Source organism: Amblyraja radiata, chromosome 24 (genome assembly GCF_010909765.2).
Source record: "Amblyraja radiata isolate CabotCenter1 chromosome 24, sAmbRad1.1.pri, whole genome shotgun sequence".
Taxonomy (NCBI): Eukaryota; Metazoa; Chordata; class Chondrichthyes; order Rajiformes; family Rajidae; genus Amblyraja; species Amblyraja radiata.
The window spans coordinates 8,448,516-8,520,604 of NC_045979.1; the positions used below are offsets into that span (position 1 = coordinate 8,448,516).

At 43.6% G+C, this 72,089-nt stretch overlaps 1 protein-coding gene and 2 long non-coding RNA genes across 5 annotated transcripts; 1 reads left to right on the top strand and 2 right to left on the bottom strand.

Annotated features, from left to right (window-relative positions):
• Nucleotides 1-9,608: 9,608 nt before the first annotated feature.
• On the bottom strand, nt 9,609-15,109 carry LOC116986738. Its single transcript, XR_004415562.1, has 3 exons — nt 15,028-15,109; nt 10,851-10,852; nt 9,609-9,639 (listed from the first exon to the last, which is right to left on the bottom strand). It is a non-coding gene; the product is annotated as an uncharacterized LOC116986738 (long non-coding RNA).
• Nucleotides 13,387-30,680, top strand: LOC116986737. The gene is made up of 3 exons (XR_004415561.1): nt 13,387-13,397; nt 29,541-29,544; nt 30,644-30,680. It is a non-coding gene; the product is annotated as an uncharacterized LOC116986737 (long non-coding RNA).
• elf3 (E74 like ETS transcription factor 3) lies at nt 25,521-33,150 on the bottom strand. Of its 3 annotated transcripts, none has more exons than XM_033042356.1 (9): nt 33,015-33,150; nt 32,690-32,833; nt 31,635-31,856; nt 31,054-31,149; nt 29,900-30,025; nt 29,060-29,149; nt 28,153-28,269; nt 27,298-27,493; nt 25,521-26,449 (listed from the first exon to the last, which is right to left on the bottom strand). In XM_033042356.1, exons 2-9 carry the CDS (start codon nt 32,826-32,828, stop codon nt 26,350-26,352), a joined length of 1,086 nt encoding a protein of 361 aa, XP_032898247.1. In that variant the 5' UTR covers nt 32,829-32,833; nt 33,015-33,150; the 3' UTR covers nt 25,521-26,349. The 3 variants fall into 3 exon arrangements, with proteins under 3 accessions (XP_032898247.1, XP_032898246.1, XP_032898245.1); XM_033042355.1 differs by having other exon boundaries at nt 28,153-28,273; nt 29,064-29,149; nt 31,626-31,856; XM_033042354.1 differs by having other exon boundaries at nt 31,626-31,856.
• Nucleotides 33,151-72,089: the final 38,939 nt, after the last annotated feature.

Consider the following 72,089-nt stretch of genomic DNA (forward strand, 5'->3'; position numbering starts at 1 on the left):
CTACAAATGCATACCTTAGATGATTGCAAGAGTGTGGTGCATGAAACGTTACCTTACTGACAGTCCTGTGGTCTATTTTGTAAAAAGTGCCCCAAGGTAGATTAATGTTAATACATCAAAAAGCTGGAATTCTATCTAGTATCCATGAAGCTTATTAAAAAATCATCATCATCATCTCTCTGAAGATAATTTGACTAACGCTGATTTGGTATAACTGAGGTCAACCCATGTAGACAAATATATAGCTTTCAATGTCTGTCATTTCTTTGGACTTAGATAAAGGATAGGCTTAAATAAAGGGTAGATTAATATCCGCCCTGTCTATGAAATCATAATTATCAAGAGCAGGCTTAATCTTTTCTTATGAGTTAACAATTAAATGTTATTAGGGTGTGTAGTGATAGAAACCTGGAGTATTTTATTAACCTTCAGCAGCAGTCTACAGTATTTAACTGTGATGCTGCAGGCAACTGCTTTACAATGGAATATAGAACTTTATGTCAACACAATGTTTGGTGATTCTGTGTTCAGTATTCTCACCAATACAGAGAATGATCAAAGGATGAATTTTGAATAGTGTACGGGAAGAAGTTTGGGATGTTCTCCGTAAAGTGGATAGTGTTCCAGGGAGTAAAACCAACAAGTGCAGTAACATCCCAAAACATTGTCTGTCCATTGCTTCCATCAACGCTACCTGACCTGCTGAGTTATTCCAACACTTTGTATTTTGCTCAAGTACTCAGCCAGTCAGGCAGCACCTGCGGCGAAGAAAATAAATCATCAATATTTCAGGTTGATGACCTTGCATCAGAATTAATCATTGACCTGGAAGGTGAACTGTTTCCCTCTCCACAGCAGGTACCTAATCAGCCGAGTATTGTCAGCAATGTCTGCTTTTGTGTTAGATAGCCAGCGTTTATAGTGTTTTGATTTTAAAATTATATTTTTTCTTAAGACTATCCAATGGAGAGTTTTAATATGAAGTGTATCTCCAGTGGCTGAAGGATCAGAAGGATTGAAGTAATCATCAGAAGAAGCAGAAATGAGAGAAAAGCAGAAGAGAAAGAACCAAGATGAGGATTTAGGATTAGGTAGGACAATGGTCTATGTATTTTGTTTATAAAAGAGTAATTAATGCTTCATGGCTGTAACCTCTTTAAAAATAATTAAGCTGGTTGCCTACATGTGGTTGCAAGATTGTTCCAGAGTTAGTTTGTCGGAACCTCTGCAATGAAGTTATTGTAGCTGCATTGAGGACCAATTTGTCTCTGGGCAATGTGCAATGATCATATCCAAACTATGCTATTTAATACGCAGGGTCTCAACTTTGATAAAGAGTGCATGGTTTTGCTTTTGATATGAATATACTGAAGACGTGCAAGCATGACTGGTCAAGGATATGTGGTCTCAGTAGAACATGGGAGATGCAATACTCCAGGTGCAATCTTCAGATGCACAGTGGTTCAAGCGTTCCTGCATTGTTCTTCACCCAGACCAGGAGATCAAACCATCATTGATTCTAGCACACTGCACCATAGACCAATGTCACTGCAGAGAGATGGGTAGAAGACATTCATGCTCGACTGGGTATGGATCTGTGTTCCTAGTGGATCCCTTCTTAATCTGGACAAGATTCTGATTCAATAGTAACCACTGATTCAGGGATTCGTAGAACACAATCATGTGGCTTAAGGCAAGCATTTACGTCCAGCATGACATGAACGCGATACATTGTTGACCTATTTCAGAGGTCCTCACTCTTCATACCCAATCGGAGTTACAACTGAGGGAACTGGAACAGCATGGAGTGCCGGGAAGGTGCAGCAGAGTGATTAGCAACTCTGCTGCACCAGTTGCTTTAATCCCAATGTCTGACAAGATTGCCTGACTCTGTGTGATAAAGTCATTCTGAGCAGGGCACTGAGCAAAGACCACTACACTACCTGCATCTCATAATTTGGACACAGGCCTACAGGAGCAGATTTTAAGCAAATTCAAATGGTCCCGGTTCAGTGCAGGCCAAACCAGCCAATATTACTTATGATAGACACAAAATGCTGGAGTAACTCAGCAGGACAGGAAGCATCTCTGGAGGCAAGGAATGAGTGACATTTCAGCCCGAAACATCACCCATCCCTTCTATCCAGAGATGCTGAGTTACTCCAGCATTTTGTGTCTATCTTCAGTGTAAACCAGCATCTGCAATGCCTTCCGACACAATATTACTTATGACATATTTAGAAAGGATGACAAAAATAGAAAATCACCCCATGGGCCTTGGACTTTCCAGGCTGTCAAGAACAGGGCCAGAGAGCATCCCTATTTGTCTCTGTGACCGAGACTATATATCGCCACAGCAACTAAGGTAGAAGACTGCAACTGGACAAACTGAAGCAGAGCAAGTCTGTTTTCATGAAAAAGGTGTCTTAATGTGGATGAAAATAAATTGCATCTTGTCAGACACCAGTGATACTGCAGCAGAGGACATCACTGAATGCAGCTTCATGCTTGACGTGCTACAATCTCATGTCAGGTTCCAAACAGGCCTTGCACAATCTCAACATGTCTCCACCAGATACTGAAGAAGGATGTGTACGCCGGCATTGAGGCAAAGAGCAACAGAAAGTGTGTGGTAATTGTAAGCCAATCTTTAGCAGTGAGTCAATCCTGGTTCACTGTGACATGCAAAGAGCACAGAGGTTTGTGATGTGTCTGTCCACTTAGTGTCTGAGCTGTCATCCTACAATGAGTGTTTAAGAAGGAACTGCAGATGCTGGAAAATCGAAGGTACACAAAAGAAGAAGGAGGGCCTGAGGAAGGGTTTCGGCCCGAAACGTTGCCTATTTCCTTCGCTCCATAGATGCTGCTGCACCCGCTGAGTTTCTCCAGCATTTTTGTGTACATCCTACAATGAGTGTTTCTTCTACGTTAGAACAAAAAGTAACAAGATTCGCACACAGATTGCAAGGTGGCATTAACTATTGCCTGTTGGATTGTTTGTTTTTACAATTTTTTTAAATGTTTTATTTGTTAGAAGCAAGTGTACAAAAATAGAACCAGCGGCATATACAATTATACAGTTATTGTACAGCTTCATTTTTAACTTTTTAGCTATAGTTGGGAGAAAAGAAAGGAGAAAAAGCAAGAAAGAGAAAAAGTGAAAAATAGAACCCCTAGACTACCAAAGTGGTGTAGCCAAAGAGTGAATAATTGAAAGAAAGAAAAGAGGAATAGAAAATAAAAAAAATAAAAGGACAAAAAGAGAAAGAAAGGAAAAAGTGGTGATATACCTGCCTCACATCCCTCCCCACCCACCTCACCCAACCCGTAATTTACAAATTGTGGAACGGCGGTACAGTTGCTGCCTTGTGGTGGGTTCGATCCTGTCTACGGGTGCTGTCTCTACATGTTCTCTTAGGGAGATTTCTCCAGGAGCTGCGGCTTCCTCCCACACTCCAAAGACGTACAGGTTTGTACGCTAATTGGCTTGGTAAAAGCGTAAATTGTCCCGAGTGTGCGTAGGATAGTGTTAGGGTGCGGGATCACTGGTCGGCGCAAACTCGGTGGGCTGAAGGGTTGTTTTCCGCACTGTAACTGTAAACCAAACTAAACTAAACTCAAGTAAACAGGGCACAAGCCTTTGTTGGACATTTTCTGGGTGACATCAGCCACTCGCCAAGATGACAAAAAAAATTACAAAGTGTCTCAACCCGAAACGTCACCCATTCCTTCTCTCCAAAGATGCTGTCTGTCCCGCTGGGTTACTCCAGCTTTTTATGCCTATTTACAAAAAATGGACGGTGTTACTCTTCGTGTCTGACTGAGCTATGAATCTGGGAGTTGTGAATCTGTAGAATTATCCGCCACAGAAGGCAGCGGAGGCCAATTCACTGGATGTTTTCAAGAGTTAGATTTAACTCTTAGGGCTAAAGGAATCAAGGGATTTTGGGAAAAAGCCGGAATGGGGTACTGATTTTAGACGATCAGCCATGATCATATTGACTGGCAGTGCTGCTTCGAAGGGCCGAATGGCCTACCCCTGCACCTATGTTTCCATGTTTCCATGTTTCTATTGAGGATGCACTTCAAAACAGAACTCCAGCACAACTGTCTTCCCACAAATCCCATAGGGAGAAGCTTCTGTAGGTCTGAAAATAAAAATCTTACCCTACAATTCATTGATGACTTTTTTTCCCAGTCACATCTGAAGAAGTTACAAACTTCACTCACAAATTTGTAACATAAACACAGCAATGTTCGAAAAACAACAGGACCAGGAAATACTGGAAACATTCGGCAGGTCAGGGTGCATCTATGGGAAAGAAACAGAATTAATGTTTCAGGTTGAAGAGCATTCATCAGAACTAGGACGTAGAGAAAAGAAGCTTGTTTAGCTGTAGGGAGGGTGTGGGTGGGGGGTGTCTCTGACAGGGAAAAACTTGGATGACCATGAGGAGACCCAGTCTACAAAAAGCAGGAAACAGAGGGGAAACAGTGAGAGAGGGTTTCACTGTTGGGATAGGAGAACTTCGTCAAAGCAGGCGTCCGTTGAGGAGATTTTGCATTGGAGCAGTAAAATGCAGGCACAACAAACTGTAGATGCTGCTTTACAGAAAATCCAAAGTAGTCATATGTTGAGCAGATATCGCAGTGAAGCAGTTCAAGGTAGGCCTGCCTTGTAATCCAGGTTTTGTAAACCAGCATCTGCAGTTCTTGTGTCTCAGGTTACCTGGTCACTGAGTGAATGGGAGCAGTTCGAGAGTGAGAACATGGACAAAACAATGTATAGCAGGAAGAGGAAGTGAGCAAGCTCCCAGAGAGAAAAACATGAAAAATAGAGAAACATAAGTAAAAATAAAAGCAAACAACCTGAACTAATGTCAGTGATTAACAACCGAGAAAGCAAGTTACCTGATGTTGTAGCATTCAATAGAGTCTGGAGGGCTGCAATGTGCTCAGAAGAAAGATGAGGTGCTGTTCTTTAAGACTGTGTTGGGCCTCATTGTAACAGTGCAGGAAGCTAGGTGTGGAAAATTTAATCATAGCATTTTTTTGTAAGTATACTTACTGCAACTACTGCACTCTACTGCATCTGGTGTTCCTGATGTGGCCTCCTGTACATCGGCGAGACCAAGAGTGGACTGGGTGACCGTTTTGCCGAACACCTACACTTGGTCTGCCAAGGTCTGCAGGATCTCCCAGTTGCTGTCCATTTTAAATCCCCTTCCCATGCCCACACTGTCCTTTCTGTCCTGGGTCTCTTCCATTGCAAGAGTGAGGCCACATGCAAACTGGAGGAACAATATCCCATCGCCCCCGTTACTATCCACCTGAAGAACGGTCTCGACCAGCAGAAACATCACCCATCCATATTCTCATGAGATGCTGCCTGACCCGCTGAGCTACTACAGCACATGGTGCCTTCTTTTGTAAACCAGCATCTGCAGTTATAGAGTCATAGTCAGAGAGGGATACTGTGTGGAAACAGGCCCTTTGGCCCAACTAGCCCATACCGGCCAACATGTCCCAGCTACACTAGTCCCACTTGCCCGCATTTGGTCCATATCTCTCCAAACCTGTATTATCCATGCTCCTTGTTTCTACTTAATGTAACCACTTGACTGACTGAAGAACCCCTCTGGTTATTTTGAGAAGGTCTCATGACCGGACGTACTGATGATCAGACTGTTCCTGCGGTGCTTTTAATTTACAACAAACTATCTGAAGAAGGGTTTTGGCCCGAAACGTCGCCTATTTCCTTCGCTCCATAGATGCTGCTGCACCCGCTGAGTTTCTCCAGCAATTTTGTGTACCCCTTCCAGCATCTGCAGTTCCTTCTTGATATCTTAACTGGCTGGCTGCTTCAAGGAGAGCATTGTTATCAAGGTTATAATGAGCATCCAGTTTATTCACCACAGTTTTATCACAGCTGCTTGTTGCCGGAGTGGCTCCGTGCTTCAGAGGAAGCTGGTCAGCAGTCCGTGAAGTGTGTTCAGCTCTGGCTGAACAACTTCTAATCTTGTGTGTGGACTCGATAAGAAGAAGAGGGGGATTTATTCTGCTCGTCCTGTGTCACGCTGCAATCTTGCCATCACTGCACCGCTGTTGCAGCAAGACCTCCCTTCTCTTATATCCCTGAGAAGGGTTTGGAGAAGCGTCTCGACCCAAAATGTAATCTATCCCTTTTCCCCAGATATGTTGTCTCACCCATTGAGTTACTCTGGCTTTCTGTGTCTATCTTCGGTGTAAACCAGCATCTGCAGTTCCTTCCTACACCAAGCCTCCTGATTATTTTATGCATCTTCTAATCTGTGGTTCATGAACAAGTTCAGGCAAAGGTGAGAAAGGAAGGAATGATGGGGTAATCTTGCACTCTATTTTTAAATGCAACATTAGTGAATAAAATGATTTTGGTAAGTAAAACAAAACTTTTAAGAATCCTCCTCTGGCGTGCTGCAGCGTTCTGTAGTCAATCTCTACTTAACAACATTCTCCTTTTGTGTTCTTTCTACCAAAATGATTTCCCCACTTTATTCTCCATCCACCATTTTGTTTTACACTCTCGTATCCAATTATGATCCCGTGCACACTCTGTGTCCTCCTCACAATTTCCCTTTCCCATCTTTATTCAGCAAGTTTGCCTCCGATGCCCTTTGTTTTGTCATTCACCATCCCAGGACACGAGCTCATCCATCAGCTCCTCCTCAAACAGCGCACCCAACCCAACCAACGCAGAGGGATCTGTAGCAAAGAGGTACAAGCAAAGATACTAGAGGATCATAATGGTCTATCATAGAAGGCTAAGATAGACCAAGATAAATTGCAAAATTCAATGGACTGACGTGGATTAAACTGCGAGAGGGATTACGGAGGTCGGGGTCTTATTCCTAAAATGGCGGAAGTGACGTTCCGTTGCGTACTACACATCAATCCATTGGATTTCGTAGGAGTGGTCCATCTTGCTCCTCTGGTGTCTTTGGGTATGAGGCAGAGCTTACCCACAGTCGCCGGTTAGTCTGAGGCATGGAGCAACTCTGAGGCAGATGACCAGCTCTGGCAACGCTGTTATGAATAAATTGAATGCCGTTCTTACCTTGAAGCAGTGAGTCAGGCCAGATAATTTGAGAAGGAATGTAGGTGGAGGGGGAGGGGGAGGGAAGAAACAGGTGCATGTCCAGGTGGGGCACAGGGGAGTGGGGGTGAGAAGAAAGGGGAGAGGTAATAGTGTGGGGAAGAAAGGGGGGAGGGGTCGTTAGAGGTTACCTAAAATGGGAGAATTCAGCGCTCATGCCTTTGGGTTCGAAGCTACCCAAGCAGAATATGTGGTTCTGAGGTTTCACAAAAGACATCACTGAATTTGCAAAAACACCTCCGCACTTTTTTTAAAGATAGTTCTGCCTTTTCAATTGCACCTGGTAACATTGAATGTTCACCTAATGTTAGTTCATCCATCAGAATCGAATGGCAGTGATGGAGAATGGGATATACAATGCCAGCTTTAGTTAAACATGCCCGCATATATTTCAGTGGCATCCTGTTTTATTTCTCCACCTTATAAAATAGCCAAACAGATGAGTGAAACCTGGCGTCACAGATCCTCAGTGTATTTCTTTGCGCCAGCATTATGTAAAATCGGAGTAGTGAAATGAATATGCTGTCTCTTTATTTCTCTTAGTTACAGTAAACTATAGCTTTTCGAAGATATCGCCACACTGCCAAACCACAACATTTTTGTTCCCTTACCTGCTCTTCATTTTCAGAATGGCATTAGCCCTTGGCATGGCTTTCTCAATAGTCAAACAAAGGAAAATTTAAACTGAGGGATGCAATGGAACTCTGTAATTTCAAACGGAAACAGACCCCATCACATTGGGTTCTGAGTGGTTGCATACAGTAAGTCTTTGCATTAGGAATAGAAAACAAGATATAGATGCACTGAGGCCCCTCTTTTTAATGTTCTAAGGCATTAACAGGCATTAAAACGGGGGTCCATTAAAATGTTTAAATACCTCAAAAGAAATGATATTAACAGTCAAACTGCATCTCCCAGTGAAAGGTGTAAACACTGATCAGCTTTGGTCAAAGGGTACAGTTGTGAAAAGTGAAGCTGCTCATTATTTGAACAGTGTATGCAGCCGGGAGTCTCTAGTCGTGTGTGTGTGTGTGTCGTATGTGTGTGTGTGTGTGTGTCGTGTGTATGTATATGTGTGCGTGTGTGTGTGTGCGCGCGTGTTTGCCCGTGTGTTTACATGTGTGTGTGTCGTGTATTTGTGTGTGTGTGTTTGTGTGCATGTATATGCGTGTTTGTGTGTGCATGTGTGTGCGTTTGTGTGCGTATGTGTATGCGTGTGTGTATGCATGTGTGTGTTGCGTGCATTCGTGTGTGCATGTGTGTGTGCATGTGTGTGTGCATGTGTTTGTGTGAGTGTGTATGTGTGTGCGTGTGTGTGCATGCGTGTGCGTGAGTGTGTTTGCGTGAGTGTGTTTGTGTGTGTGTGTGTGTGTGTGCGTGAGTGTGTGCGTGCGTGCGTGTGCGTGAGTGTGTTTGTGTTTGCGTGTGTGTGTGCGTGTGTGTTTGTGTGTGCGGGTGCGCGTGTACAGAGATATATAACTTTGAGGAGGTATGTTTAGTTTCTGGGCCCACTTCACGGTTTCACGAGGCGCCAACCACTGGGTAGCGAATATGGAGTGGGCATGTGGAATGTGCTGCCAGAGCAGGTAGTTGAGGCGGGTATATGACAACATTCAAAGGACAATTGGGTGTGCCCATGGATATGAAAGGTTCAGAGATTATATGAGCCAAACGTAGGCAAATGTGACTAGTTTAAAAGTGGCTCAAGGTCAGCATGGGGGAGTTGGGCCGAAGGGCTTCTACCCGTGCTATATGACTCTATGGCACTGCGACTCTGAGAGGCAATGGCAGTGACTTGGACACAGAACCTACAGCCCAATAGCATGAACATAACATGAATACCAAGGTGTGAATACCAAATTTCCCAGTTTCAGTAAACCCCCACCCCACTCCTTCTCATCTACCTGGCTCCACACACCTCACATACACCCATCTTTCCACCACCCCCAATCCCGTCAAGTTCCTTTCCCTCATCTGCCTCCTCCATTGACTTATCTCACACGTCTCCCTACTCTGTGTCACCCATTATTCTCCCCCCCCCCCTCCATTCCCTTCCACCTCCCACTTCACCCTCTGATTCTTTACTGCACTGTACAACATTCTTTCTTATCAGATTCCGCCATTTGTACCCTTCACCCTTTTGTCCTTATGACATAGAAACATAGAAACATAGAAATTAGGTGCAGGAGTAGGCCATTCGGCCCTTCGAGCCTGCACCGCCATTCAATATGATCATGGCTGATCATCCAACTCAGTATCCCGTACCTGCCTTCTCTCCATACCCTCTGATCCCCTTAGCCACAAGGGCCACATCTAACTCCCTCTTAAATATAGCCAATGAACTGGCCTCGACTACCCTCTGTGGCAGGGAGTTCCAGAGATTCACCACTCTCTGTGTGAAAAAGGTTCTTCTCATCTCGGTTTTAAAGGATTTCCCCCTTATCCTTAAGCTGTGACCCCTTGTCCTGGACTTCCCCAACATCGGGAGCAATCTTCCTGCATCTAGCCTGTCCAACCCCTTAAGAATTTTGTAAGTTTCTATAAGATCCCCTCTCAATCTCCTAAATTCTAGAGAGTATAAACCAAGTCTATCCAGTCTTTCTTCATAAGACAGTCCTGACATCCCAGGAGTCAGTCTGGTGAACCTTCTCTGCACTCCCTCTATGGCAATAATGTCCTTCCTCAGATTTGGAGACCAAAACTGTACGCAATACTCCAGGTGTGGTCTCACCAAGACCCTGTACAACTGCAGTAGAACCTCCCTGCTCCTATACTCAAATCCTTTTGCTATGAAAGCTAACATACCATTCGCTTTCTTCACTGCCTGCTGCACCTGCATGCCCAATATAGTAACCAGAGTTACTATATCTCCATCCGTCTCTTCCCCACATGACTATCTGTGTCTGAAGAAGGGCCTCAACCCGAAACGTCACCTATTCCTTCTCTCCAGAGACGCTGAGTTCATCCAGCTTTTCGTGTCTATCTTCTACCTTCCAACCAACCTCTCCTTACTCGGTTCTCCCAATAACTTGTCAGCTTCTGCCCCAATCCTTCTCTTCACGGTGGCGCAGCGATAGAGTTGCTGCCTTACAGCGCCGGAGACCCGGGTTCGAATCCAACTACGGGTGTTGTCCATACGGAGTTTGTAAGTTCTCCCCGTGACCTGTGTGGGTTTTCTCCAAGATCATCCGTTTCCTCCCACACTCCAAAGACATATAGGTATGTGGGTAAATTGGCTTGGTAAATGTTAAAAAAAATGTCCCAAATGCATGTTGGATAGCTCTAGGGGCTAGTAGAATCAAGGGATATGGGGAGAAGGCAGGCACGGGTTATTGATTAGGGACGATCAGCCATGATCACAATGAATGGCGGTGCTGGTTCAAAGGGCCAAATGGCCTCCTCCTGCACCTACTTTCTATGTTTCTATGTTAATATGCAGGGATCGCTGGTCGGCGTGGACTCGGTGGGCCGAAGGGCCTGTTTCCGCACTGTATCTCTAAACTAAGCTAAACTTCACTTTCACTATGTCCTTTCTACTCCGAGTCAGAAGAAGGGTCCTGGCCCAAAACATTGTCTGTACATTTCCTTCACATATACCCATTGAGTTCCTCCATCAGTTTGTTTCTTGTAATAGCATTGAGGTTCACCTTGTGAATCTGTGCTAGAAGCCAACCCAGACTGGATGAATCTGTAAAAACAACTTCAATCTCAATGCCACTCCTTCTTCCAGCTTGGGCCCAACATTCAGCCCAGTCTACTTGAACAGCTTCGAATTGACAGCTTGAGTTTCAGGTAGGAGAGAAACGGAAAAGGTCACATTAGTACAATAAGGGATAGTTTTCTGAGGGAAAGCATTTAACAAAGGTATAGTTGGCTGGAAATTGTTTATTTCTGTAGGGGGCACTGCTCTGGCAGCAGCCATGTCATGCAGCTCGTCAGTTTTTCAACTTTTTTAATTTTTTTAGTATGTTTTAAAGTCTGTGTTTAATGTTTCTTTGTGTGTTTTATGTGGGGGGTGGTGTGGGGGGGTAAGGGGGAAACCGCTTCGGTCGCCTCCTCCACGGAGAGGCGAGTTTTTCCAGGTCGCCTCCCCCGTGGCCTAACATCAAGGATCGACGCGGCCTTGCCCGGAGACGCGCCCGGGGCTTCAGCGGCGGGCGCAGCGTGGACTCTCGGCGTGGAGCGGGTGAGCCCTCGCTGGGGCTCGCTGGAGGGGAGCGCTCCGTTTCGCTGACCCGGGGCAGCCGGCAGCCTGAAGTCGCAGCCTGAAGCCGCGGTCTGCAGAGCTCCAGCTGGTGCGGCGTCTACAGCCCGGGATCCCTCGTGGGGGACCCGGGGGAAGAAGAAGCCATCACTGCCGGCCCGCGGCCGACTTCTACCGCGGGTCCGGCATGGACTTACCATCACCCCTGGAGGGGAGCTTCGACCGCCGGCCCTGCAGTCTACGGTGCTTCTGGCTGCGGCGGGGACTTTAAATCTCGACCGCCGGCCTGCGGCCTACAACAATCTAAAGCCGCGGTCTCCGGTGAGGAAGAGCCGATCCTGGACTGACTCTGGACTCTGGTCCTGACCACGGGGGGGAAATGGAGGAGGTCTGGCCAAATTTTGTGCCTTCAACCACAGTGATGAATGCTGTGGTGGATGTTTGTGTTACAGTTTTATTGTGGTTGTGTGTTCTTTATTATTGTATCGCTGCAGACAACCCAAATTTCCACCAGCCTGGCTGTGTGGCAATAAATTATATCTAATCTCTAATCTAATAGGTAAAATAGAGTGGCCCCTCTTCATTCCCAAGTATGAAGTCATCTCTTACAGACAAAGTTTCTCACATAAAGAGAAAAGAGAAAATGCTTTCATCTCAATGTCATTGTGTACGTGCAAAGTAAGTAATATTTTAATTAGCCCGGCCGTGACAATGAGGTTCATATCATTTGAATACTTATTGCTGCCTCATTGATCAAACATCAGTTTCAAAGAAGCAACGGCTTTAAATAAATTGCCTATGAAATGAGCAAATATATTTTATATTGTTGCTGAACTCATGTGAAGCGATGCTAGAAATGAACTCTCCAGCTATTTACCAATGAGCTCATTCTATTCGCATGTCTCCACCCCTGTATTTACTGTTAAGAGCAGGTCCAGTTACAGTAAGTTGCGTGAGTGAATTGACCTCTGGCTTTGGCCCAGAAGTATCTGCCTGCCAAGCAATTAAACACTGGTATACTCAGGTGGCTTTTACAGATGTGAGTCTAGGTGTCCTTGGGGTTCGCTGAGGCTGACTTATTAACTGAAAGAATGCTGCACAACATCTTCCGGCGAAGGAAAATGAAAAGATAAAGTATTGTCTGCAATCATTTCAGTAACCTAATCCCTTCAGTAACCTCCTTCTACCACTCACCCAGTTAAACACACAAAATGTAATCTAACGCTGCCAACAATCAGGGGAATGCCAGTCTCACGCAGACTAGAGTCAAGAGTCGAGAGTTGACTATGTTTCACTGTCATATATACGGAGCTGGAACAGCAAATTTCTTACCCGCTGCGGCTCTACAAGTACATTGAAAGAAAGGCCACAATAAATAAATACACAATAATTTAACTGTGATTCGAGGGAAAATAGACCACAATAGTGCAAACCAAAGTGTGTTGTGCAAGATTAGTAGTGCAAAATCCATAGTTCATTGCTGAGTTAAGGGCCTGTCCCCCTGCACGAGCTAATTCAAGAGTTCTCCCGAGTTTCCCCTGATTCGAACTCGGAGATTTATGGTAATAGCCGCTCGTCGGTACTCGGGGCTCTCGTGGACATTTTTCAACATGTTGAAAAATCTTCACGAGCTTACGGCAATTCCCGAGTACCTGTCGTTAGCATTACGAGCCGCTAAGAGACGCCCCAAGCTCCGACGTACCCGCTACGTACATTCTACATACTTACCACGAGTTTGATTTTTTTTTAAACTCGGGAGAGCTCTTGAATTAGCTCGTACAGTGGGACAGCCTCTTTACTGTTGTGGTTAGGGTTGTGCAGAGATTTGCTTAAGAGCTCAAGGGTTGATAGGAAGGTGTTGTTCATGAACCTGGAGGTTGTCAGGCACTTGTACCTCCCTTCCAATGTTAACAGTGAGATGTGAGTGTGGTTAGGGCGGTGTGAGAGTTTGATGATATTAGCTGCCTTCTTAATGCAGCACTTCCAGCAGATCCTTTTGATAGTGGAGAGGTCAATACCGCGATGGACCAGGCAGCACCACTCTCCACAACCTCATTCGTAGTTGAGCTTCCGAGTTACTGAACCAGGCCGTGATGCAACCAGTCAGTATGATCTCCACTGCAACCCTGTAGCGGTTCAACAGAGTAATCAGATCAGTTCAGTTTAGTTTATTGTCACGTGTACCGAGGTACAGTGAAAAGCTTTTGTTGCATGCTATCCAGTCAGCAGAAAGACAATACATGATTACAATCAATCTATTTACAGTGTATAAGATGCATGATAAGGGAATAATGTTTAGTGCAAGGTAAATCCAGCAAAGTCTGATCAAGGAGAGTCTGAGGGTCATCAAAGAGGTAGATAGTAGTTCAGCACTGCTCTCTGGTTGAAGTAGAGAGCAATACTGAACTACTATCTACCTCCTTGAGGTATTCAGCAACATGTCAAATCTCCTCTGAGAAAGTAGATGCGTTGGTGAGATTTTTTTGGTGATTGTATCAATATGTTAGGCCCAGGACATATCATCAATGATGTACTTGCCCAGGAACTTGAAGTTGTTGACTCTCTCCATCACCATCCTGCCAATGAAGGCAGGGGCATAGACCCTCGGCTTTGCCTTCCTGAAGTCAACAACCAGCTCCTTGGTCTTTATGATGTTGAGAGCAAGATTGTTGATCTGGCACCACATAGGGAACTAAGCACAAGAAGCACAAGACCCATACACCATTGTATGCAGATGCTGAGAAGTGTGTTCAGCTCTGCTGAACAACTTCTAATCTTGTGTGTGGACTCGATAGGAAGAAGAACCACTCAACAATAATATCAATCTCCCTCCGGTACTCTGACTCGTCATTACATGTAGTTTGACCACTGATGGTGATATTGGAGATGAAATTAAAGATGGTGTGGACCAATGTCTGGCTACACATTTGTGGGTAGAGTGAGAATAGAGCAGATGCCACAGCCTACAGTCTGAAGAAGGGTCTCAACCCAAAACATCACCTATTCCTTCTCCCCAGAGATGCTGCATGCCCCGCAGAGTTACTCCAGCATTTTGTGTCGTTCTTCAGGTACCCCTATACTGATGGTCAGCAAAGGGGAGGCGTGCTTACGAATTCGTACTGATTGAGATCTGCTAATGAGGAATTTGTGGATCCATTTTCATAGAGTAGCGACTCAGATCCCTGAGGTAGACGATGAGTTTCGATGAGTTTCGAAGGGATGATGACGATGAGTTTCGAAGGGATGATGACGTTGAACGGCAAGCTGTAGTCGGTGAACAATTGCCTGATGTAAGTGTTCCTGTTGTCCAGCACTGAGTGGAGGGCCGATGAGATCTCATCCAATGTCAATCTGTGGAGACGTTAGGCGGATTGAAGTGGGTCCAAATTATTACTGAGGCAGGAGATGGTCTGTCATAACCAACCTCTGTAGGGATGTCATGGACTCTAAAGGGATCCAAAATAAGTACTGCACTTTACATCCACACAAAGGGGTGGAAGATTGCAACCTTCACGTGGTTGCAACCCTGTTTCAACTAATGCAATCAACTCGACGTGCACAAACAGAAGATCTAATAGAACAAGTTGTCCTACAACTTTAGGCTGTGCACGCCACACGAAACAAGATCCACATAAAGACAGTTAACCAGTTCAACATTTCACAATGATGTATCACAATGTCTTGGAATCACACTGTCCTTAGCCAACAATCAGCCGATCAGGGAACCTCCCTGCCTCAGGTCATCTGTTGCTGGCCCTGATTTGTCTTTTATTGCTTCCAATCCCCCGCCCACCCACCACCTCAATCAGTCTGAAGAAGGGTCCCAACCTGAAATGTCACCTATCCATTTTCTCCAGAGATGCTGCCCCACCCGCTGAATTATTCCAGCAGTTTGTGTCTGTCTTTGGTATAAACCAGCATCTGCAGTTCCCAATTATTACATTTCAACTGCACCTGACCTGTCAGTTTCCCCAAATTGAATGGGTTGTTAAAAGCCCTTCAGATGTAATAACTATGCCAAACAAAAAGCATATCAGTGGTATGAGGAAGTATTCACTGGCAAAGCAAGATGTGCTAAAAAAATCAAATGCTGTTGCTGTGAATTAACCAGGGCAGTGGTAGAATGACGGGTGAATTAGAGCGTTCACCGCCACTGAGTGTTGAAGTGCAAGAAGGTTTTGCAGAAGAAACGGAGATGAGGAAGTGGTTTGCAAGAGCAGAGGGCATTTTCCATTTGCGGAGGGTTACAAATGGAAGTTTGCAGAGGAAAGATCCAGTGCCTGAGGACATCGGCATCGACATCGAACGTTCTATACAGGAGGGAGGGGGGCAGAAAATCAACCACATGGGTGGAATAGATGGTGAAAATGAATTCAGTGCAACTTAAGTTTTGAAGATCCTACCTCCTAAGCAGTAAGATTAATATTAATAATAAAGACGTCAGATCAGGTAGGTGTTAAGTGATAGATTATTATCTTTTAGTTGTGGAGGAAAACAATGGTCCCAGTTCCACCATCTTACATATAAATAGTGCAGGATATTCATGGCTTCATGGGAATGTATACATTCAAACAGTGAAATGTCTAAAATCCACATTATTTGCAAACTTACCATTACCCAGTCGAGCTCACCACTACTGAGAGGAAGGAGTAAAAGGTTTATAAATTGTCTTCAGCGCCCAATAGATGCGACCACAGCAGATCACTCTACCACAGATGACCCAGTTAAATCAATAAAACAAAATCAACTCAGATTGACCTTGAGGATAACCTTCAAACAGTTTGTCGCTGCCAACCGAAAAATGTTTAATACCCACAGGAAGGAACTTATCATAAGTTATTCTAAGTGCTGTAGTAATCAGCAGGTCAGGCAGCATCTGTGAAAGAAACTGACAAATTATGTTTCAGGTCAGGAACCTTCTTCAGTCTGAGCTCTTTGAAGAAGTTCTCCTTCTCTCAACCAGTCTGACGAAGGGTCCCAACCCAAAATGTTGTCTTTTTCATTCTCTCCACGGATGCTGACTGACCCACTGGGTTATTCCAGTATCTGCGGTTCCTTGTATCTCCAGGAAATGTATCAGCTTAGTAAGATGCCTGTAAATCTACAGTGAAGCTGGAAGCATTAACTTTAAAAGAAATGAAACCAGCAGAAGCAGAGAAGGAGAGAAGCAGAGCCCAGGTTTGAAGTGAGGACCCTTCAACAGAGCTGGAGGAGGTGAGAGGAGAAGCATGTTGTAGGTTGCTGAGAGTGGAAGTTGGAGGGAACAGAGAGAATGTCTGTGATAGAGCCCAAGGCAACAATTTTAAAAACTTCTCACGGTAACAGTGACTGAAAATAAACAGCAGTTAGAGACAGAAGGGAAATTAAGAAATAATGTGACAAAGAAAAATGTTTGTGCAGTAAATAAAATAAAAAAATTGTACTTCTTAAATTAAATGTTAAATCAGAGGACTACCATATACACAAATGAGAGGTGAGGTTGGACACAACATGGTGGAGTAAACTCAGCGGGTCAGGCAGCATCTGTGGAGAAAAAGGATGAGTGACGTTTCAGGTCGGGACCCTTCTTCAGACTGAGGTGAGGTGTTGAATACCTGAGTTGATGTTGAGTGTAATGTAATGAAGGAGGCCAAAGATAGGGAGTGGGGTTGTGACGGAGAATTACAGAGACACACAACTAGAAGATCAGGATCTCCCTCATAACCTGAACAGAGATGTATGACAAAGAGGTCACCCAATCTGCATTTAGTTTGCTCAGTATAGTGGAGATCAGATCATGAATGCAGGCCACCAAAATGCAAGTATATGTGAATTGCTGTTCCACCCTAATGGATGTTTAGGTCCCACGGTGATGGGAAGGGAACCTTCCTCCCATCTCCAGAATTCCCTATCCAACTAAACCCTATTTCTGGTCTCCCTGTGTTTCCACTGCCTTTCTTTAGTCTGGCCTACACCCTCCTCTCCTCCCCCTGCTCACTAAGCTGTTTCCACAACATTGATAGAGGTACTGAGTGAGTATTTGTTCCCTGAGTGAACTTGATGGACACAAAGCATTTCAGGCAAACATTCCTGGGACCCTGACGTTTGGCGGGAAATGAAGGATCATGCCCGCACTTCATGAATATACAGGGAACCATACTCCGAGCCCTAGCACTCCAATTATAATGTATCTGGAGGTCACCAGCGCTCTTTGCTCAAGGTGGAGGGATTTCATCCCTTTCTTGAGCAGTGAGCATCAAGCAGAGTGGTGAGGATTGTAAGCTTCTTAAAGGGTTACGGTTTGATTGCTTGCACTTACATGGAAATTCATGCTCCTGATGTGAAACAAAATCTCAACATTATACAATGCTACCATTCCCTAAATGTTAAAAAGATTTTCATGTCCAAGTTGTAGTGTGATGCTGAAAACAGCAAAAACGTTGTAATCAGTTCAGAATCTCCTGGTCAGATCAGATATATCCGGGGATACTGTGGGAAGCTAGAGAGGAAATCGCAGGTGCCCTATATGAGATTGATGTCATCGTTAAATACATGTGAAGTGCCGGAAGACTGGTTGATGGCAAATGTTGTGTCTCTATTCAAGAAGGGCTGTAGTGAAAATATTGGGAACTACAGGCCAGTGAGTCTAAGATATGTGGTTGTAGTGAAAAGCCTACAGAATATTCTGAGGGATAAGATATACATGCATTTTGATGGACAAGGGCTGATTAGGGATAGTCAGCATGGTTATGTATGTGGGAGGTTGTGGCTCACGAATCTGATTGGGTTTTTTGATGATGTAACCATAAAGGTTGATGAAGGCTGAGTTGTAGATGTGGTACATGGATTTCAGCAAGGCATTCACAAGGTTAGATCGCATGGGATTGCAAAGGAGAGATAGCTGAATGGATAGAAAAGTGGTTTCATGGAAGGAAGCAGAGGACAATAATGGAAAGTTGCTTTTTGGAATGGAAGCCTGAGACTAGTGGTGTGCCTCAGGAATCCTTTGCTGCTTGTCATCAACGTCAATGATATGGATGAGAATGTACATGGCAAGATTAGAAAGTTGACACAAAAGTGGGTGGCACTGTAGATAATGAAGATGGCTGTCAGGAGGATCTTGATCAGTTGGACGGGAGGGCTGAGGAATGGTTGATGGAATTTAGTACAGAGAAATGTGAGATGTTGCATTTTGCGAAGTCTAACATGGGTAGGACCTACACAGTGAATGGGTAGGTTTCTGAGGAGTGTTGTAGAGCAGAGAGATCTAGGAGTGCAGGTACATAGTTCCTAGAAAGTAGCGTCACAGGTGGATAGGGTGGTCAAAAAGGTTTTTGGCACATTGCCCTTCATCAGTCAGAGTATTGAGTATAGAAGTTTGTCTGCTGGTTATGTTCAGTCTTTAGTCTTTAAGTCTGGTCGTCTGGTTAGCCAGCCGTTGTCTGTTGTCTGTTGTCTGTTGTCTAGATGTCTGGTGAACCAGCTCTTTTTAGCTGTCATGGTGCTTGGAATGGATCTTACTATTAATCATACATTTTTACAGCATGAAATAAAACGATAGACGAAAATTAATTAAAAAAATTAATTAAAACATTTAAATGAAATAACTTTTAAAGAGCAACTATAAACAGAATATATGTCATTAGAATTTAATAAGCAATTAAATATTAGCCAGTTCACCAGTTAGATAGAGCTCTAGGGGCTAGTGGAATCAAGGGATATGGGGAGAAGGCAGGCACGGGTTATAGATTGGGGACAATCAGCCATGATTGCAATGAATGGCGGTGCTGGCTCGAAGGGCCAAATGGCCTCCTCCTGCACCTATTTTCTATGTTTCTATGCTTCAAGAAATGAAGCTTTCTGCAAATATTTTTCTGCAAAAAATAACCACAGTAATTATATGTGATACTCCTTCAGTCTCTCTATGAAGCCGAGGCCAACTTGTAGTCTGTCATTGACATCACAGCACAGATCGAAAACTGAAGAAATACGCACCTTAACTTATTAAATGAAACTAGTGAGTTAATTTGCCCACGCAAATGGTGCTGGTCCAATTAGTCCTGCATCCAATCTTTTTTGCAGAGGTCCTGAAATTCTTTCTTCCTTCAAATTGTTAACGCCCCGTTTTAAAAGTTACCTCCATTACCTTTCAGACAACATGTTCTACATCATCACTGTGTAGGCATCTGACTCCTTCTCTCAGCTGATTCATTTGTCAAATATTTTAAGTTGATGTTTTGGTTTCCATCACTCCTGTGCTGCAATCAGATTACTCATTGTTAAATCTCTATAATGTTCTCTTTTCAAGGCGGAATAATCCCATCTTCTCTAATTACTCCAAATACACTAATTCTCTTAACCACTGTACCATTCTAGTAAAAATAAATGTGGGTGGTGGAGAATATTAAATGCCTAGAAATTGAAATCCACCCATTTCTGTTGTGATAAATGGATATCATATTTATCCCCAATGCCCAAATTGGTGCCCACAAAAAAAAGACTAAGTTGGTGAAGTATTCCTCTCAGGAAAATCGCTCTTTTCCAGACCTTCAGCATTCCCCGTGGATTACCTGATACCAGCTGTGTTTGTTGTTCATTTGCCATTATTGAATTCTCCTATGCAGTTGCATTTGATAATTCTGGCTACTGGAAAGCAAGTCAAAGCCTAAAGTATACTTTCTATTGTCGGTCCGTGCAGCACCATAACACTGCTGTGGAGATGAGGGGGAAGCGGAGCGAATAGGTGAGATGGTGCACAGAGGGATATTCAATGTTTTTAGTATATGTGGGTATATGCACCCGGGTCCCCCCATAATATTTCCCAGGGATAGATTCCATTCTTGAGCGAGAAACATTGAATATAAGCTGTAAGCTCATAATTGAGGCAGACAGTTTTGCGTTGATTTGTGTAGTGAAAACCCCTGACATGCAGAAACAATTCCAGGTACAAACAGTGCAGTGAACAGCAAGGCCAATACACTCGAAGCAAAACATCAGTGTCCCAACAGGACAGATTAATTCACACATGGTTGGCTCAGTGCTCTGTGGTAAGTGACAAATGCAGGTTACACATAATTAGAACAGGGCAGAAGCTAGCTTGCGTTGATGATCTTGTAATGGGCACAAATGACACCGGGACAATAACGCCTGCACTCCGGTGAATTGCACAGAGGAGATGCCCGGTGCAGCTTCCAGGTGGGCAGAACTTACACTGCAAATGGGCATGGTCATAAACTGTGGATAGGCCGGTTATTCTGCGCATTTAGTTTCATTTTGTTTAGTGATACAGTGCGGAAACAGGCCCTTCGGCCCACCAAGTCCGCACCGAACAGCGATCCCTGCCCATTAACACTATCCTACACACACTAGGGACAATTTTACATTTATACCACGCCAATTAACCTACAAAGCCGAGCGTCTTTGGAGTGTGGGTGGAAACCGAAGATCTTGGAGAAAACCCACACAAATCACGGGGAGAACATACAAACTCCGTACAGACAGCACCTATGGTCAGGATCGAACCTGGGTCTCTGGCGCTGTCAAACAGTAACTCTACCGCTGCACCACCGTGCCGCCCCATTTACACAAGGCTCAAATGCCTAGGCAATGGATTCTTTAAAATGTAGATGCAGCTTTAACTCAAATTCAGATTGAATCCAGTCTTTGGGGCCCAAGTTATCTGTACAACCACATGATATGGTTTAGACGCAAGGAACTGCAGATGCTGGTTTATAAAAAAAGACACAGTGCTGGAGTAACTCAGCAGGTCAGGCAGCATCTCTGAAGATGGGTAGGTGGTGTTTCGGATCGGGAACCTCTTCAGACCGATTGAAGTGACCAGTTTTCTCCCCTTTACTACAATCAGTCTGAAAACGTATCACAACCCAAAACATCACCAATCATTGGTTTCCAAAGATGCTGCCTGACCAGCTGTGCAACTCCAGCACATTTTGTCTTTTTTTATAGGAGATGGTATACTTGCTGAAAACAAGGATGGATCCGCCCATGTCTGTAATCAAAATGGAGGCCACCTACAGTGGAGAAACTGTGGACCCCACAGTGAAAATTAAAACCATGTTTTACTGTTATGCTCCTGACTCCACAATGTGCAAAGCTCCCAAGAGAGAAACTGCATAGATGCACAAATAAAGCTGAATGAATGAATGAATGAATGAATACGTTTATTGGCCAAGTATTCACATACAAGGAATTTGCCTTGGTGCTCCGCCCACAAGTGACAATGACATACAGTGACAGTTAGGAATGACATATAAAACATTAAACATTAATAATAATATATTATTGATTAAACAAGTGAATTAAATAAAATACCAGAGCAAAAGGAGGCTACAGATTTTTGGTAATTGAGTAGAGCTACTACTCGTGGAAAAAAAGCTGTTTTTATTTCTGGCTGTGGCAGCTTTGACAGTCCGGAGTCGCCTTCCAGAGGGAAGTGATTCAAAGAGTTTGAGGCCAGGGTGAGAGTGGTCAGAGATGATCTTGCAGTGTACAGTTCGTCAATGGAGGGAAGATTGCAGCCAATAACCTTCACAATTCACTGCAGCCTCCAGGTGTCGTGCTTGGTGGTTGAGCCAAACCAGACCATGATGGAGAAGGTGAGGACAGACTCTACGATGGCCATATGGAATTGGACCATCATTGCCCGTGGTAGATTGTGCTTCCTCAGCTGCCATAGGAAGTACATCCTCTGTTGTGCCTTTTTGACTGTGGAGTCGATGGTAGCCCCCCATTTAAGGTCCTTGGAGATTAAGGTTCCCAGGAACTTAAAAGACTCCACAGATGTGACTGTGGTGTTGTTGATGGTGAGTGGGGTAAGGGGAGGGGGAGCTCTCCTAAAGTCTACTATCGATTCCACTGTCTTAAGAGCATTGAGCTCCAGGTTGTTGCGATGGCAGCAGGACGCCAGCTGTGTCACTTCCTGTCTGTAGGCAGATTCTTCCCCATCCTGGATCAGTCCAATCAGGGTCGTGTCGTCCGCAAACTTGAGAAGCTTGACAGAGGGGTCAGTGGAGGTGCAGTCGTTGGTGTAGAGAGAGTAGAGGAGAGGAGAGCGTACACAGCCTTGCGGTGCTCCTATGCTGAGGGTTTTTGGGTCCGAGGTGAGCTTTCCCAGCCTCACCTGCTGCTTCCTGTCTGTCAGGAAGCTGGTGATCCACTGACAGAGGAATTCAGGCACAGTCAACTCGGAATGTTTGGAGTGTAGTAGCTCTGGCACAATGGTGTTGAATGCAGAGCTAAAATCAACAAACAAAATCCTTGCATAGGTCCCCTGGCTGTCTAGGTGCTGTAGGATGACTGCAGTGCAGGCCAAGGTTGACTGCGTCATCCACAGATCTATTGGCCCGATATCAAACTGCAGAGGGTCCAGATCGTGATATTTTTCAGCTAGGCCAGCACAAGTCTTTCAAGGGTCTTCCTGACTACAGAGGTCAGTGCGACAGGCCTGTAGACATTAAGACCAGTAATCCTTGCCTTTTTGGGTACAGGGACAATAGTGGAGACTTTGAAGCAGGCAGGAACAGTACAGGTTTGCAGGGACTAGTTGAAAATGTCTGTGTAGACCGGTGCCAGTAGTTCAGCACAGAGCTTGAGGGTAGAAGGGGAAACATTGTCCGGTCCTGGAGATTCCCGGATCTTCTGTCTTCCGAAAAGCCTCTCCACCTCCTCTATTATTATTGGTGATGATGGAGAAGTGATGCTGTGCAGCACGGAGGGTATGGGTAATTGTGTGTGAAGTGGTGATTGGAGGGGGGTGGTTGGGAAAGGGTCCAGTCTTTTCAGACTGGAGTCTTGCTTTAAGTAGGTGTGAAGTGGTGGTAATTGGGGAGGAGTTTTAGTAGAAGGTCTTAGGAGACTGGGGTCTGGCTGTGTTTGTTGGGAAAGGGAGGGGATACCAGGGTTACGTTTCTGCTTGTCAAACCTGCAGTAGAACTCATTCAGGTCGTTGGTCAGATGACGATTGTCCAAAGAGCGGGGGGCTTTCCTCTTGTAGCTGGTGATTTCTTGCAAGCCCTTTCAAACTGAAGAAGAGTCACTAGCTGAGAACTTGCTCCTCAACTTCTCAGAGTACCTTTCCTTGGCAGCTCTGATTCCTCTTCTCAGCTTGTACTTGGCCTGCCTGTAGAGGTCTGCATCCCCGCTCCTGTAGGCTTCCTCTTTAGACTATCGGTACTGTCTGAGTTCTGCAGTAAACCAGGGCTTGTTGTTGTTGAACCAGGTCCGGGTCCTAGTTGGAATGCAACTGTCCTCACAAAAGCTGACATATGATGATACAGTGTCTGTATGCTCATCAAGGCTTGTGGTTGCTTCCCTGAACACATTCCAACCCGTGCAGTCAAAGCAGGATTGTAGGATCTCAATGCCCTCGCTTGTCCACCTTTATGTTGTTCTGACCACAGGCTTAGCAGATTATAGTTTCTGCCTGTAGGTCGGAATAAGGTGAACTAGACAATGATACAAGAGACCCAGACCCGCCCGGGGAACAGAGCGATATGCGTTCTTGATTGACGTGTAACAATGGTCAAGTGTTCTCTCCCCTCTGGTGGGGCAGGTAACATGAAGTCTGTACTTTGGAAGGTCACGGCTTTGTTAAAGTCCCCTATAAAGCTGTTTGCATTAAATGTAAAAATTATCTAATCAAACTTAACATAAATAAACAAAGTGGTCTGGAATAAGGATGACAGATGAAGCCAGCATAAAATCTCTCACTTTTTGTGTGTAAAATGGTATGAATATCTCAGTAATAAAGCTACTGCTGAAAACTTAGTGGATTTATTACACTGTAATTTTTTTACTTGTTTCACCAAAGACCAGGGAGGTTGGAATTTGCCCGGATTTTGTGACAGTCTATTGACTAATCTCATTGTCAAGCTTATTTGACAATTAGAAAGCATTTAGCCTTCATTCTTAGTTTCTATTTTTCTGACGTTCTGGAGGAGAATTTTGCCAAGCAATGTTACAAGTAGTTATTAGTCTCTATGGCAATCTTTATGTGAACCATTACCAAACAAACCTATTGTACTCAGGTGGCATCGGGTATTTATCGTCCTAATGTATTTTTACTGCGATTAGATTCCTATTATGTAAGGTCAATATTAAAATGAAAATTGATATTGAATTGAAATTGATGAGGTTGGACATTTTGGGCAGTTTAAACTGTCAAATCTCTGCTGATATGCATAACACTCCACTTTATCACCTTTTTCCACAGTATGTCACCTTAACCAAATCATCTCAATAAGTTCCCTTTAATTCACTGCCAGCCTTTTGTTACCCGAGGTTTGCTTCATTGCATTATTGTTTTATCAATATTCCCTTAAATAATTGCTTCATCGTCACATGTAGATTAATTTTTGGAGCAGATTTTAGAGCTATCTTTATCCATAGGTTTTCGAACATGAAGCCACCCAAATTTTAAAATTACCTAGGTTAGTCTTATTTACAAATAGACTGAAGGGGTGGGTGAGAAGGAACTGCAGATGATGGTTTAGACCGAAGATGGGCACAAAAAGCTGGAGTAACTCAGCGAGACAGGCAGCACCTCTGGAGAGTAGGAATAGGGGACGTTTCAGGTCGAGACCCTTCTTCAGACTGAAAGTCATGGGAAAGGGAACCGCGATATCGATGATGATATGAACAATGAATGAAAGATATGCAAAAAAGTAACGATGATTAAGGAAACAGGCCATTGTTAGCTGTTGGTTGGGTGAAAACGAGAAGCTAGTATGACCTGGGTGGGGGAGGGATGGGGATAGAGAGAATGCCGGGGCTACCTGAAATGAAAGAAATCAATATTCATACCACTGGGCTGTAAGCTGCCCAAGCAAAATATGAGATGCTGTTCCTCCAATTTGTGTTTGCGTGACTGAAGAGATGGGTCAGGTCTTGAGGCAGAGATCAAAGAGTAGGCAATAAATCAGCAATCAGCAACTTAGAGAATGCTCTGCAGTCACAATAGATCACATTGGTACAATGGGACTCTGTACCTCAAATCAACGAGACACTGGAACAAATTAAAGAGAGACACTTCTGCTGGATATTATTCAAGAGCACGGATTACAAGGAAAATGTTCTGCTGGTGACAAGAACAGTAAAATCCCACATTCTAATAGGAAAAACTAGGATCGGGGACACCATGAAAATACTATCACAGTCGCCTCTGGTGATTCAGACTCACGAAACAGATGGGTTTTCATTTTAAAATTTGTTTTTATTTGCAAAATATTAATGTATTCATAGGAAAATAAACAAAGGGCATACAGATCCAAAATTTTATATTCAGGGACTTTAAACTTCTTACAAAATCTAGTCAATGTATTAAAGAATATTTACCCCAGATTTTTCATTTAAATCATATGTACAGTCAGGTTCCAGTGGAAGTTGTACAGTCCAGCTGAATAACTTCCAATTGTTTCATAATATATTTATACATATAAAACATACATAGATTAGCGATCTCTGTAACACAAACTATATACAAAATGCACTTCTATGCATAAGCAAAGAAAGAAGTCCTGCTGTACATTATCTGTATGTGTGGACACCACAAGGCATATTGCAAGTTACTGAGCAATATTAACATGCCAGAGTAGAATAAAGAGATTGATTCTTGTGACTGGCTATTCACACTTGCCCGATACGCTTGAAATACGTGTTGCACATTCAGTGGGATTCGGGTCCACAACATCTTTCTAAATATATCAAATTGGTTCAATAACCTACTTTGGCCCAAATATAGGCTTACTATTTCCAGTGCCACCTCTGTGGCACATACATTTGGCCCAAGAAAGGCTGGAGTCTGGTAATGTAGAGAATTTTTAAAAAGACAAACACAAACACACCCATCTTCTCAAGAAACAAAAATTCACCACTTAATGTCCATGGAGCACATCCCTCAGAGGGGCAGTTCATTAGTCCAGTGCACACCATGACCTCTTTGTAGGGATTTGTTTGCCAGCAAACATATATTTGTAGAGTAGGTGAATTTTTACTGGAGTGAAAATGTTTCTTCGTCTTATACGTCTCCAATTCTCCAACCACTGGAGTTCTTTCCAAACTTGTAGACCAGTCTCCTTCCATCCACACGTTCCAGAATCTCACGTTTATAATAATATCTACAAGAAAGTAGGAATAGTTATAGTGGGTCACACCCCAGCATTTCAATTGATTCAGTTCTCCCACCAACAAGGTTTCACAAGTTCACAAGTTATACGGGTAGAATTAGGCCATTCTGCCCATCGATTCTACTCTGCCATTTAATCATGGCTGAACTCTGCCTCCTGATCCTTTTTCCTGCCTTCTCCCCATAATCCTTGACACCTATTCTAATCAAGAATTGGTCTATCTCTGCCTTAAAAATATTCACTGACTTAGCCCCCACAGCCCTCTGTGGCAATGAGTTCCACACAGTAACTACCCTCTGACTCTAGTTTAGGATGCCCCATATTTCATTTATTTTAAGGAAAAAAAAAAAAAAAAAAATCTTTACAATTTTTTTTATTGATAATCAACAATCTCTCAACACGGATCCAAAGTGATGGAACCACCTTGAAATTCTCCTCCCCCAACCTCTATCAGAAAGGCATACAAGGGCTTTACTACTGAACCTCCATTAACATATGCAGTAGAAAGGGTCCTCATTGTCACACCATCCTGAAAATATCCACAGTGCGTTGTTTTAGTTCATCCCCATCCTGGTTTGGATGTAGCAATACTCCCTGATGGACCTCCTTGCTTAAAATAAATGCCAAGTTTTCAACACCACGCGTGCAAGAAGCTGGTTGGCCACCATCTTCAGGGGGCACCAGGAATTGCTAATAAGTGTCAGGCTTGCTTGTGATGCCCACAACCCCATGAACAAAAATGGAACACGTTTGGCATGGACATTGTGGGCCAAAGGGCCTGCTCCTGCACTGTACTGTTCTACCTTCTAATGCTAGAACCTCCTGCAAGATATGCTCACCTCATGGCTCTGCTGAGCTTCTCGTAGGTCATGCTGCTGTTCTTCTTCTTATCTCCCCACAGCTGTGCCACTGCCTCTGATTTTAGAAACTTAAAGATCCCTTCAGACCGGTCCTCCCACTTCAGAAGGCCACTGTTAGCCTCTGGATGGAGGAGGATATCCCTAATAAACTCCCAGAGGTGTGTGCCTCGTGGGGCTATGGAACAAAACAAGAAATTAGTCATCAAAGTTAAACAAATGAATGAGTTACATTAAAATAAAACAGTAAGCAAATACAATAAGAGTCAGATGACAGCGGGGATATAATGGGAGCTAGCTATCCAAAGTTTGTGTAATTGCCTTAAATGGACAAAAGGTTGTTGCTATCAAATGGCATCAACAAATCCTCCAAGGTGAATTTAAGCGTTTTTTGGAGTTATTTTGAAAACTACCAACCAGTAGGATTCAGATCGTCACACCATAGCTAAAAATATTTCACAGGACTTCATGCAGCAAATTACTTTTGAAGGGCATTGACTAGTTGCATGGGTAGACAAGAACTGTTCTGCACTGAAAGGCTCAGCTTGTGTAACTAGTTGAACCTGTTTTTGGTGATTTAAGGGAGTGAGGACAATAATGCAAAACAAAAACACAGTGGGGGTGAAATCAAATATTTGGTGCAAGCAGATTACTGTTTGGATTAAAACAAAACAGACCGGGTTGTACCTGTGAAAGAGCCAAGAAAATATGTTTCTCTCATTAAAGAAATACTTCAATGATAACTCATCCAGAATTGAATGCCTGTTATCAGAGGAGTTACATTTAGATGCTTTTATCGGATGAGAGAGCCTGTTGCATTGGTGTGAATTCACTTACAATGTTTGCTTCTCTTCATTTCTGTACAGTTCTTTGCCTCTTTTCCAAATTTCCTTGGCCTTCCCCTTCCGCGTTTGGCAGGCTTGGAATCATTGCTTGACATTTTAGCAGATCCTATATTAAAGAGGACAGCAGAAATAATAATCTCTTAAAGTTGGATTTACTCTTGGTCAAAATGAAATATAAGTTGGAACTTAAAAGGCTCTTGTACAACAATAAAAGTGTCTATTACAATTTAACTACCTCTAAAAAATACACCTATCAAACAAGAACTATACATAATGTTACTAAAAAGTTTTTTTTTTCTATTGAAAGCCTTTGGGAAAAGACAATACAATGAGCAGCAAAAGGGATTTTATGTGAAATGAATTTCAATCATAAAATATTAATATATTTTAAAACATTGATTGAAGCAACAGGCAAGCACAAAGTCATTTCACCTTTAAGCTCAAGGCCAGTAATGGTAAATGTCTCATCTTAATATTTTAAGGACTGTCAATTCTGCTTGGACAACTCATTGTGTCTTCATTGCCATTAAAAACTCCCAGTAAGTTAGTGTCTGCCTAGCATCGCTTATAATATTAGCATAAATGGAGAGATGCCCATGCAAGGCTAATGGTGATGTTAGCCAATGTAGATGTGCCCTCATATGTGGCGAGGGCAGCGTCACCCATTCCTTCTCTCCAGAAATGCTGCCTGTCCCGCTGAGAGCATTTTGTGCCTATCTTCAGTGTAAACCAGCATCTGCAGTTCCTTCCTACACATTTTTACGATTAGCTTAGGAGTGCATGAGACACTGGAAAAATAACAGCCCCAGAGAGAACAATTACACACAAAAAAATGAGAATAAATCAAACATAAAATGGGAATATTGGCGCATCCCTTGAAAGCAAATCAAAATCCTTACCAGTTTGAATTCCATACTGTCCATTCATTATTGAGTGATCAAAGTCAGATTCACTTCCACCGGAGTCTGGGGAGTTGGGAGTTTGGGAACCTGTAAAACAGGCAGAATGTGAAATGTTATATATTAATTGCATCACTCAAATTCATTCAACTGATTTTGATAGTCAATTTCACTTCATTTTGCACTATTTACTGCAGTATCAAGTGAAATAAACTATGAAATTAGCTTTTGATTAATCGTTTGGAATGTCCTAGAAGTATTTTTTAACCACAATGCAAACACAAATGGCTCCAGAAAGAAAGGAGCAACGGAACTGAATAAGCATTTGACTATTCATTCCCATTTTTCACAACTGACTCAGTCTCGTAGAACTGTCTTTTCTCCTGCCTACTCGACAAAATAGAATTCTTTGTTTTTTTTATTCTCTTTGGCCAAGGAACTTTTCCAATTCAACAGAGGGGAAGTAAATGGCAATGTGTAGATTGGTTTACTGAAGATGCCATGTACACGACCAACCCTGAGCTAATATTTGAATGACGATGACAAATGCACAGTTCAAAACGCCCTATGTCACATTGCCAAATTGCCTGCTAACTTCCAAGTTCAATAAATAAAAATCTAACAGAATCTATTACTTTTTTACATGGATTGTCAATGTAATTTGTTGGATATTCTCACCGATTGCTCATTTGGTAGTGCTAATCTTTTTATTAATTAGTCTTGATCATTTTTTAAAATAATTTTTAAGAACTTTCCCTATCTCAATTAATTCTTCAAGTGCAGGTATCAGCTAAGCGTTCTCTGTGTCGGCAGTTAGTCCTATGTACCGTGGCCAATTACCTGGATTGGAGTCGTCGACACTATATGGAGATGTGGGGGCAGATTCATATCCAGGATCACTGGGCTGGAAATCAGGCAAGGTTTTCCAGTGATCGGGTGACTCTTCATTTTCCAATTCATTCCAAGCTAGGAGCAAAATTATAAAAATTGAAAACAATGGTCTATTCATTATCTCAAGATAAAAACTACAGGAAAATTGCTCTGTTTTTATATGATCAAAGGTCAAAGAATAAGGCGACTGGCACAGAAGTGATCAAACTGCAACTATCATAAAGTAGTTGGCACTAGCCCCATTGGCAAAGGCAGTGACCATTTGTGACCCCCGTGTTTCAAGAAACTCAATTTCATCAACAAGTTCATTTTTTCCCTTTTCTTTCCAGTCCTGAATTTGATTTAAACCCACAAATATTGTGCCAACAAAAAACAAATGGGAGTTCAGAAGTTAAAAGTTCAAGTTAAAATCTAGCTCCAAAATTCCTGGAGATTCTTCTCAACTCGCAATTGGCTTTTAAATTTCAACCTGAGCGCTTAACCATGAAGAGTATCCTCCCATTCCCTTTTTTCACAACTAATACAGTTCCTTCCTACACATTTTTACATTTAGCTTGGGTGCATGATACATTGGAAAAATAACAGCCCCAGAGCGAAAAATAAATACACCCCAGAAATGAGAATAAATCAAACATAAAATGCGAATATTGGCGCATCCCATTCAAACAAATCAAAATCTTTACCATTTTAGAGAGTGATCAAAATCAGATTCACTTCCACCAGAGTCTGGAGAGTTGGGAGCCTGGGAATCACTAATTCCACCACTAATACAGTACCAGCAAGAGGAGTCAACAGATCAAGTGAGCTTCCAGACTAATAATCAATTTTATTAAATAATAAAGAGGTCGATTTCTGAGCCTCTCAGTCTGCCAACAGTTCCATGTTATGAACATTAGTTCCTCGAGAACAGTACATTACACACCCTGCTCCAAAACCTTTCAAAGGGCTTGGCATCTGGTATCACTTTTATAAAGACAGCAGACACTCGAGTATCAAGTATCGAGACATAATCTGCCAGTCAGATTAAAAGGTTCACTGCCATTCTTAATGCATGTGAAATGCTATCGACTTGGTCTTCATTTGAAAGCGTTAAAAACACTTACTGATTACAGTGTCTAGAAACTTGTACTCGCTGCAATCTACTGGGAGGATGCTTTGCAAGAAGAGGTCACTGAAGTCATCTGGTATTAAATCAAAACCTGGTGACAAAAGAAAGCAATATTAAAGTGTGTCTCTTGCATAATGCCTGACATTACAAGAAACTATTATTTACAGTTCGCTGGAACATGTTCTTGCAGAGCACTTATTTTTTTAAACAGCCACCGAATTCAAGGGCAAGGGGCGATATTTCTATGTAACTGCAACTCCATGAAGAAAACTGTTTCCTTTTCGGGTTAGGAGTTTTCGTCAGAGGTTATTATTGATCTAAATGTTAAACTGTGGGTTCCCCATTTACCTCAAGGAAACATTATCTAACACCAGGGCAAGCCTCTGCACATGAGTTTTTACATTAGCAGCAACTTTACTTAATTCTCAATCTTTCCTTCCAATTTATTTTTATTTATATAATCATAAATGGAAAGATAAAACTGTTGACCGCATACCCAGCATTTCAGAGAGTCTATGCATTGAATAAATAAGCAGATGATTGGCATGTAACTACTGATTTACTTACTGTTCTTACTTAAATCCTGATGACTTTTGTACAGTTCTTCCCCCAATGGACCGAAGATAGACACAAGTTGGTTGTTTGTGAGTCCATGCAGTGTGGTTCCGTCCATGTCACAGAAGGACAGGTCAATATTGTTGGCATCGTACTTGTGTTTCTCCACATGGTAGCTGATCCATTCCAAGACATGCTGCTTGCTCCATAACTGAGGGTCAGTTTGAAACCAAGAGGTGCAATCTAGTCAAAGTAAAGCAATCCATTAAAGGAAGTGAAGTGCCTCACAAAAGGACATCAAGTGCCGAGTAACTCAGCAGGTCAGGCAGCATTTCTTGAGAACATGGATGGGTGACTTTGCAGGTCGAGACTCTTCTTCAGACTGAAGTGGCTCAACTCATTAATAGGTGCACCCCATGTAAAACTACCCAACACTATCCTAGTGCCAAGGTGTAACCACATTAATGGACAATCCACATTTCCATTCACATCAACTGCAACGTCTAAACAAATAGGGACACATAATACTTTATTTACTGGGTGTCAACAAACAACAGCTGGTCAACCATAACTTTAGATGAAGTCATTGCATTTGCCTGATGTTTGTTTGCGTTTGGGCATTCGGTCGCGAACATGAATAGCAGTGGAAAAACGCGAACTGATCCCACGAAGCCATTTGCCTATTTCTTCAATAAAGTCGTGCTTTTTTTTAGCCTTGGTCACTGAGCAGTTGTTTTCGCCTTTGCAACAGGCAAGCATAAAGGCGAAGGTCGACAGGTGACCCGATCAGACGGCGTAAATACCACTCCTCATGACACAAAGTGCTGGAGTAACTCAGCAGGTGAAGCGGCATCTCTGGATAGGTGACGCTTGGTGTCACCCAGCCGTCCGCTGGGTTACTCCAGCACTTTTTGTGTCTTGTTGTGTAAGCCGGCAGCTGCAGTTCCTTGCATCGACAATCTCATTGTCAGGCTCAGCCCGATGTACTGCCCAATACCACTACATACAATTTCTAGCAGAATTCACCTGCCACCCCGTCTACCTATACCGCCACACTCTCGCCCACCTTGGCTTACCGGGGATGTCGGCGGGGAGCATGGGGCCAAGCTGCAGCTCTCTGCTGCCGATGGACAAGCTCGGGCTGTCTTCTGTCTGATACACGGAGCGCATCACATCAGTCAGGATACTGCCGAGGCCAGAGGTTGAAGACATCATAACTCCTGCGGGAAGGAAGCAACGAGTTTCGGTACAAAAAACCAACACATGTCTCCACAACACTGGAGCAACCAAACTCTTTCCATAAAACTCTTCTCATTAAAAAAAAAGAGAGATGCCAAATCAATAAACAAAGACTCGTAGAAAACTGCAATCACTGCAAGTGGCAGCGTCTGAAGAATCTACCTGCAGATGTGGTGTTCTTTAGCAAAACACGGTCCGTAATCCGTATTCAAGGTTGTCTCCCACACTAGATAAAGTTTCCAGTGATCTTCCACGGGTGCAACACATATATGTGCTAGTTTCAAACCCCCTGTCCCTTTATATAGCGTGTCTGGATCACATGATGGTTTCTTGGCCACAGACTCCACCTTTAGGGGAATTCCTACCTGATCCCGGGCCATGGTCACCTGGCGAGGATTTGCATAAAGAGGCGAGGAGGGAGAGAAGAGAGAGCAGATCACGCCCTGGAAAGTGGCCAAACCCAGTGCCGGGAAACCAGATCACTCCCATTAATCATTGCCAGAAGCCTCATGTCAACAGGTTGTGTAACGTTGGAGAAAAACATAAAGGGTGCAATAGGCTGGCTTCATTCACAGGGAGTTGGTGTTGTGATCAAACTCCAGCCGGGAGGGGAGGGAGGTGGTCTTTTCCCATCACGTTTCCAACTCAAAAGTGATGAGATCAGGTCTCTTTGCATTTGTTCTGCGCCATGGCGTGGGTTTAGCACCCGGCGGCAGACCTTTGGGTGCCGCCCGTCTTCCCACTCACGCCGTTCCTCGGATGACTGCGTGCGTAAGAGAGGGAGAGACTGACTCATCAGAGGACGCTTCACCTTGACATCCAGCGGACCCGCTACACCTGCCCCCGACCGACCGGGACAACAGGTGCATGCAGCTCCGCCGCTGCTCTCTGCTGCCCCCGCACGGCCCGGCCCGCTCATTACCCTCTTGTGTAGGAATGCATGTGCTGCTTTAAACCGAAGATAGACACAGCAATGCTGGAGTAGCTCGGCGGGACAGGCAGCATCCCTGGGGAGAAGGAATGGCCCGTCCCTTCTCTCCAGAGATACCGCCCGTCCCGCTGAGTTACTCCAGCATTTTGTCTCTATCTTCGGTGCAAACCAAGTGATTCAAGAGAGTTTATTGTCATGTGTCCCTGATAGGACAATGAAATTCTTGCTTTGCTTCAGCACAACAGAACATAGTAGGCATTGACTACAAAACAGATCAGTGTGTCCATATACCATTATATAAATATATACACACATGAATAAATAAACTGATAAAGTGCAAACAGCAGATAATGGGCTATTAATGTTCAGAGTTTTATCCGAGCCAAGTTTAATAGCCTGATGGCTGTGGGGAAGTAGCTATTCCTGAACCTGGTCGTTGCAGTCTTCAGGCTCCTGTACCTTCTACCTGAAGGTAGCAGGGAGATAAGTGTGTGGCCAGGATGGTGTGGGTCCTTGATTGATGATACTACCAGCCTTTTTGAGGCAGCGACTGCGTTCCAGCATCTGCAGTTCCCTCCTACACGTTTCTCTGTTCAGTTAACTGGTCTACTATTAATCTATCGCAACCTTGAAACTTGCAGTTACCTCAAATGACACCAGTTGTCATGGGAGAGGATTTCAGATTTCTATTGGACAACTTTATTCCCCATTTCCTCCCACCATATCCATTGCTCTAAGTGTTCTTAACTTCATAGAACATAGAAAGTACGTTTTATGCACCTTGTCTGTGTCGAACATGATGCCAAGCTGAAGTAATCTATGCCTGTATGCAATCCATACCACTCCATTCCCTGCACATCCATGTGCCCATATAAAGGCCTCTTAAATGCCACCATCCATCAGAGGAATGAATAACAACAGAAAATGCTGGAAATACTGAACAGTTCAGAACATGTCTGTGGAGAGTGAAAACAGAATTAGCTTTAAGGTTGGTGTTGGTGATGATCCCTACACTCGTACAGGAGGCAAAATTACCCCACCCTGTTCTCGCCTTGACTTGGTCAATCTCTAACTCTACCCCTTGTTTTTTCTGGATCTCCCTGTTTGTGTCTCTGGGGAAAGTTGGAGGCAGTCACCTATCACAAGCCACAGACTGCCACAGCCATCTTGACTATAATTCTTCCCACCCTAGCTGCTGAAGGCATTCCACTCTTCTTGTTTCTCCATCTGGACTCCAGTGTCAGGACTTTCCAGGGAGAAGCTCTTTAGATGTTTTTCTATCTGCTGAACCATGACTTCCCCTTTATCATAGGTGACACAGTCTTTAACGGTGTCTTATCTAATTACGTTTAGTTTAGTTGAGAGATACAGCATGGAAACAGTTGCTTCAGACCACAGAGTCCAGTCATTGATCACCCATTCACACTTGTTCTATATTATCCCACATTCGCATCCACTCCCTACGTATTAGGGGCAATTTTTACAGAGGCTCGCAGTCGTGGGTAGAGACTGATGTCGGGAAGCTCCTAGCCGCAGGAGGTTCGAGCAGCCCTGACTCGAGAGTCCGATCTCCTGGTGCGGGGAGCTGAGATCCCCCTCGATGCGGGAGCTTGATCGCCCCGATGCGGAGGGCTCGACCGCCGGTTGTGGGAGCCAAGATCACCCCAACAACGAAAGGTTCGAGTGCCCCGACCGTGGGAGAACAAAGAAGGGAAGAAGATTTAATTTTCTTTTGCCTTCCATCACAGTGAGGAATGTGGAGGAGTCGCTGTGGTGGATGTTCATGTTAAAAAAATATTTGGGTGTCTTGTTGCTCTTTATTGGTACGACTGTAATCTGAATTTCACTGCACCTTAATTTGTACAGGTGACAATAAACAAACCTTAAACTTTGAACCTTGAATATACACACACTGAACTTCTTTCTCATTTATTATATTGTTTACAGTGTCATTTCATTGTTCTATCAGGGACATATGACAATAAAACACTTGCATCTTCATCAATTGATCATTAAATGTGGGTGAGAAGCGAGGCTTTCATGTCTGATGATCTCTCCAAGTTTAGAGTCAGTGCAAAGTGTCCTCTGCCTGGGTATAGCACAGGTTAACCTTGTTGACTTTGAAAGCACAATTAGTTCATTCATGGTTCATTGTCCAATCTTTCCCGTTCCTTTAAGTGTTGTGTGTAATTCCCTTCGCCACATTATTGGAAGAATGTGGTTAAGTACAAGGGATGCTGCAAAGATTCACGAGAAATCTGAACTGGATCGGAATGCTCGAGTTATCAGGAGATTTTGGATAGGCTGGGTCTGTTTTCCCTGGAGAGAAGGGGGTTGTGAGGTGCATGATAAAGGTATGTAAATTTGAGAGGCATAGATAAGGTAGATAGCTGGAACCTGAATCTCGTGGCAGGGGTGTCTGAAAATGGCAGGCATGGTTTCAAAGTGAGATGTTCACGGTTGAAATGATATCTGATTGGTACATTCTTCACAAATAAAGTAACTGGCATCTGGAATGTGCTGCCAGAGTAATTGGTAGAGGCAAGTGTGACATTTAAGAAGCATCTTGACAGGCACTTGGACGTTCAGGGCTTAGAGAAATATGGAATTAATGCAAGCAAGTGGGATTAGTCTAGATAGGTACAGTGGCATAGGTGAGGTGGGCCAAATGGCCTGTTTCAATGCTGTACAGATCTATGACTATTGACACCATTTTAGTCAATAATTTGACATTTTTTTGGATAACTTTCAACCTCTATTGCAGTGACTGGCCATCTGCATTCTTGGTGCCCTGGCAACTTATAAGAACTTATAAGTTATTGGGCATCGCAATATCAGTTATAACCAATGAAGTATTTTTAATCTGAAGAAGAGTCCTGACCCAAAACATAATTTGTCAATTTCCCCCACTGATGTTGCCTGGCTTGCTGAGTTCCTCCACCACTTGATGATTTGTTCAAGCATTTTCCAAATGTAGGAAAGGCTTCAGTTAACTTATAGACAAATAAATCCCCCAAACAGATTAGGTAATCACCTAAAAATCCATCTTCAGGTATTAGTATTAAATGCACTGTGTAGCAGTTGAATAGTACTCCATAGAACAAAAGGAGGCAGAGTACACCAACTACTCTAAAGTGTGTTTCCATGGGTGAATCTCTCAGTAAATCCCTATAGTGCTAGGAAGGAACTGCAGATTTCCTTCTGAAGATAGACACAAAATGCTGGAGTAACTCATCGGCTGTTGGCTGAAGGATAAAGAGTGTACGGGTGTCCAAGGTTATGGGGAGAAGGCAGGAGAATGGGGTTAGGAGGGACAGATAGATCAGCCATGATTGAATGGCAGAGTAGACTTGATGGACTGAATGGCCTAATTCTGCACCTATCAGCTTATGACCACTTGGATATTGGCCAGGACTGTAGGACAACTCCAACGCTTGCCTCGTTATCTTTCACAACCATCTGAAATAATCTTATATTAACATTTCATCTGAAAGATGCACCACATTCCACCAAGAAACAAATACTGTCTCAATACAGCATTAATATTAGCCATGTGCTCAGATATCTGGAGTTGGCCATAGAATCCACAACGTTCTGAATTACCATTACCAATGTGTTACATTTGACCATAGCTGACCTCCGTTAATCTACCAGTCTTATCAGACAACGTAATCGATTATGTTTAGTCATTTATAAATGAAAAACTGTGCAGTGGGGAAATTCACAAACCTTTGGAATGTGTGTTCAATAATTGACAGGTGTTCACACTTCAGGAGCTAAAACAAACACTCAGTCTATCTCCACTGACATCATGTTGCCATAAAATCAGAGAAAATATCTCACCTGCTTTCTTCTAAAATGTGTGTGGAGTTGGTTCACAATCCGACATTAGAGTAAATATTTTAAAGAACCAAACTGAATGATTACACTACTGTACACAGCAGCTTTTGGAGCCCTTCCACATAGACCGTATCTACTCTGTAAACTAACAGCCACCTATGGCGCCAGCACTTGTGTGGTTAAGTGCAAGAATAGGAACTTGCTGCCTGACACACCCTGGTGTTGAATGAATCTGCAAAGACTGAAACCGTGTACACAGAAGATAGATATAAAATGCTGGAGTAACTCAGCGGGCCAAGCAGCATCTCTGGAGAGATGGAATGCGTGACGTTTCGCGTCGAAACCCTTCTTCAGACTGAGAGTCAGTGGAGATGGAGTCCAGATATATGGAAGGGTAAGGTGTGAAAACAATAGATCAAAGCAGCCGAAAAGGAAATGTAGAATGGTTCATTGTTAACTGAGGGGAAGGTGACAAGGAGACATACAATCAGTAAAATTAATCAGATGGACAGTGAAACTAGTCGGAAAACTAGAGTGGGTTAGGGACGGAGAGAGAGAGAAAGTAAGGGTGACTTAAAGTTAGAGACATCGCTATTCATACCGCTGGGTTGTAAGAAGCCCAAGCGAAATATGAGGCGCTGCACATGTCCAGCATGACTGGTTGCAGTCTCTGTAGATTCATTCAACACCAAATCAGTGAATTATGAAACCTTTTGCTGTAATTGTCTCAGTAAAATGAATGCTGTTGAATGAAATTGAGTGACAATGTTGCATTGACTTCACAAGCTCACGTTAGAATTAGGCCATTCGGCCCATTGAGTCTACAATCACGGCTCATCTCTGCCTCCTAATCCCATTTTCCTGCCTTCTCCCCATAACCCTTGACACCCGTTCTAATCAAGAATCTGCCTTAAAAATATCCACTGACGTCCTCCACAGCCCTATGTGGCAATGAGTTTCACAGATTAAATACCCTCTGACTAAAGAAGTTCCTCCTCACCTTCTTTCCAAAAGAGTGCCCTTTAGGGCTCTTTCTAAAAGAGCGACTTCTGAACAATTACTACTGAACAATCTACTTAATTAAAAAATAATATTACACACTCAGATGTTATATATGCTCAGAAAAACATTATAAATATTGTGATGTATAAAATAATAAATATTATATTTAAATATATGATATTTCAGCTTCTTCTTAAATCATGTATATGTCCCAATCTTTATATCCCCAGTAAATGATATAATGCGCATTGTATAATTGTGATATTCATCTCCTGATTCGTTGTCTGTGAGAATTTTTAATCTAGTTAGTGATTAGGTCAATGCTAAATTCTTGTGTTACTGCACATATCTCCCGAAGAAGGTGGAAGGAAGGTTTGAAACCTTCAGAATAGAGGTAATTGGATAAGGGTGGAGAGCCTGATGAATCTGTGAGCATGCTATTTCTCAATGGCAGTAGCAAGCACCGATACATTTTGTTCTGAACATGCAATCCAGATAATTAAAATCATAAAAGATAGACAAGAAATGCTAGAGTAAGTCAACGGGACAGGCAGCATCTCAGGAGAGAAGGAATGGGTGATGTTTCGGGTCTCAACTCGAAGCATCACCCGTTCGTACTCTCTAGCGATGCTGTCACTCCCGCTGAGTTACTCCAGCATTTTGTGTCTATCTTCGGTGTAAACCAGCATCTGCAGTTCCTTCACACACAATTAAAATAATAAAACAGGCTGCTCATCACACCAAAGAGAATTTAAAAAAGCATAAAATTCCAGAAATACCCTGCAGGTCGGGCAACATCAATGTAGAGAGAATAAAAGAGTTACTCTTTCAGACAATAATCTTTCATCATAAAATTCAAATGCAAGTTTTAGTCTTCAATAAAGGGAGTGGAATGGGAGGAGAGAACAACAGAAGGGCTGTGATATGAGAGAGCAGCTGATGAGGGTTAGATGGTTCACGCATGTTCCTCTTTTGTACAATGAGGAAGAAGAAAGAAGAGAGTACATGTAAAAGGGACTATTGGGTCAAGTGAAAGAATGTAGTAAAGCTATTGGTGGGTGACATAAAGTAGGTCAGGAATTTGTATAAATTAGCAGGGATGATAAAATGTGTGAAATAATTAGTGAAATTGAAAAGAGAAAATTGACCACTGCATCCACCTCTCCTTTCTACTTCCCATCCCGTAGTTGAGCGGCTTTGTAGGTTAATTGGCCTCTGTACGTTTCACCTGGTGTTTAGTGAGTGGATGCGAAAGTGGAATAACAGACAATTAGTTGGAATGGGAGATCAATGGTCGGCATGGACTCAGTGGGCCGAAGAGTCGTGTTCCCACGCTGTATCTAAAAATAATTATCGAAAAAATCAAAATAATTAGTTGACTCTTGACTCTTCCTTCTGATGTCGAAGATTCAAGGGTTTATTCTTCGACCCCCCCCCCCCACCCGCCATCAGTCTGAAGAAGTGTTTCGACCCTAAAAACATTGCCTAATTCCTTCGCTTCATAGATGCTGCCTCACCTGCTGAGTTTCTCCAGCATTTTTGTGTACCTTCGAAGATTCAAGTCCCCTTTAAAAAGCTGTGGGCAAATGATTTGTCCTGAAATTCCAACGCTGCACCCAGCCAGGGATGCATCTCACGGGGAATAATAGAATGGAGATCACATCTAAACTCCCAAATGGGTATGAAGAGTCCATAAATGTTTATTCAAAAATAAGAAGGGTTATTCCTCCAGTGTCATGGGCAAGCCTTGCCTATCAAGCCACCACAGTAGAAAATATTTATTACCTGGTTATTATCTCATTTACATGGAACCTAGTTGTGCTTCAAATAACTGTTGCATGATGGCACAATGGGCTAAGTGTTCGGCTGGCGGCCGGAAGGTGGCCGGTTCGAATCCCGCTTGGAGTGCATACTGTCGTTGTGTCCTTGGGCAAGACACTTCACCCACCTTTGCCTGTGTGTGAATGTGTGTGAATGTGTGTGAGTGATTGGTGGTGGTCGGAGGGGCCGTAGGCGCAGAATGGCAGCCACGCTTCCGTCAGTCTGCCCCAGGGCAGCTGTGGCTACAGAAGTAGCTTACCACCACCGAGTGTGACTGAGGAGTGAATTAATAATGCGATGTAAAGCGCCTTGAGTATTAGAAAGGCGCTATATAAATCCCATCCATTATTATTATTATTATTACATTGCTAGAGTGAATGCAATTAAAAAAATACTTAATTGTCTGGAAAGTACTTTAGGATGTTTTAAGTTTGTAAAAGCCTAAGTCAGGTTTGTTAGATATCCCCTGCCCTACTCTTGGTGGCAGGCTTTACACAAAATTCTGGAATTCCCTTCCCAAACCTCTCCCTTACTCCATGTCCCTCTCCTTTCACAAATCTCATTGTAATCTAACTCTTTAACCAAGCTTTTACCCACCTGTTGTAATGTATTTTCCTTTGGTTCCGTTAACTATCAATGTATTAAACTTCTTCAAAGTGTTTCAGCACAGATTAAAGCTGCCAAATCTGAATAAGTACATGTTAAGTACATAGCAGAAGAGTCCATGTCACGGGGCTGGAAACTGGAAGTATACTGAGCTAATTCTGCTACCACCATCATCTACTGCGACAAGTAATGGCTTCCACTGATTGTCGCTGGAAGCCTGCGTCCTTTTCAGGATGGACGATGACAGCAAGGCCAACAAGATGGACATGAAAAGAAGAAGATTGCTCTAACATTAGCTTTTGAGTAAAATATCTTCCATCAATGGTGATATATGGAAGCTAATTGCCATGCAAGTCCAAATGGTTGGAATTGGCAGTTAGAAATACTATGAGTAATCTCTGATGCCTATTCTAAATTTCATAATGTCTCTTTGCTTGTGTTTATTCATTTGTTGTTTCATTAGCTTGTTTGGCAGTTAACATTGAAGCAACAGTCTGGTATACTTTTCATGTATTTCAATGCCACACCAGATCACATGACAGCCTTTAAATGAGGAAGTTTCTTATGGGACAGAATATTGATTCACCTCAATGAAAGAACAAACTGTCACTAGCGCAAGGGAAGTGCAGAACAATTAAATGGGCGTTCAGATATGCTAAACCCAAGAAAAGTATGAACAAAAATCACGAGTCAAAGTGAATAACCAAAGCGTAATAATACTAAGCTTTGTAGATGATGCATTGCGGGAGCTCACATTTGCTGCATTGATGGCCAATTTCCATCACTCATGCTTATTTCTATTGTAAAATGGGTCATTGTGTTCCACTACAACAAAGGAGATTACAACTGAGAGCAGAACATGCTGTTCTGAAAATCCAAGGACCGCTACTGGTGTAGCAGGAGTATTAGTTGTGCCTTTCTGCATGATTTCAGACTGTACAGTAGCATGGTTACGTAAAATATAATGTGTCGGTAGAATTGTCTGGAAACGATTTCTTGGATGCCTGATAGTGCATAACACAACGCAAATCATTACTGTTCCTTAGAGTTATGAGTCGGAGCATCAACTGTTTAAGTTAAAGTGATGGTGAAAATCATATTAACTCCTATAATTATTGTACCAATTTGTTTTTGTATAGACAGGGAGCTAATGTGCGATCACAAGATAAATGGATAGTAGATAGTCCTGAACTACTATCTACCTCATTGGTGACCTTCGGACTATCTTTACTGGCTTTACCTTGCACTAAACGTAATTCACTTATCATGTATCTATACACTGTAAATGGCTCGATTGTAAACATGCATTGTCTTTCCGCTGACAGATTAGCATGCAACAAAAGCATTTCACTGTACCTCGGTACACGTGACAATAAACTGAACTGAACTGAGCAAGGTGCGTCCAGGACATAGGCAGACAAGGTTTGGAAGAGATGATGTTTAAGGAGCAGGGAACGTGGCTTCAGAAAGGTGGAGTTCTTAGTTAACAAAAAGAGGGTTGCAGCCTCAGATAGATCCAACAAAAACAAGCTCTGTTACGGAGGCGAATGTACGTGGTCATTCTGCCACTTAAATATGTGTCATTAAATCCTGTTTCTTTAAAAAAAATGTTGCTGCACAAATTTAATGTGGTGTGACTTCCTGTAAAATGTGTTTCAGATCCATTCTCATCCAATATCTCTAAAGTAAAGCAAAGCCTCCATCCAACCTGATCCATTGATGTGCCTTCATTTCACACTGCCCCTCACTAATGAATATCAGGGCTTGGACATCTATTTGCTGCACTTTTTGCCCAGCCCTAACTGCCCGAGAGAAGTTGATGGTGAGCCATCTACATGAACTGCTAGTCCTTCAGTTAAGGGAAGAGTTCCAAGAGTTAGACCCTGCGGCAATGAAGGACCAGCCGGAAGTAGGATTATGGATGCTCCTGTGTATCTCACGCCCTTCACCTTCTTGGTGGTTGAGGGCAGGGGTTAGGATATGGGTAGCCAAGGTAAATAACTCCAGTGCAGGCTGTAGAAGGTACTCACAGAGGCCCCTCAATTGATGACATTCTCACCTGCTCTACAAACCCCTCCCCTCCATTTCCCCTTTCCTAAAAGTACCCCGATAAAACATGAATACTTCACCCCCCCTCTACAGATGCTCTCATGCATGATGAGTAATTTCACCATTTCTCATAGTGAGAGGAGAGAGACAAACAGACAGAGACAGAATGCAACAATGACAGAGCGAGGCAGACAGAAAGACTGGGAGAGGGAGAAACTGAGAGAGAAAGAGCATGGAATCAGGCTCTTTGGTCCCATGCCAGCCAACATGTATCTATTTCTACACCACCACGACATGACCCATTTTATTTTCCATACAATTCCACCAACTCCCCCTTCCCCTATGATTCCAGCACTCTCCTATTCATTAGTGGCAATTTAAATGGCCTATTAGATTAGATTAGATTAGATTATTTAATGACCACACAGTCAAGCTGGTGGAATTCAGGTTCAGTACAGGATGTTACAAGGTAGGCTGATTCCCGTCAAACATAACATAAAACACAACATCATACAATATACAGTACATGCATGGGGAGGATATGTGCTGTTATCATAGTGTGTTCAGAATTCGGATTGCGTGTGGGTAAAAACTGTTTTTAAATCGAGATGTCTTGGCGGACAGTGAGCTGTAGCGCCTTCCTGATGGCAGCAGGTGGAAGATGTGGTGAGCTGGGTGGGAGGTTATGGGGAGAAGGCAGGAGAATAGGGTTAGGAGGGAGAGATAGAGCAGCCATGATTGAATGACGGAGTAGACTTGATGGGCCGAATGGCTGAATTCTACTCCTATTCCTTATGACTTATGACCTTATTAGCCTCCCTGTGCTGCACATTTGGTTTGTTGGACACCCGGAGGATGCCCCTGCAAACAGAGCAAGCACCTGCAAACTCCACAAAGACAGCACTGAAACATTTCTATCAATCACAAGTTATAACTGTTCCTTTGAAAACAGGCCATTGCAGAGTTTCACCATTAAGCTATTACCTCAACGTGATCACATCACCCTCTGTTTAAAATAGCAACAAAAAAAAAAAGAAAAAAAATCAAACAAATGCTTTGACCTAAACATAACTCTCTTCGATCACATGAGTCATAATCCCAGTGACTGCCTCCCATCCCACTTTATACAAATAGTTGTTTGTACAACCATTAACTACACTGTGGTGAATTCTAATGGGCAGACAGTCATGATAAACAATGACATGGATTTTTTTTACAACAACAGAAGCCATTTAGAATTGCAAATCCTAACCTTGGAAGATGTGTACCATTAATGTCAGGGTGTGGATGCAGGTACAGATAGTGTGTTCTACCGACTGCATGGAACTGACAACTGGATAGAATGTACCATCAGCTATTAGCTCTTTGCTAAGATTTGAGGGCTTGAGTTATTAGGATAGACTGGATAGAACTGTTAATCCTGGAGAAAAGAAGGCCGAGGGTTTATGAAATTATGAAGCCCATCTTCTTCTTTTCGTGTCCATCTTGTTACTAATGTTGACCTCGCTGTCATCAGCCGTCCTGAAAAGGACGCGAACTTCCGGCGACAATCAGTGGGAGCCATCTCTTGTCGCAATAAGTGATGGTGGTAGCAGAATTAGCTCAGGATGCTTCCAGTTACCAGCCCCGCGACGTGGACGCTTCTGCTATGGGGCCTGAAGCCCATATACAAGGTGATTAACCACAGACTTTTCCCCAGGCTAAGGAAGACCAAATAGAAGAAATAGATTAAAGGTGAGAAGGAAAGGTTTAAAAGATACCTGAGGGACAGGTTTTACACAAGAGGAAGGTGGGTATATGAAACAAGATGCAAGGGGAAGTAGAGTAGGGTAGAGGCGAGTACAAATACAACATTTAAAAGGGTCCTGGACAGGTACATGGATAGGAAAGGTTTAGAGGGATAAGGGCCAAACTCAGACAAATGGCATTAGTTCAGGAAGACAAATTGGTCGGCATGGGTAAATTGGGTTAAATGGCTTGTTCTATGACTATAACATCCCCATTAAAATGTGTTTGATTAAATGTGAGGTGACTTATTGCTGAACAATGAAGCAACATGATGACGATAACAGGTAAATGTGATAATAGACCGGTAGGTATACAGAAGCTGCTCACAGGCTGCCCTGAGATTAACAAGCATAAATGATTAACTAGCACCAGTCAAGTCCAGCATGCATTGGATTGTTGAACTTTTACAGTAGAATATAGAAGCAATATAGAAGCAATAATACAAGAAGCTTCTGCAAAGAACAAAGCGATATTGACCTGATCATGAAAGAAGAAAAGAAACCTGCCCATTATGAGGTTGCAGCTATACATTCAAGTTACATTATTTGTTGATATAAATGTAACAGTCAACAGAAAGTGGGTTGTCCAACTGCTTTTCATTGATGAAGAAGAGTCCCGACCCGAAAGGTCACCCGTTCCTTCTATCCAGAGATGCTGCCTAACCCGCTGAGTTACTCCAGCATTTTGTGTCTATCTTCAGTGTAAACCAGCATCTGCAGTTCCTTCCTACACAGCTTTTCATTAATGTAGACCTTGGAAGGCTCTGATCCTTCGGTAAGATCATCCAGAAACTGAGGATGGCCTGTGTCTGATATGTAATTTTGCCTACTACTGAGATACCATTGTGCGCGCAAATGTGAAAATCAAAGAATTGCAGGAGCTGGAAGTCTGAAATGAAAACAGAAAATAGTCTGGACACTCAGAAGGTCAGGCACCATCAATGGAAGGAAAAATGCATTGGATGTTTCAGATCAACAACCCTTGTCAGAATTGGGAAAGAGCAAAAACAAATTGGTTTTCAATAGCAGACGGGGTGTGGGGGGTGTGGGGGAGGGCGAAACACATATGACAAGTGGAACATCTCTGACAATGAGCTCAGACGTGTTGTGAAGATAGTTCAAAGCATACAATATAAAACAGTGCAGCGCAAGAACAGGCCCTTCAGCCCATCATGTCTGTACTGACCATGAAGCCAGTCTAACCAATCCCATTTGCCTGCAAGAGGTCTGTTGCCCTCTATTGATTGCCTGTTAATATAATCATCTAAAAGTCTCTTTATTGTATCTGCTTCTATCACATTCTAAGAAACTTATTGTACACTAGTCCTTTATGCATTTCCATTCTCACCTTAAACCTATGTCCTCTAGTATTCAACATTTTCATGCTGAGAGAAAGATTATTTCTACCTGATCTTAAATCGTTCTATCAGTTCACCCCCACCCAACATTCCAGAGGAAACAATGCAAGTTTGTCCAACCTCTCCTTCTAGTTAATGTACTCGAGCACCATCTTGGTGAAACTCTTCTGCAACCTCATCTCAGCCTTCAGTCTTTGCTATGGTGTGGCAACTGGAACTGCATACAATACATCAAATGCGGCTCAACCAAAGTTTTATGGCCTTTATCCACCAAGGGAAGCATGCCGTACACATTCTACACCAGCCCATCCACTTGTGTTGGAAGGAACTGCAGATGCGGATACAGCAGATAAGGTTGGAGGAGGTGCAAGTGAACCTCTGCTTTGCTCCTCCTCCAACCTCATCTACTGCATCCATTGTTCAAGATGTGGACTCTGATACATCAACGAGACCAAACATAGACTGGGCGATCGTTTCGCTGAACACCTTCACTCAGTCCGCCTGGACCTGCCTGATCTACCGGTTGCTCCTTCCCATTCCCACACTGACCTTTCTGCCCTGGGTCTCCTCCATTGTCAGAGTGAGGCTAAACGTAAATTGGATGAACAGCATCTCATATTTTGTTTGGGAAGCTTACAGCCCAGTAGTGTGAATATTGATTTCTCTAACTCCAAGTAACCCCGCCATTTCCTCTCTCACCATTCTTCCCCCACCCAAGTCGCACCAGCTTCTCGTTTTCACCCACAAACAGCTAACAATGGCCTGTTTCCTTTATCATTGTTACTCTTTTGGATATGTTTCATTCATTGTTCTATATCTCTCTATATCATTCCCTTTCCCGTGACTCTCCTTCTGAAGAAGGGTCTCGACCTGAAATGTCACCCATTCTTCTCTCCAGAGATGCTGCCTGTCCCACTGAGTTACTCCAGCTTTTTGTGTCTATCTTTGGTTTAAACCAGCATCAGCAATTCCTTCCTAGATATAGATCTTTGTTAGTTGGAAGAAGCTAACAACCAAGCAAACAGACATAAAATGTAGTCGCTGACAGTAACTGGTCAGGGAACTGGGAAGGGGAAGGGATGGAGAGAGAGGGGAAGCAAGGGTTACTTGAAGTTTGAGAAGTCAATGTTCATACTGCTGGGGTGTAAGCTGCCCAAGCGAAATATGAGGTGCTGTTCCTCCAATTTGCACTGGGCCTCACTCTGACAATGGAGGAGGCCCTGAACAGAAATGTCTGTGTGGGAATGGGAGGGGGAGTTAAAGTGTTTAGCAACTGGGAGATCTGGTAGGTTTAAGTGGACTGAGTGGAGGGGTTCAGCGAAACTATCGCTGAGCCTGCGCTTAGTCTCGCGGATATATAGGAGTCCACACCTGGAACAGTGGATACAGTAGATGATGTTGGAGGAGATGCAAGTGAACCTCTGCCTCACTAGAAAAGACTGTTGGGGTCCTTGGACGGAGTCGAGGGGGAGGTATAGGGGCAGGTGTTGCAGGGGAAATTACCTGGGGAGGGGGTGGTTTGGGTGGGAAGGGACGGGTTGACCAGGAAGTTGCGGAGGGACCGGTCTCTGTGGAAAGCAGAAAGGGGTGGAGATGGGAAGATGTGGCCAGTGGTTGGATCCCCTTGGAGGTGGTGAACATGTTGGAGGATTATATACTGTATGCGACGGCTGATCGGGTAGAAGGTGAGTGCAAGGGGGACTCTGTCCCAATTACGACTGGGGGGAGGGGGAACAAGAGCAGAACTGCGGGATATCTAGGTGACCCTAGCGAGGGCCTCATCTCTGATGGAAGAGGGGAATCCCCATTCCCTAAAGCTGAGGACATCTCTGATTTCCTGGTATGGAACACCTCATCCACTTATGTGGCCACTTCCAAGGAACTATGGACTTGCTCCCAAAGATTCCTCTAAAAATCAATCCTCCTAATAGTTCTGTGATTTATTGTATACACTCCACTTGCCTTTGACCTCTCAAAATGCATCAACTCACACTTGTCTGCCATTCTTCACAACACTATCTCTGGCTGACTTATATCCTCCTGTATCCTTAGACAACCTTCCTTGCCATTGACACCTTCACCACTTCCATGTTGTTTGCTGTTATTGAAGTAGTCTAGAGGGTGGGTTAATGAAGGATAGGTGGAAGGAAATAACATCAATAAACAAGGCTGGAACGTGAGGACAATTTGCAGATGGATGACCTAAGGCAATAATATGAGCTTCGTTTTTCACTCACATTGTCATTGCCTGAGCGACTTATCATCCCCTACAGCTCTGCATTCTGCAGCTTTAACATTTCCTTGTTTGTGTTTTCTCTCTCTGGACACCATCATTTCACTGCAATACTGCTTATCACAACGGAAACCCTGACCTCACCCAATCAAAGGCACTTTCCATGTCTTATCCAGCTCACTCTCAGAGCCTCTGCAACTGAACACTAACTTATTTACTCTCCATTGCAATTCTGATGGCGAATCTTTGACCTTAGACATTAGTTGTTACTTTTTCCACCGACCTCTTTCTCTGCCGAACATTATGAGTGTTTCCAACATTTTCTATTCAGTGCCTGAAGAAGAGTCTCAAACCAAAATGTCACCAATTCCTTCTCTCCAGAGATGCTACCTGTCCCGCTGAGTTACTCCAGCATATCGTGTCTATCTGCAGTGTAAACCAGCATCTGCAGTTCCTTCCTACACATTTTCTATTTATATTTGCATGCAAACGTGAATTGCTATATGCAAAACAACTAGCCTATGAAATAACACCGAAGAACAGGTCTCAGAAATAATAGAGTTATATAAAATAATACAACATGAAATAGTTAATAAGACAAAGGAGTGAGACAGCATGTTGAATAATCAAGGCGTCGACACACCCACTGTAGAGAAAATGTCTAACCTGATTATTTCAGTAATTTAGAGGGATTAGGAGAACCTTGAAATAGAGGCAATTTGAAAATTAGATGGACATCTAAGAGTCAAAAATAATTAATATGTAGAATGAACTATGCTGGAGCAGATACAACTAAGAAGGAGCATTGGAGAAATGTATCTCCTCCATACGTCAAACTAAGCTGTCTGTACATTGCAGTTTCTGAATCCTTATCATTAAGGTCATTATAACCTTTTGAACAAGCATCCCTGAAATAACTTCTGAAAATAGATTTGTGTTTGCCGCACTAGGGAGGCAACTGACTTGTGTGATAAGTTTTATAGCATCAAGCTCTTGCCCAAATAAAAGGAATCAGGGTTGCTTTGCTGCAACAGGCTTGTCTCCAGAATGACACAAGTGGGAGTTGTATTGCAGACTGGGTGGATAATTCGCAGATATATTAACATCGAAACTTTAAGTTGAACAATTCCCTCTTCATCCATTCTTTGGGGGGTCAATAAATCAATAATTATCAATCCTACCCACCTATCTTTTACATGACAGAAACTAAGAGCACTTTACACCATGAAGCCACTTTTTCTTAAGATATTCAATGAGCCTTGCAGCATGGGGAGAGAAATCAAAGTGTCACAACTCCTCTGTTTCATCCTCGTTACGTCAGATGTTGCAGTTAAAATACCCTATAGAACATAGAACATAGCACAGGAGAGCAGAGTACAGCATAGGAACAGGCCCCTTCAGCCCAACCTGCCCTTGCTAACCATGGTGCACCATCTACACTAATCGCACCTGCCCATGTTTGGCCCATATCCCTCTAAACCTTACCCATCCATGTATCTGTTCAGGTATCTTTTGCATGTTGTACAACTTGGGGCGGCACGATGGTGCAGCAGTAGAGTTGCTGCCTTACAGCGCCAGATCCAATCGTGACCATGAGTGCTATCATCACGGAGCTTGTAAGTTCTTCCTGTGACCTGCGTGGGTTTTCTCCGGATGCTCCGGCTTCCTCCCACACTCCAAAGGTGTACAGGTTTGTAGGTTAATTGGCTTTGGTAAAATTGTAAATTGTCCCTAGTGTTTATCGGATAGTGTTAGTGTGCGGGGATCGCTGGTTGGTGCTGACTCGGGTGGGCCGAAGGCCGTTTCAGCACTGTATCCAGAAACTAAACTAAATTACCTGCCTTAATTACCTCCTCTAGTAGCTTGTTCCATATACCCGCCCCTCTGTGTGAAAGAGTTGCTCTCAGGTTCCTATTAAATCTCCTCTACCTACATGTGATACATATCCCTCCATTCCTTGCATATCCATGCATTGGTGGAAATCCCGGGGGGGCCAGGGGGGACGTGTCCCCTCCATGTTTTCAGAGGTGGGGGATGCCCCCTCCCCCCCCCCAACATTACAAGCTTTGTAAGGTATGTCGGGTTTAATAAGTAGTCGTTCGTTTCGATTAATTCATCATTTCATTCCTCTGACTCAAAAAAATGATGTGCTAACTGTCTATGTCAATGTTAACTGCTACATTAATATCCATTCCTTCATCCTTAGTAATTATAATTGTGTCACATCGTTTTCATGAGTCAGAGGAATGGAGTGTTAAATGCCTCGACGCATCTGAGTTTTCATGACATCTCCCGTTAATTTTATTCAAAGGAACACAAAATACTTGAAGCCAGGTCAGTTCACGAAAACGATGTGTTAACTGTCATTGTTAACTGCTACATCGATATCCATTCATTAATCCTTATAATATAATTGTGTGAACTGACCTTGCTTCAAGTATGCTGCGTTCCTTTGAATAAAATTAACAGGAGATGCATTTAAAACTGCCAGATGCGGGCACAATTATCATTTGAACTTTGGAGGCTGACTTACGTAGAGAAGGAATAGGCGACGTTTCGGGTCGAGACCCTTCTTCAGACCCTTTGTGAACATCGAAATGTCTGACAGTCCAATGCGGAGATGTTTGAAGAGAAGCCATCCAGACAATACTTAATCTCAAAAGGAGAGACAAAGAACACTGCATTCATTTTTCATGCGGGTACCACGTTCCAAAAGGTATATTTTAAGTGCTGATCAACTACCTATCTTTTCTCATTTCACTTTTTTATATTTTGTATGAATATTATTGCATGGAAGAAACTGCAGAAAATCTACCATATCATGTGTGAGCAGCCCGTTCTTATTCAGTGATATCATGAAGGAATGTTACTTAATCATATACTTTACCCAGGCACTTATTTAGGTTAGATTCAGTAAGATTCAGTCTCATTTTCATCAATTTCACCTCATTCTAGATCTAGCTAGCTAATCACGAGATCCGACATCACATTGTTAAAGCATGATTTTCCAGTATCAATTGCAGTATCTAATGTTTATCTCAACTTGATGAAATACTGTTTAAGAAGGAACTGCAGATGCTGGAAAATCGAAGGTAGACAAAACTGCTGGAGAAACTCAGCGGGGAGTCCCCATTGACTTTCTCCAGCAGTTTTGTCCCCGCCGAGAAAATGCTGGAGAAACTCAGCGGGGACACCAGAAACAGAAGATAGACACACATAGCTGGAGTCACTGAGCGGGACAGGCAGCATCTCTGGAGAGAAGGAATGGGTGACGTTTCGGGTCTTCAGACCGCTATCTTCTGCAGTTTGGACAAATGATTTACTTTCAATACTGCCTGCAGCGTGGATTCAATATTGCTCCACTTTCTAACTTAACGTGTAGTTATGACTGATCAGAACAGTTGTTGATACACGCTGTGGAAATCAAACGCGTATTTTAGTTTTAAAGCTTGCTCTGTTTTTAGAGCACGGTCATATTTCTAAGTTGTTGCTCGCTATATAGACACCAGCAGTTGGCTGGATTTTCTCCCGAGGATTTAGTTCGCTCTGCCTGTTATCGCTGGAGGCCCGAGCTAGTCTTGAAGTCTCTTCCTTTTACTTGGTAGATGTGTTTGGGAGCAAAGCAGCGTGCTCCGGGGGGTGGAGGGGACATGATGTTAATCAGGAAGGGTACACTCGCTTGCATTTTTTAGTGATCACTTTCACGAACAAACATGGTCTGAAACAAAAACTCCATCGAATAGAGGGGCAGATGAGTTACAACATTCAATGCACCTCCCGGGGTACAGGCGAGTCTGTAAGAATCATCCCACTGACACTAATGGTGCGAATAGTGGACAGAAAATGCTGGTGTGACTCAGCGGGTCAGGCAGCATCTGTGAAGGAAAGGTCCTGACCAGACACATCGCCCACTCCTCTCCAGAGATGCTGCCTGGCCCGCTGAGTTACTCCAACGTTTTGTGTCTGTCTTTGGGGTAAACCAGCATCTGCAGTTCCTTCCTACACAATGAATAATGTAAACAGTTATATTTTCATCAACTCAAACCGCAATGGTTTTGTTTTCTGGGCTGGCTATTTTCCTGATGCTGTTTAACATTAACGGCCTAACCCGCTGTTGCAATGTTTGAGAGAACCTACACCCCAATCGTTTGATAATTAGCAAAACATACAATGCTGTTCAATTTCTTGTTTAGTTTTTAATTTGGAGTGGAACAATGTAGAAAAGAACGAGTACGTTCTTTCATAGACACAAAAAGCTGGAGTAACTCAACAGGTCAGGCAGCATCTCTGAAGAAAAGGAAAAGGCGACGTTTTCGGTCGAGACCCTTCTTCGGACCCAAAATGTAACCTATTCCCTTATCTAGAAATGCTGCTGACCCGCTGAGTTCCTCCAGCAGTTTATGGTTTGCTCAAAGTGCCAGGATCTGCAGTTCCTGGTGTCTCCTGGTTTGATAACATGCCCAGTAACATCGAGCTAATATCAATTATGATTTACCATTAAGATACATAGTGATTGTGCTATAACATCAGGATAAGCGATCAAGCAAGAAAACCAAGCCCAATGCCAAAGTAGTTTCTAAACTGCTATAGGACAATCATTGATGTCATCTTCAGTGATGAGCTATCCACATGTTGGCAAACGCACAAGCTAAATGTTTCACCAATAAACCGTATCCCAGTGCCACATGAGAATCTAAAATGCCTTTGGCAAATAGAGAGGGGGAATCTCCACCTGTAGATTGAATTGAATTGAATTGAATTGAATTTCCTTTATTGTTATTCAAACAAGTTTGAACAAAATTTTGTGCATGACAGTAACACAGGCAACAAAACACACAATTACAGAGACCAAATGCTTTCTGCAGATTATAAAGCAATTTTATTAACGAATTGACACCCTCTATTTTTACAGCCGGCAATTGGGGAAAAAATGTTTAATACATCCAAGAATACAAAGTTTTAGGTTGCATATAATGCAGATCATTTATATATTGCTTGGTTTTAATAGCTCGGTTTCCATACTACAACTACCACATATTTAAAAACATAATGTAGGACATAATATAGGACATAATATAGGACAAGCAGATTGAAAGTGTCCTGTCCTATATTATGTTGTCTAGCATGATGCCCAGTGTTTTTTAAATCTGTGGTACAGATCTGCACTAATTGATGTATTCTAATGGTAACGGCCCCGTAGTAGAAGCATCCACGTCGCGGGGCTGGAAACTGGAAGAATCCCGAGCTAATTACCGTTCACAGGGTGCACCGCTGAAGCTTCCGATGCCTCGCCTGTGTGTGTGAGTGTGCGCATGCGCGCGCGTCCGCCAAGAAATTGTGTCCCTCCTGTCCCCCGGTCCCCTCCATGTTTTGATAGGGATTTCCGTCACTGTATCCATGTGCTTATATAAAAGCCTTTTAAATGCCACCATCATATCTGCCTCCACTATCAATCCTGGCAGAGTATTGATGAGTAAGAAACTTTGGAAATACTCAGCAGGTCAGGTAGGAATTGTGGAGGGAGAAGCGGACTTAATATTTCAGTGAGAACATTTCTCAATTCTGATTCAGATTCTCAACATGAAACATTCACTTTGGCTCTCTCTCCATTGACCCTCTCTGACCTGCTGAGTATCTCCAACATACACGATCATAAAAAAATAGAAGCTGGAGTAAGTTGTTCATACGGCCCAGAAGGTCTCCTCTGAAATTCAAAGATCAAGGCTCATCTTAACGCTCCATGCCATTTCCTGCAATAACCCCATATTCCTTGGTTCTGTTAACAGCCAAAAATGCTTCAGTCTCTTCCTTAAATATACCCCGCAACTGATCCATCAATGCCTTCTTGGATTGAGAATTCCAATGACCCACTACCGTCTGGGAGAAGAAACTCCTCCCAACCGCTATCTAGAACCCCAGGCCAGGCGAAAAATTGTCACTTCACCCACCTCATGGAGCCTCACAGGAATATTGTACATTTCAATAGCTCATCAAAGGGAGTACAGGCCCAGTCTGTATCTCCTCCATCCAAGGAATCAAAGAATGGTCAACTCCAATTTCTAGGCAATCTTCTATACAAAATGTCATGTTTCACCATTTTCTGATATTGCTCCAAATGTACTGATTTTGCACTCATACTTTTTAGTCAGTGGTCAAAGTGGTGATCAGTTTAGAATTGGAAGTCAACTCCGGTTGTGCATTATCAGTGACGCTGTCCCGTTATCACCAGCATTTTGTCTCAGAAATGTATGCATTTCAATGTTGAAATTAACCCATCAAACTATTCATAAGTTTAAGAAGAAACTGCAGATGCTGGAAAAATAAAAGGTAGATAAAAATGCTGCAGAAACTCAGCGGGTGAGGCAGCATCTATGGAGCGAAGGAATAGGTGACGTTTCGGGTCGAGACCCTTCCTTCAGACAATTCATAAGTGTTTCATTCATGCAATTAAAACAAACAAAAGTGTGTTGTGGAAATAAAGTTATAAAGTCAGACATCACGGAAACAGGTCCCGTACAACCATCAAGCATCACATGCACATGCTGCACTTATCCCATTTTTTCCTCCACATTCCCATTATCCCCACTCCAGTTCCACCGTTCGCCAACAGACTGTGGACACCTCGCTGCAGCCAATTATCCTAACTACCGGCATGTCTGTGGGATGTAGGAGGAAACCAGAACACCAGGAGGATGCCCGTGCTATCATGGTGACAACATGCAAACTCCACAGAGAAAGCATTGGAGATCGGTATTGCATCCCAGTCACTAGAGTTGTGAACAGCTTTACCAGCTGCGCTACAGTGTAATGTAAGGAGACCAGCAATATAGTTTGGGCAAGTGAGAGAATGTCTATCCATAATACATTCCTCTCCAGATTGAGTGGAAACAGTTCATCTGCTCACAGGACTCAACTCATTACACTTTATAACTATGTTATGCAATGAACATTCCTAAAAAAACTATTCTGTTGAAGATGAGATATATATCTTATCTTCAACAGAATTGTTTTTAAGAATGTTCATAATAGAGGTTCATAAATCTTTTGGCATTATTCTTTGACATGGTCTATCTGTCAACAAAACCACTTTAATACCTTGACTTAAAGCCTTTTACATCTTAAAGTACTTCATAGGGGTGCTATGAAAAAGCAGCAGGAAGTCGTGTTGGGTGATATATTTCTGTTTAATCATATTCTTTCTTTCATTTTCATTGTGTAACCTTAGGCTGGTTTTTAGAAAGAAAATGGTTGAAACACTCAGCAGGTCATGCGGCATCCATGGAGAGTGGGCTTGAGTTGACACCTCACGTCAAAGATCCTTTATGAGAACTGGGAACAAAAGAAAACAAGTTTGTTTTCAGTTGTGAGGCTGTGGAGAAACTGAAAAGGACAGTTTCTCAGTTTAGTTTATTGTCACGTGCACTGAGGTACAGTGAAAAGCTTTTGTTGCGTGCTAACCGGTCAGCAGAAAGACAATACATGATTACAATCGTTCCATTTACAGTGTATAGATGCATGACAAGGGAATAACGTCTAATGCAAGGTAAAGCCATCAAAGTCCGATCAAGGATAGTCCGAGGGTCAAGGGGATATGGGGTGGGGCCAGGTTTGCTATGATGATACGTTGATGAGGTTAGCCAATCAATGGATTCATGGGAACAATTGGAGTGAGGGGAACTGACTTGGCCTCTGCAGCCCTCTGTGGCAATTCTCTGCCTCAGAATGCAGTAGAAGACAATTCTCTGGATGCTTTCAAGAGAGAGTTAGATAGAGCTCTTAAAGATAACGGAGTCAAGGGATAATGGGAGAAGGCAGGAACGGGGTACTGATTGTGGATGATCAGCCATGATCACAGTGAATGGCTCGAAGGACTCAATGGCCCACTCCTGCACCTATTGTCTACTGAAATGATGGTAGATGGAGAGTGAGCGCACAAACCAAAGAAGACCATAGTCATGAACCGTGGACTCTGCCCAGCAGATCAGGCAGTACTAATGGAGAGAAAGTGTTTAACCCGGTCTCAAAGATGGATCACTTGCAGCAATCTAGGCAGAAAATAAAACAAAAATAGACAGAATATGCTGGAGTACAGTGACTCAGCAGGTCAGGCAGCATATCTGGAGAAAAGGAATAGGTGGCAGGTCGGAATCCTTCCTCGGACTGAAAGATAGAGAAGGCAAAACAAGGCCGGCAACAGACGACCTTAGGAAGGTTGGAGTCCATAATGGCCCATTGTTAGCTGGGGAAGATGTGCTAACGACAGAGGTACATGGATGAGAACAGTGGATCAGGTAGGATGACTAAGGTGGGGGGGTGGGGGAGTGGGGGAGAGTGGGGAATAAGGAATGCAGGAGTTACTCAAAAGTATAGAAATCAACATTCATACTGCTGGGTTGCAAGCTGCCCAAGTGAAATATGAGATGCTGCTCCTTCATTTTGCATGTGACCTCACTTTGACAATGGAGGAGGTCCAGGACAGAAAGTATGGGAATGGGAAGGGGAGTTAAAATGTTTAGCAACCGGGAGATTGCGTAGGTCAAGGTAGGCTAAGCGTAAGTGTTCAGCGAAGCAATTGCCAAGTCTATGCATAGTCTGGACGATATAGAGGAGCCCACACCGGGAGCACTGGATATGGTAGATAAGGTTGGAGGAGGTGCAAGTGAACCTCTGCCTCACCAGAAGGGACTGCTGGGGTCCCTGGATTAAGTTGAGAGAGGAGGGACAGTGACAGGTGTTGCATCTCCTGCGGTTACAGGGGAAACTTCCTGAGGAGGGGGTGGTTTGGGTGGGAACGGATGAGTGAACCGGGGGGGGGGGGGGGGGGGGTTGCGTAGGGAACGGTCTCTGAGGAAAGCAGAAGGAGGTGGAGATGGGAAGATGAGACTAGTGGTGGGAATCCATTGGAGGTGACTGTGTGCAACTGAGTCCAGACATGACCTGACCAAAGAATGCATGCTGTTCTTAAGTATACATTGGGTCCTATTGGAACAGTGCAAGGAGCCACAAATGGACAGATCAAAGTGGAAGTGGGGTGGAGAATTAAAGTTACAGGAAATTCGAAACTGTGACTGCAAAGTGGTCAGTAGATCTGCATTTGGTTTTTCCAGTGAAGAGGAAGTCACATTATATACACTGACTGCGTAACATCAGATGGGATAATTCTGCATTCAACTTCTGCAGCTTCAGGCAATTCACTTTCTTCAAGATCAAATTTAGAGATACAGTGCAGAAACAGGCCCTTCGGCCCGTCATGTCTGTGCCGACCAGAGATTCCCACACATAACACTATCCTACAAACACTACAGACAATTTTACAATATTACCCTAGCCAATTAACCTGCAAACCTGTATGTCTTGTGTGGGAGGAAACCAGAACTCCTGGAGAAAACCCACGCAGGTCAAGGTGAGAATGTACAAGCTCTGTACAGACAGCACCCGTAGTCAGGATCGAACCTGGGTCTCTGGCGCTGTAAGGCAGCAACTCTACCGCTGCGCCACCGTGCTGCCTATGAAATGTTAACTTTGTTTTTGTTTTCCACAGGTAATGCCAGCCCTGCTTAGTGTTTCCAGCATTTACTTTTTTAATATAAACTGTATGGACTGGTATAGAGGGACAGAAGACATTCAAAGCTGAAGCCCAGAAGAGTTGAAGAACATGGGTGGAAAAAGTGAGGCTGGCATTGTACAAGAGGACAGCAATGGAGCACAATTGAAGGAGAGGAAAGGATTATATGGATGGAAGAGATTACAATGTTAATTGCAAAACTATAGCGAGATCTGAAAATATTACACATTCTAAAATGTATATGTAGCTTAAGTGAGAGCCAATGAAGGGCGACAAACATAATTTGACCTGAGATAGGGTATGTGCCACGTGTGTTTTCTCAATGCTTGCCTACGCTTCCATCTTTTACCTTCGGGATTTCAACTCCAGTTCCAGATATCCAAGTTCTGACCCAATCCGGATTACAGGTATCGACCCAATCCACTGCTTTTCAAAGTTGTCTTGTTGAATCTCATTGTCTGTAACTCGTTTTCACCTAGCTCACAGCTGACAATGGCCTGTTTCCTTTATCATTGTTACTTTTTTGCAAGACAAGTCAAGTCAAGTTTATTCGTCACATACACATACGAGATGTGCAGTGAAATGAAAAGTGGCAATGCTCGCGGACTTTGTGCAAAAAGACAAACAAACAAACAACCAAACAAACTACAAACAGAATGGAACAGAATCACATATTATTTTACATATTAAATATTGTGGGCGGAAGGAAAAAGGGAAAAAAACAGCACTTTTTTAAAAAAAAGCAGTAGAGTGGTGCAGTAAAAGTTAGTCCCTGGTGAGATAGGAGTTTACAGTCCTAATAGCCTCTGGGAAGAAACTCCTTCTCAACCTCTCCGTTCTCACAGCATGGCAACGGAGGCGTTTGCCTGACCGTAGCAGCTGGAACAGTCCGTTGCAGGGGTGGAAGGGGTCTCCCATGATTTTATTAGCTCTGGAGTTGCACCTCCTGATGTATAGTTCCTGCAGGGGGGGCGAGTGAAGTTCCCATAGTGCGTTCAGCCGAACGCACTACTCTCTGCAGAGCCTTCTTGTCCTGGGCAGAGCAATTCCCAAACCAGATGGTAATATTTCCGGACAAGATGCTTTCCACAGCCGCTGAGTAGAAGCACTGGAGGATCCTCGGAGACACTCGGAATTTCCTCAATTGCCTGAGGTGGTAAAGGCGCTGCCTTGCCTTACTCATGAGTGCTGCGGCGTGTGATGTCCATGTCATATCCTCAGAGATGTGGACTCTCAGATATTTAAAACAGCTCACCCTATCCACAGTATCCCCATTTATCCTCAATGGTGTGTACGTCCTCGGATGATGTGCCCTCCTAAAGTCCATGATCAGCTCCTTCGTTTTTTTGATGTTCAAGAGGAGGTCTGTTGTCCTGACACCAGAGTGCCAGATCAGCCACCTCCTCATCGTTGTCTGAGATCAGGCCCACCACCACTGTGTCATCAGCAAACTTGATTATTGAGTTGGAGCTGAACCTAGCCACACAGTCATATGTGTACAGGGAGTACAATAGGGGGCTGATGATGCAACCCTGGGGCGATCCTGTGCTCAGGGTGAGGGACTTCGATGTATTCCCTCCCATCTTGACTACCTGGGGCCTGGCGGTGAGAAAGTCCAGGGCCCAGGCACACAGGGGGGTGTTGAGCCCTAATTCCATTAGCTTCTCGACCAGTCTGGTGTGGACTATCGTGTTGAAGGCTGAACTGAAGTCTTTGAACAGCATCCTCACGTAGCCCCCCTTCTGGCTGTCAAGATGAGAGAGAGCGGTGTTCAAAACCTGGGAGACCGCATCGTCCGTGGATCTGTTCGGACGGTATGCGAACTGTAACGGGTCCATGTTCCGAGGGAGGAAGGCGCAGATGTGTTTCTTCACCAGCCTCTCAAAGCATTTCATGACTACCGAGGTGAGGGCCACCGGACGGTAGTCATTCAGACAGGCTGGGGAGGCATTTTTTGGTACCGGTACAATGATGGATTTTTTGAAGCAGGCAGGGACCACGGACTTGTCCAGGGAGAGGTTGAATATTGTAGTGAGCACTGGAGCTAGCTGCGTAGCACAGGACTTGAGTACTCGCCCCGAGATGCCATCGGGGCCTGCAGCTTTCCTCGTGTTCACCCGTGTCAGAGCCCTCCTCACATCGTGCTCGGACAGCGAGAATGTGTGCACATTCCTCCCTTCAGCCTCGTTAGCCAGCCCGCTGGCGGCATTGTCGATAGTCAGCAGACCTGGGGTGGAGTTGCCCATCTCGAAACGAGCGTTAAAGGAGTTCAGGACATCAGCTAGGGAGGTGCCGGCACTTGCGGATGAGGGTGGGGTGCTCCGGTAGTTGGCTACAGTCCGTAGCCCCTGCCACAGGCTTCTGGTGTCCTGCTGCTCCATCCGTGACTCCATCTTGTCCCTGTACCTCCTTTTTGCGTCCTTCACCGCCCTTCGCAGTCGGTAGGACTCTACCTTGTAGACGTCCATGTTTCCTGATGCCAGGCCCGAGTTGTAGGCAGCGGTGCGAGCATTCAAGGCAACACGAACGGACCTGTCTACCCAGGGTTTAGGATTCGGAAAGGTGCTTACCCTTACCGTGGGGACGATGTTGTCAGTTATTGTTGCGATGAAGTCCGTGACTGCTTCCGCGAACTCACTGATGTCACTGGAACTTGCTTGGAACATATTCCAGTCGACATCGCTCAGTGCATCTTGCAGCATGGCCTCTGACTGGTCGGACCACCGCTTTACGTCCCTCGTCTCTACCGCTTCCCGAACTATGTTTCTTTCATTTGTTCTATACCTCTCTATATCAGTATATATATCTTGTTTCCCTTTCCCGTGACTTTCAGTCTGAAGAAGGGTCTCGACCTGAAATGTCATCGATTCCTTCTCTCCAGAGATTCTGCCTAACCTGCTGAGTTACTCCAGCTATCTGTGTCTATCCTATGAGTACCAGTCCTTGATGATCTGAAGCATAGGTGGGTAGAATGAGGGGAGCCAGCCAGTCAGCTAGGTGTGCATGAACTGGAAATGGCTGAAGGCAGCAATCAAGGTCAGTGCAGGGAAAGAAATAGACAGACGGGCAAAGTGATGGCACACATATGTTTAGTTTAGAGATACAGCACGGAAACAGACCTTTCAGCCCACCGAGTCCACGCCGACCAGTGATCACCGCACAATAATACTATTCTACACACACTTGGGACAATCTTTACATTTTCCAAGCCAATTTACCTACATACCTGTTCATCTTTGGAGTGTGGGAGGAAACCAAAGATCTCGGAGAAAACCCACGCGGTCACGGGGAGAACGTACAAACTTTGTACAGGCAGCACCCATAGTCGGGATCGAACCCGGGTCTTGGGCGCTGCAAGCGCTGTAAGGCAGCAACTCTACCGCTGTGCCGGCCATGTAATATGTAATTCCAAAACATTTATCTTGTTTGAATCTGGCAACAAGGCTGAGAACAGTCTGGTTCAGCCTCAGTTGGCTATCAGAGAGATGAATGGTATGTGTGGGAAGAAAAGCATATTGCAGCGTTTACCAAAGATGACGGCTTTGGCTCACCCTATACTCATTTGCAAAAGGTGTGCCCCCACTCTGTACAGTATGTCAGACACGCAGTCTAGCAACATGAGGAGGTCAAAGGTAAGCTTGTGTTTCATCAGCAAAGATCTGTAACTGAATTGTTTTTTAATGATATTATCAGGGACAAAATGTTAATAAGTAAGTACAATTTTTTTTTAAATTGCGAGAACAACCAGCAGGAGTGGCAGGATAAGTATTACTTGTGTACATCAGTTGCTGTCCTCCCTGATAATATGACCTCAAATGATTTCCATTCCTTTATTTATACATGGAGTTTCCTATCAGTCTAAAATAAATGTCATTAGTTTGTCTTTGCTTTCTCCTATTATTTTATTATAGGATTATAGTTTTATTATTTTCTGCTTCTATGTTGTCTTTCACTACATACATGGCATACATATTTAGGCACACCACTGCCGCATGTATATTCCTGCACATATGCTCATATGTCATCTCACACATTCATTTTAAATATCAGAAATATGATCAATTCATCCTAATGCAAAAATTATATATACTGACTTCTTAACCTTTTCAAACTCTCAGATGGCCAGGGTGATAGGGATTATACACATAATGTAGTTTAGAGATACAGCGTGGAAACAGGCCGCTGTTCCCACTGAGTCCGCACTGACCAGTGGTCACCCATACACTAATGCTATGTCTCCCACACTAAGTGCAATTTACAGAAGCCAATTAACCTACAAACCTGCAAATCTTTGGAATGTGGGAGGAGACCGGAGCACCTGGAGAAATCGCCGCGGTCACAGGGAGAACGTACAGACTCCATAGTCAGGATCGAACCCAGATCTCTGACGCTGCAAGGCAGCATCTCTACCACAGCACGCCACTGTGCCACTGAGAAATACAGGCCCTTCTGCCCACTGAGTCCACGCTAACTAGTGATCACCCTGTACACTAGCACTATCCTACGCACTATAGACAATATAACATTTTACCAAAGCCAATTAATCTACAAACTTGTACGCCTTTGGAGTGTGGGAGAAAACCGGTGCACCCAGATAAACCCCACCCAGTCACAGGAGGAACGTACAAACTCCATACAGGCAGCACACGGGGCCAAGTTCAAACCCGGGTCCCTGGCTCTGTAAGGCAGCAACTCTAAAGCTGCGCCACTGTGCTGCCCCTAAAAAACCATTGGGACAATCAGTCTTTTAGACTTCAGAGATGCAGCGCGGAAACAAGCCCTCACAGGGAGAACATACAAACTCCGTACAGACAGTACCTGAAGTCAGGATCAAGTCCGGGTCTCTAGTGCTGCAAGGCAGCAACTCTACCGCTGCGCCACATTGCTGCCAATAGAATGATACTTACGTGAAGTCATAGATTTTAATTGTCTCCTTGTAAAAGATGATTCTTTAACTTGCTATATTTATGGAGTTAATTAAACTGTTGTATTTGATGCAAAACAAATCATAGATTATCCCTTTGGTGGTTTTAGTTAAGGGAAGAATATTGTCCAGTTTATTTAAAACACCCTTCCTTTGTACCTTTGATGTTATTACTTTAACCTGAATGGAGAAACAGCAGTAACTCGTCAGAATCTCAGCATCTTCAACAATAGTGCTAAAGATTGAGCAGGAATAATAGGTTGAATTCATGGTGATTAATTAAATTCTCATATTTGTTGCTCTTTTTCATGATTCCTGACTGTGCCGTCTTAAAGGACAGTGGAGCAAGATATGCTGAAGTGCTTATTGTAGTACAGGAAGCTATATTCATAGAAGACCTGAATCAGGCTCATTGGAAAAAAAGGTGCTGTGTTGTAGTCTAACAGTAAAGGGATGTAAGAAGGATGGTGTTCCCCAGAAGGAACCATCAAGATATTACTTTAGATTTTAGAGTTACAGCGCGGAAACATGCCCTTTTGGCCCATGGAGCCTGTGCCGACTAGTGATCCCTGTACACTAGCACTACCCTACAGGCCAGCTTAATTACACAATTTACAATTTTACCAAAGCCAATTAACCTACAAACTTTTTTTTGGAGAGTCTTTGGAGTGTGGGAGGAAACCACAACCCGCAGAGAAACCCCACCCGGTACAAACTCCGTACAGACAGCTCCTATAGTCAGGAGCAAATCTGTCTCTCTGGCGCTGGAAGGCAGCAACTCTACCGCTGTGCCACTGTGCAACCCTGCTCTATTTAGCTCCTCGTCTGCCAACATCTTGAAACTACTGCTCGAATCCCTCTCTCTGACCTTACCCCTCCCAGCCTCTTCCAGCTCGACAACCCTAGTGGTGATGATACTAGTTTTGCAGAAACCGGACAAAATGGCGGGCCACTGAAATCATTAATGGAACGAATGGACTTGATAAAGGAAGATCATTAAAATTGTTTGCACAGTTGCCATGGCAATGTGATATGTGAGCGATCAAGAGGAAGTTTGACACTCTAGGCCTGATGCTTCCTAAGAAAAATGGGGCAGTCAGGGAGGGGGGGTAGAGGGTTAGGGATGTAGCAGTGGAAGCATTGGGGTAGAGTTTAATGTTGGAGATAGGAAGATGGCAGTGGGATTATGAATGAGCTGTGAAATCTGAGAAACTAGAAGAGATGTGGAGGCCTGGGAACCTATCTCCAATCTCCAATGGCTTATTGGCATGATGAGTTTATTTCTCATTTCAGGAAGAAGAAATGAGGCAAAGTTAATTAAAAATTAAATTTTTAATAATAAATATAGTGCAGCTATTCAAAATAATTTGCTGAGATTCCGATTAACCTGTGTTTCTTTGAATATCAATATAGTCTAATTCAGCAAAGATGCTGTGACGAGACAGCGTTTGTTGATCAATTTGAATTGATGACAGATTGTGACAGTGGGAAATTCCATCTCCCCCACCCCTCCACCACCACCCTCACACCCTGGCCCTAAGGTTTACTTAACTATAATTGAACCTTGTGAAACAAAGAGGCAGCAGTACACAGACAGGGAGTGGGGATTTCCGATTGCCAGACTCTGAATAGATGTAACAAAGACCCTGCAAGTCGCTTGACAGGACATTTTTTGAAGAATCCAGCAGTATTTTATGTTCACCTCTCAGGGCAAAAGGTCTTTAAATTTTCCACTGCAGTCATAATTTCTAAACCTCTTTTACCAATTAAGGCATTGAGGGAAGCTGTTTCACATCTTGTTTACTTAAAGAGTGAGTCTGGAATGAAGAGGAACCTGCTCCTGTCTCTGTTCACTGATGAGAAATGGAAACTTTAGCATTTGAATTTGAATCAACCACTTTCTGCCTGAAAGCGTGACATGAAAGCCTTTACAAATTCCATGGAACAACATCTTTATCACTGTGATCCATGATCAAATATGTATCAATAAAGCAAATCAGATTACAAGCTTAGTGTGCATCTGGCATCTGGGAAAGGTGTGCATCTGGCATCTGGGAAAGGGAGAGGAGGGGGCCAAAAGGGACTTCTGCTCCAAACTGGAGGACGAGACAGATGTTCGGCAGCTGTGGCAGGGCCTGAATGCAATCACCTCCTACAAGGCAAAACCAGGAGGCAGCTCGAATGTCGGTGTAACATCACTCCCTGACGAGCTCAATGCGTTTTACGCACGCTTTGACAGGGAGAATACTGATGTGCCTTCCCGATCCCCCATTCGCTGTGATGGCATTTCAGTCTCAGTCACAGAGGCCGATGTCAGGAAATCCTTCAGAGGGGTGAACCCCCGAAAAGCACCTGGTCCTGATGGTATACCCGGTCGTGTTCTAAAAACCTGTGCGGACCAACTGGCAGGAGTTTTTACGGACATTTTCAACCTCTCACTTCTGAGTTCTGAGATCCCCACCTGCTTTAAAAGGGCATCAATTATACCGGTGCCCAAGAAGAGTAAGGTGACGTGCCTCAATAACTATCGACCAGTGGCACTAACGCCGTGGTGATGAAGTGCTTTGAGAGGTTGATCATGGAGCAAATCAACTCCTACCTCGACAAAAACCTGGACCCACTGCAGTTCGCGTACCGCCACAACAGATCAACGGTGGATGCGATCTCGCTGGCCCTCCACTCCGCACTGGACCACTTGGACAACAAAAACTCATATGTCAGGCTGTTATTCATTGATTACAGCTCGGCATTTAACACAATCATCCCCTCCAAACTGGTTACCAAACTCGCAGAACTGGGTCTCTGCGCATCACTCTGCAACTGGATCCTCCACTTCCTCATCCACAGACCATAGTCTGTTCGTATTGATGGAAATGTGTCAGCCCCGATAACAATCAGCACGGGAGCACCTCAAGGCTGCGTGCTCAGCCCCCTGCTGTACTCACTCTATACCCATGACTGCGTAGCCAAACACAGTGCGAACTCCATCATCAAGTTCGCTGACGACACCACTATTGTGGGGCGTATCACTGATGGAGATGAGTCAGAATACAGAAGAGAGATCGAGCAACTGTCCATATGGTGCCAGCGCAATAACCTGGCCCTCAACACCAGCAAAACCAAGGAACTGATTGTGGACTTTGGAAGGAGTAGGAGGGGGACCCACAGCCCCATTTATATCAGCGGGTCGATGGTTGAAAGGGTCAAGAACTTCAAATTCCTGGGAGTGCACATCTCTGAAGATCTTTCCTGGTCCGAGAACACTAACGCAATTATCAAAAAAGCTCATCAGCGCCTCTACTTCCTGAGAAGATTACGGAGAGTCGGATTGTCAAGGAAGACTCTCTCTAACTTCTACAGGTGCACAGTCGAGAACATACTGACCGGTTGCATCGTGGCTTGGTTCGGCAATTTGAGCGCCCTGGAGAGGAAAAGACTACAAAAAGTAGTAAACACTGCCCAGTCCATCATCGGCTCTGACCTTCCTTCCATCGAGGGGATTTATCGTAGTCGCTGCCTCAAAAAGGCTGGCAGTATCATCAAAGACCTACACCATCCTGGCCACACACTCATCTCCCTGCTACCTTCAGGTAGAAGGTACAGGAGCCTGAAGACTGCAACAACCAGGTTCAGGAATAGCTACTTCCCCACAGCCATTAAACCTGGCTCGGACAAAACTCTGATTATTAATAACCACTTTCTGTTATTTGCACTTTACCAGTTTATTTATTCATGTGTGTATATATTTATATCATGGTATATGGACACATTTATCTGTTTTGTAGTAAATGCCTACTATTTTCTGTGTGCTTAAGCAAAGCAAGAATTTCATTGTCCTATACAGGGACACATGACAATAAACTCACTTGAACTTGCAACGTGATTTTCTGTTGAAAAACAACCTTTGAATATCCTTGAATCAGCAATCCTGTCTTTATTCAGAGTTCTGGCAAGTTCATCTCCACCCCCTTACAATTGGAATGTGGCTGCTTGGAAGGATCAATTAGAGCAATTACGTGCTTCCGGTTTGATTTTCACTGCGCAATAAGGCTGAACCTACATCTTCTAAAGGATACCTGACAATGTTTTTTATACGGCATTCAGCAGGAATACTGAGTGTGACTACGCACTGAGTTAGAAGTTTGCTCACGTCAAATTGGCAGCATTAGGCCATCCTTGAAGGTCGTTTCTTTGAAGATGTTTGATATCCCGTCTGACATTCATGCTCTGTAACAATTCACCAAACGTCAGGTAGTGAGGTTAACTAAACTGCACTGCCATCATCTAAATTCCTAGCTGTTGTATGGGGACGCATGCCCAGAGCAACTGATTATGAATCATAGCACATCAACACATTCAACATCTTCACAGAGCAGGGAGAATCATATCTGGGGAATGGGGATTTCACAGAATTTGGAGAAGGATAAGAGTGGTTTTGGGGGAAATGTTCTTCATCCAAAAAGTGCAAAGTCGTCCATAGCTTCAGAAGTCACAGGAGCAGAATTAAGCCATTCGGTCCACTGAGTCTACTCCATCATTCAATCATGGCTGATCTATCTTTCCCTCTCAAACCCATTCTCCTGCCTTCTCCCCATTACCCTTGACACCCTTATTAATCGTCAAAAATACCCAATGACGTCTCCACAGCTGTCTGTGACAATGGATTCCACAGATTTACCACCCTCTGGCTAAATACATTCCGCATCATCTCCTTTCTAAAGGTTATCTCCTTTTATTCTGAAGTTGTGTTCTCCGGTTCTAGACTCTCCCACAAGTGCAAATGTCATCTCCACATCCACTCTACCCAGGCCTCTCACTATTCAGTAAGTTTCAATGAGAACTCCCACTCATCCTTCTAAACATCAACGAGTACAGGACCAGTGCCATCAAACGCTGATCATACATTAACCCAATCATCCCGAGTCCAGAGCTGACAGCATGAAGAGTAGTGACACAGAAACACAGATCACTTTTAAAAAGCACCTGGATGAGTATTGAATTGAAATAAATGGTGGATCCAAACCCTGGGAGTAATTTAGATTAAGTAGCTTTCTTTTTGCTTGTATTATTATAAGTGTGCAAGTGTGCTACTGTGCAATAATTTCATTATTCTAAAAATAAATGAAAAGTGAGCACTACTTTTACACATAATTTATGAATAATTAAAGGACCTGTCCCACTTTCACGACCTAATTCACCACCTCTACCGTGTTTGCCCTTGACTTATATTCGCAGCATGGTCATCACGAGGTCGTAGGAGGTTGCAGGAGGTCGTAGGTAGGTCGTAGGTAGGTCATAGGTAGGTCGTAGCAGGCCGTGATGCTAGTCGTTGGTACTCGTGGCATCAAGTAGGTTGGGGCGTTTTTTCTAGCATGATGATAAATGTCCACGAGTAAAAAAGGTCGAGAATTAGGTCGTGAAAGTGGGACAGCCCCTTTAAGTTTTTTCTCACTAAGTTAAATACTCTGGGATTTTTCCACGTTTTACTTTAAGGTGAAATCCGGATGCCAGAAGATTTACATAAATTCAGAATATTAATCAGAGATCATTCGGAAGATCATTAGAACCTCAAGAAAACAAGTAGGGAAACTTACAGGTAAGTGGCTCAATTAAACTACCGGTAGGTCTTGACCCACAGCTGAATACAGAGTTTATAAACATTTTAGGAGATTCAGCATAGGTAGCTCCAGACAATCTTAAAATAAAAGAAAAATTGAAGAACATTTGAGGCAGTTTTGTGGCATCAGGATGCATCACAGCTTGATTTGGGAACAGCTCCATCCAGGACTGTAAGAAATTGCAGTGAATTATGGATGCAGCCCAGGCCATTACACAAAGCAGCCTCCCTTCTGTTGACTCCATTCATACCTCACGGTGCCTCGGCAAGGATGAGTCGCACCCTGGCCGCTCCCTCTTCACCCCTCTCCCATCAGGCAAAAGGTATAGAAGTGTGAAAACACACACCTCCAGATCAGGGATAGTTCCTTCCCAGCTGTTATTCAGGCAACTGTATCATCCCACCACAACCAGAGAGCAGTGCTGAACTACTATCTACCTCTTTGATGTTCCTGGGGCTATCCTTGCTGGCATTACCTTGCACTTCCCTTATCATGTATCTATACAGTGTAAATGGATCGATTGTAATCATGTATTGTCTTTCTGCTGACTGGTTAGCATGCAACAAAAAGTTTTTCACTGTACCTCGGTACACGTGATAATAAACTAAACTGAACTGAAAAAGGGATGAAGGACAAGGCAGTTTGATTGTTAAAGGAGAGCAACAGTTCTGATTTCATGGAATTTGTGATGACTCAGTGGTCAGGTGAGCCCGAATATTGGGGAACAATTTAAAGATCAAGGCATGGGCACACTAACACATTTTGGACGTGATGTGTTTGTGTCAGTCAATAGCAATAGAAAGGCAATACATGATTACAATAGGTTACTGCCTCTGGTGAGGCCCTTCTACAGAGTTCTTCTAGCCCTAAATAGACAATAGGTGCAGGAGTAGGCCATTCGGCCCTTCGAGCCAGCACCGCCATTCAATGTGACCATGGCTGATCATCCACAATCAGTATCCCATTCCTGCCTTCTCCCCATATCCATTGACTCTGCTATCTTTAAGAGCCCTATCTAGCTCTCTCTTGAAAGTATCCAGAGAACCCGCCTCCACCACCCTCTGAGGCAGAGAATTCCACAGACTCACAACTCTCTGTGTGAAAATCAGTAGCAGGCTAATTCTCAGCGGCTTTGGTGGTGATAACAAGGTATAAATCTGCCTGCCGGCCTTGGCTGGGTTCTAGAGGCCACGACTACAGTCATGCAATTTGGATAGCTGCGGCTACAGACGCTATTATCATGGAGACTCCGGTATTTTCTCTAGACTTCAAGGTCTATTCCGCATCCTCTGGCTCACTTGTCAATAACCCCAGCTCACTTTCCAAGCTTGCAGACTCACCAGTTCTTACCAAGTAATCTGGAGATGTTTCATCAATGTCACATGCTCATCGCAGGATCCTGAGTGGCCGCCTGTATCTCAAGGAGAAGAGACCCAGCCTTCTAGCAGCTAGGTGGTAGTAATCACAGGGGAAGGATGGAGGTGGGTATGCATTTCCAAACGTACATGTACATTTACAGAAACTGAGAGATACCTGGAATGAATAGATTTTAACCTGTTGTTTCAGTAAGTTTTGTTTTAAACTAAATATTTACTACCGTCCAAGTAGCTGTGAACCATTTGTGCATAAGTGCAACTGTGAGCTGTTAATTGTAGATTCTGCTGAAGACAGACACGAGAAGCTGGAGTAACTCAGACAGCATATCCGGAGAAAAGGAATAGGTGACGTTCTGGGTGGAGACCCTTAATCAGGTTCTGCTCGTGCTGTGTACATGGGAGTGCTGGAGCAGATGCCATTGCTTGCCTATTTACCCAGGCACGCACGGTGTGCTGCAAGAGAAATTCATGCCGTACATTTGCCAGATGCTTGTCCATCCCACAGATAAGCTTCACAGGATGATTCAAAGAACAGGACAGTGAGTCCAGCTGCAATGAGAGCAAATTTGGAGTTACTCAGGAACTATATGGAGTCTGGCATCAGAGACAAATCAATCCTGCCAGAGGCAACCTGTTTTTATCAGTCTTTCCCTTCTACCATGATGGTCCATGGTAGTAGTAAAAGCGGTTTCAGGTAGATGGTCCATGAGGTGAATGTGACAATTTACTATCAAGGCACGGCGTTCTCAGAAATCCAGGTGTATTCCAGAGTGAAGCCCATAATGAAGCCCATCCCATGGACAGAGCCAATATCAAAGGAATTGAAGATCGACACAAAAAGCTGGAGTAACTCAGCGGGTCAGACAGCATCTCTGGAGAAAAGTAATAGGTGACGTTTTGGGTCGAGACTCTTCTTCAGTCTGAGAGTCAGGGGAAAGGGAAACAAGAGATGTAGATGGTTATATTGAGAGATACAGAACAAATGAATGAAAGGTGTGCAAAAAAGTAATGATGATAAAGGGAAAAGGCCATTGTTCGCCGTGCCTAGGTGAAAACAAGTTACAAACATTGAGAATCAACAAGACGGCTTTAAAGTTAGTACAATGACTTGGGTGGGAGAGGGACGGAGAGATCAAGGGGGGATCAAGTAAGAGATATCAAATATCATACCAAAGGGTTGTAAGCTGCCCAAGCGAAATATGAGATGTCTGTAGAAATGTGCGGGTGATTGCTAGTTAGCAATGACACTACAGGATGCCAAGTGTCAGAAGATCAGTCTATGATTCCTGCCTTGTAGTTTGAGAAGTGTCAGTCATTCTGAGGCCTTTATTGGGAAGAGAATCTCAGGTGGATATACTGCCTGATGCACATTGCTCACACCTCCAATGTCTGGTTTCACCAACGTTTCTGTTAATGAAACTTTGTGGGAGCACTAGGACCAGTGTGTGGCTGTAATGCTTCAGTCTTGCATAGTATAGCTTGATACATGAAATGACACACAGCATTAAGAATTTGGCTGCAAATTCAAATGACATCATAATGTTACGGAGTGTATTTTTGAACAGGTATTACATTTGCTGTGACTGCCTAGACACTCCATTGAACCAAGGAAAAATTGTTTAGTGGTCTTCGGACCTCATTGAGTAGCTCTGGCCCAGTGTTTTTCTGTCACAGTATGCAATGGTACGTCATACCCGCATCTCTAACGTTTTAAAAACTAGTATTCCAACTTTATAATATTACAAAAAGATTACTTAAGTTTAGAAAATTATTAATTAAATTTGACATTCAAGCCAACTGCGTAAGCAAGGAACAATATGCATACCGTTCATCTAAAAAATCAGCATTGGCTCTGTCTTAAATACCTTGTACTGTACTTCCCTGCAAGTGTTACTAATTGAGTCTAATGATATATCTCTGCAAGGACTGTAAATATTAAGATAAGAATTGTTCAAGATATTTAAGCTTAAAGCTCTAAGGTACTCGAGGTATATTGAGGAATAACATTTTACAAAAGCTTCTCAGGAGATCAACATGGAGTCATTTAATTATGTCTGGTTCTACATTGCTATAATAGACCCAAAAAGCTGGAGTTATGCCCCTGTCCCACTTAGGAAACCTGAACGG

What these genes read in the sequence shown, in the direction of transcription:
- elf3 (XM_033042355.1), bottom strand. Translation starts at nt 32,828, where the DNA reads ATGATGTCTTCAACCTCTGGCCTCGGCAGTATCCTGACTGATGTGATG. An exon ending in GCTCCCCGCCGACATCCCCG is followed by an intron (nt 31,857 to 32,689) that starts GTAAGCCAAGGT and finishes TACTTTGACTAG; the next exon opens with ATTGCACCTCTTGGTTTCAA. An exon ending in AATGAAGAGAAGCAAACATT is followed by an intron (nt 27,494 to 28,152) that starts GTAAGTGAATTC and finishes TTTGTTCCATAG; the next exon opens with CCCCACGAGGCACACACCTC.